At 38.4% G+C, this 72089-nt stretch overlaps 1 long non-coding RNA gene across 1 annotated transcript; it reads left to right on the top strand.

Annotated features, from left to right (window-relative positions):
• The first annotated feature begins 27805 nt into the window (after nucleotides 1-27805).
• Nucleotides 27806-42101, top strand: LOC105492797 (uncharacterized). Its single transcript, XR_011606740.1, has 3 exons — nucleotides 27806-27927; nucleotides 28408-28664; nucleotides 41631-42101. It is a non-coding gene; the product is annotated as an uncharacterized lncRNA (long non-coding RNA).
• The last annotated feature ends 29988 nt before the right edge of the window (nucleotides 42102-72089 follow it).

The raw sequence follows: 72089 nt of genomic DNA, 5'->3' as shown, positions 1-72089 counted from the left end.
GCATGACTGAGGGCAGAAAAGCAGGTAGATTCCATGGGATGATGTCAACTACAGGTCAAAGCACTTTATTTTCTGGAATGTGGGCATTTGGGGAGGTACAATGTAGATAACGACAAAGAAGAAGGAAATAGAAACATAGAATGTTGGGATTCGTTCAATCATCCACCTATTCCTTCAAAGATATTAAGAGCCTATTAAGACTCCAACTCTGGTAGACTTGGCAAATACGGTGGTAGCGGCAGACATGGATTCCACAGTCACGAAATCAATAATCTGTATAATCAAGAATCCTAGAGACCCTGAAATGCGCCATGATTCTAAACAAGCAAGAAAAAACAACAATATTTCAGCAAGTGTGCTTAAAGCATTTCATGGTTGCTGACATTTTTGCCTTTACTGACAAAATTGCAGATGCATGGGTGGCAGCCGTTCACTCTATTTGGAGGATAGGGATTGCATGACAAAATGTCAGCGTGGTTAAATATTATCAGCTAAGGCTGTATCCTCTAATTTAGAGGTCTGAAAAATGTGGTATTTTTGTTAATGAAGTTTTATGGGAACACAGCCATATCAACTTGCTTATGGATGATCTGCTTTCAGAACAGCAGGATCAAATAGTTTGGACAGATATCTTGAGATCCATAGCCTAAAATATTTACCATCTGATTCTCTAAGAAGTTCAGTGTTCCCTACTCTAATGCTCTTTTAGAGAGACTCAAAATACATTTGTATGCTAAAAACTCTGAGAAGTTTAGTACTCAACACATCTTTGAATTTTGTTTAATCCAGAACTTCTGTGGTAGGCAGTTTCTAAGATGGCCTTTAATGACTCCTACCTCTGGCTATTCATGGCCTTGTGTACTCATTCCTCTCCCTCTGAGTAGAGGTTGGGCTGAATAATTTTCTTTCTAATGAATAGAATGCGGCAGAAATAATGGGATGTCACTTTAGACATTGGATTATAAAAAAATCTACATTTTTGTTTGGGACACTCTTTGGTTTTCTCTTGCTCTAAGATCACTGACTGCCATGTTGTGAACACACTCAGGAAGCATCTAGTGAAACCTGAGTGGTGAGGATCCAAGATGTGCAGCCACATGAGTACAGTTTAAAAGGGAGATTCTGAGGCTGCCAACAGCCATGTACGTGAGCTTCAAAACAAATTCTCCAGCCGCAGTTGATTTTGAGATGACTATAGCCATGACTGAGAGCCTCACGAGAGCCCCTAAGACAGAGGCATGCTGCTAAGCCGAGACTAGATCCCTGACTCACAGAATCTGTGAGGCAGTAAACATTTGTGGCCTTATGTTGCTAAGCATTGGAGCCATATGTTACACGGTAATAGGTAATTAATACAACTTTCTCAAATATTCAACCCTTGAAGTCACTTTGCACCCTCACTTCATAACACCCTCCCCACCCCGCAATGGGTCACCTATTTTCTTCTTTCAAGATGCCATCTCTCCAGTCAATACAGTTTGAGAAATAATGGTATAAGATATTAAATAATAGAATCTCCCTAACAGTTCAAACTAAATAATAATAAATGAAAATTTTGTTTCTATCCTGATCTTGAATTAAAGCTCCAAAGAGCTTGGTTTATTGTCTTTTATTCAGCATCATATTAATAGACACTCTTTAGACAAATGATTTTTTTCAGATCAAGGTTCCCACACCACTATAAGAAAGAAATATAATTATAAAAAAATCATCAGAAAGAACGGCTGCTTCAGAAAAGAGTCTACCATCTCCTGCCCTGTGAACTCTTTGTTTTCCAGATTATAGAAGATATAGAGATACTGTGCAATAGGGATGTCACTGACATCTTCCCCGCATCCTACTCAAAGTTATAAAGCCATACGTCGTTATTGTTTATTAGCTTTGGGGAATGTGTTACTTGTCCTGGAACCTGCTTTGCCTTCTGATATAGTTCAGAGCTGACTCACAGTTTCATGACATTGGTTTTACTAACTCATTAATCACATGGGTCAATGATGTATTTTCCCCCATTAATGACTGTAAAGTCTTTTTAATTGAGTTGGTCAACAGCAGAAGAGACAATGGCTTTCAATAAATGATTCTGGAATTTACATATTTATCTCTATCTTTCATTTCATGGTAAAAGTTGAGCAAAATGTTAATTAATCCAATGATATCTTTAAGAACCTTGCCCCTAGTAACTCTTCTGTGCTCATGGCTGGGGATGTATAAGAATACCATTCATATCAGTGAGGAATGTTAGCTCATTCCTGGGTGGACCCCATAGACACTCAAAATAATGCTCATTTTGGAATTAGACAAGAGTGAGTTTGAATTCTAGTTTTACCTCTTGCCAGTTGTATGAACTTGGGCAAGATGCTCAGTAATCTGAAGATCTGTTTCTCCATCTATAAAAGTTGTATAGACATGGTCTGGGAATTAAATATGTATAAAATATCTTGCACAGTGCTTGGCTTGTAATAAGCACTTAAAATGATATTTTTTTCCTTGCTTTACTTCCTTACACCCTAAACTTCTTACTCAAGACAGAAAAGTACTCATGAAGTCCTTTTTCTACATTATGCTGTGAATGTACTGAGCTCATGTTCTGCTTGTGTGCTGGTAGCCACTTATCTTGTCAGCTTGTGTGGCTTTTTATTTCCTCTAATTGACATGGGCTTTCTTTGACCTAAAGGGTGGAAAACTTGAACATTTCCCATAAATGCCTAGGACACTTGACAGATAATAAAAATCCTAGTTTGAGGACATTTACTAGTTTGCAAGGTTACTGGAAAGAAATATGAATCTAAAGCAGGGATTGGCAAACCTGCAGGCCGAATGTGATCAATTGCCAGGTTTTGTAAATCAAGTTTTATTGGAACTGGCCACACCCATTTGTTTATGCATTGTCTATAGATGTTTTTCCAATACAGTGTCAGTGTTGAGTAGTTGCAACAGACTGTATGGCCCACAAAGTCTAAAATATTTATAGAAAATGTTAGCTGACATCGATCTAAAGAGTTAATCTCTTGAGACAACTTTATGGGACAAATCCCTGAAAGTCTGAACTTAGAAGTATTTTTGTGGAAATAAATTAGACTTGAGAAAACAATAAACAAAGTACCATTTTCCATCAGAATGTGAGAAAAAATAGTCTGAAGATCTAGAACTAAAATGCAATTCCAGTAAAATTAGTAAAGGCAAGGAGAAAAAGATAGGCATGAATTCAAGGACTTGGGATCAAAAGGCATACATTTTTTTCCCATAGGTCTATCACTTTCAAGACATGTAACTTGGAACAAATGACCTTGCTTGTGAAGAATTGTTTTCTTAATCTGTAAAATAAGAATTGAAATAATTCTCCTTCAAAGAATTTTTGTGAGACTCAATGAGATAAGGTACTCTATAAATCTTAAAGCTTCACACAAATGTTATTTTTTTATTATTATCGTTAAGACTCATACCACACACTCAAAATGTGTTTGCAGAACGAATTAATTCAAAGATCATACCTCTAGGATTGTTGGCAAATATCTAGGCTTGTACAACATGGTACTGTATGTGTTGCTTAGCAGTCAACTATGGGTTAAATTCATTATTGTCCAAAGTCTCAATTATATTTTCTTTTTAATTTAAATGGTATTTTAGGCTTTTAAACTTCAGGCAAACTTTCTAATCCTAATGGATGATGTTCTGTGTCTAAATGCTGAAAACTGTGAAACACAGTTGTACTCACTCTGTACTAGATCAATGGTAGTGAGGATAAGTCTCCTTTCCTCTCTTGTAGGGATTATTTCATCACTGAGCTTAGATCAACCAGTCTATCTTAGAAACACTAGGGCCATATTGCATAAAAACCTTCTCTATTCTTCCTTGGCCCTAAGGGCCTGATGACACCCTGACAGCTTAGGTAAAACTCTCCATGTTCCTGACCCAGGACTATTTTTCTGGCCTCTCTCTGTGAAGTAGATGGACAGTGCTCAGCACGTTGATTTGTAGGTGCCTACAAATAATATCCCTGGGCCCAGGAAGAATCCAGTTGTTTCTGCCACACGGATGGGAGGGGAGGAAAAGTTAGGGAGTTAAGTTGATGATATAGAAGGTCTGCCTTGAGGGAGAGGGGGAATTGGGGTGAATGTAAATGAAAAATTACTATTCTGGGAAGATGCTGGCAGGATTCCCAGATTTCCCTTTGTGTGAATGCCATTCAGTTCAATTAGTTTTCCAGCCTCTGCTGTACTCCAGCTGTGATTTGTGCCTGCCATGCAGTGATTTACTCTCTGCCACTCTTAATCCACACATTTTCAGGCTGGTAACAACACATACTGGCATCTAACTTGCAGTGACTGGTGTCATTCTGACATCAAAATGTCATAAAATAGGAAGTGCCCGTAGTGAAAACTCCTTGTGAGTGTGGGGCCTGAAGAAGTCAGGTTGCCCTGGAAAAAATACCTTAGGAAGGCCTCTGCTCAGGATCCAAGGCATATATATCCTCTCCTCTTTGCCTCACACACATTCACTTCAAATACTGTCTATATGTAAATATCATTGTAACCATTCCGCAGGTGAGGAAACTGAGACATGGGCATGGAACTTGCACACAGCCACTCAGGCAGTATAAAAACTGGGCAGAGAATCCAAGTCTGTCCATATTTTTGTCACTCTCCTAGGCTGGTCTCATGAGCCCTGAATTGATATTTTAGTGTCAGGAGTGTTGACTGCATTCTCTTCTCATTCTCATTTCCTTTCCCCGTCCTTCCTTCCTTCCTTCCTTCCTTCCTTCCTTCCTTCCTTCCTTCCTTCCTTCCTTCCTTCCTTCCTTCCTTCCCTCCCTCCCTCCTTCCTTCCTTCCTTCCTTCCTTCCTTCCTTCCTTCCTTCCTTCCTTCCTTCCTTCCTTCTTTCCTTCCCTCCCTCCCTCCCTCCTTCCTTCCTTCCTTCCCTCCCTTGATTTTTTCCTCTTTTCTTTTTATGAATGTCCTTTCAGAATTAAGAATTGTCTGACTGCTACTTGATAGTTAGCCAGTGCAACACAGTCATTCTTTTTTGTTGGTGTCAGGATTTGAAGTGAGGGTGATGAAAAATGTGGTGGTCCATTCAACACCAAATCCAGAGCCAAGCACGTCATCACAGCATGTTACCCAAATAACTTACACATCTGCACTGATTTACAAAGGAGGATCTGCTAAAGCAGACTTTGGTTAACCTTTTCTGGAGAGGGACAGATAGTAAATATTTTAGGCTTTGTGGGCCACACAGTCTCTTACAACTGTTCAACTCTGCAGTGTTGATTCAGCTTAAATTGTTTTCAGTTGCAGTTTGTCTGTGAAAGCAGCCATGGACAACCCACAAACAAGGAAGCAAGGCTATGTTCCAATAAAATATTACTTACAAATGCAAGACGTAGGCCAGACTTGACCTGTGGGTCAAGATTTGCTGACCTACGTACTAGAATACCTTCAGTGTTAAGCAGCTAATCTGGCGTCTCCCCACAGATTGTGGCAGATAGGACAAAAGAAAAGAAACTGCCTGGGGAAACATCTGATTGGCGTTAGAGTCACTAGAGAGTTCCAGATTCTCTGATCTTTGTGTTATGTGACACAAAGGATGCTCATTGGTGAAGACCGTAACCAGAGTCAAGACCAACTTCCTTTGTGGAGCTAAATCTAGAGAGAACCCCAGGGATGGATCTCAGTGGTAAAGGTCAGAACCTGGTTCAGTCAGAATACTGGGTTGAACAAACATGGAAGAGAAGAGAAAATAACAAAGGACCATGGTGGTAGTGGTGTGTGGTGGGGCTTTAGGGGTCAATTTGGAGGTAGAAGTCATCCTAACTCTCTTCTCTGACACCAAAGTCAAATTACATCAAAAGATGTCATATGCTTCTTTTCCCTGTGTCCTAAGCAGACAGAACACATTCATCCATTTATCCAGGATCCAAGTCATGCATATTATCTCCACCCCCATTGTGTTTTCTCTACCCCCTCACCTATTCATTCATTTATATATTCCCATAGTAAATATTAATGATTCACTATGAGTCAAAGACTTGCATTACAGGCCTGTGCCTTTGAGGGACTCAGGGTCTAACATCATGGGATTAACAAGTAATTAATAAATGCAGTGACATCTTGTGGGTATCATGACAGAAGTTTATATAAAGTACATAGAGGAAGAGCAGAGGAGGGAAGAAATGTCTATCTGGGTTAGCTCAGAATTTAGGGCTAACTGACATCCCAGTGCTGGGGAAATGATGGCAACTGAGATTCAGCTTGAGTTGTTTTCAGTTATAGTTTATCCATGAACCAGTAAATAAGCAATGTAAATGCTTCTCTGGTTCCCATGGAGGTATTAAGAAGTTCAAGGATCAATGCCATCTGCAAAACATGAATGCCCCAACAGGTCAGAAAAGCACTGAAACAGGGGACTTGCTTTCTTTTATATCATCAGATTGTGGGAGGAGCCTGTGTGGTCCAGATTTCCCTGTGTTCTGTTTCTACAATGGGAGCATCAGTAAGCATGCTCACTGTCTTCCATATTATCCCATAGATTTGTCCTAGGGAATGAATGAAGAAAATTTATTTTGGTGTTTTTTGCTTGATACAGCTTAGTGTTAATATATTTTATTATTAATGTTAATATTAATTATCTATGCAGCTAATATTTGTATTGGGTTTTAGCATTTTAAAATATTTTTATATTGATCACCTCTTTTCATCTGATCCTCACTGCATTCTTAAAAAACTGGATGAAGAAACTGAGGCTCAATGACACTAAGGACCTTAGCCAAATTTACACAGCTCATCAGTGGCTGGAACTGAATCTTGAACCTGGTTCCCCAATTCTGACTCCTGGTTTCTCTCCCCTTCCTTCCTTCCTTCCTTCCTTTCTTCCTTCCTTCCTTCCTTCCTTCCTTCCTTCCTTCCTTCCTTCCTTCCTTCCTTCCTTCCTTCCCTCCCTCCCTCCTTCCCTCCCTCCTTCCTTCCTTCCTTCCTTTCTTTCTTTTTCCTTTCTTTCTTTTTCCTTTCTTTTTTCTTTCCCTTTCTTTCTTTCTCTTTTTCTTTTTTCTTTCTTTCCTCTTTCTTTTTTCTTTCTTTCCTCTTTCTTTCCTGATTTCTTGAGAACACCTTATGCTAATTTCAGCTCTGTTGTCCTTTTCTGCCACAGGTATTAAATGATCATGAGGAAGTATTTTGTAAGATGATGCAGAGAAGTGGGAAAGATAGAGCACAAGGGTGGGGAAGATAGAGCACTGTGAATTTCAAGTTGGGAAGAAAATCAATTGCTGTGGATTTGCTCTATCAGCTTCAGCCTTCCAAATGTGCAGGCTCATTGGTGGTCATAGATAAAATCTAATCCTCCCGTACACCCTGGGAGGTTGTAAAAGGGATGCCTAAAAAAGTAGGGAGATTTTGCAATCTCCCAGCAATTTCACTATTTGGGGCTGGAGATGAGCATTACAATTGGGAAGAAAGAATGTCAACTCAGGGTTTCTAAGTATATACACTTGGTGAGTATTGCATTTTGTGCTAATGATCAGGAAAAGAGGGAAGTGGACATGAAACAAAAAAGTTTTTCAGACTTCCTTACAGTCTAACAAGTATCTCCTCATTGATTGCCTTATTGAGTACTCCCAAACACAGCAGATATGATTGTTTTAAAGTAATATTATCACCACCCTCATAGAGTAGTTGGGGAAACAGGCTTAGTGAGATAAGAAACACATTCAGATACTCTTAGTAAGTGAGATAGCTGAGATTTGCCTCAATCCCAGTTCTCTGCTAGGCTCATTATCTCCTTGGCAGCTTTCTTCACTGAACAGCTTATTTTATTTTATCTGGACAAAGATGGTCTCTATTCTTTTCAGCCTCTGGCCGTTTTGAGTGCTCTAGGATACTGCAGCTCCCTAGATTGCTAATATCTGCATACAGCTCTGTCTTGCTGAGTAGCCCAGGTGCTCTCTGATACCTAAGACACACCAAGGAGATACTTGGTACATGTCTGCCATCAGAGTATGAAAAAGAGGAACTGATGGATAGATGGGAGCCATGTATTTGTCATTAACCTAGACCACAACACCTAATGTTATGGTCATGCTTTTATTCTCCCCTGGCTACCATGTTGTATATCCTTAAATGTCAGAGCCGGAAGAGGTCTGAAGTCACCTAGTCCAACCTCATGATACTGCAGATGAGAAAACTGAACCCGCATTGGGGAACCGCCATGCCTATGGTCACACAATTTGCTCAGCTTTGCAGCCATTGACTTTCATTTTGTAAATATGCGCAAAGGTGAAAATGGTCACTCAGAAGACGAAAACTGTGCATGGTGCCTGAAACTTGCAATAGGCCTAATAATGCATGGGCTGATTGAATGAGTGAGTTCATTTCCATTTCTGGCAACTAAGTGCCCACCTTACTGAGTGTGAGTTATCCTGTCATTGTTGTTAGGAAAGACAAGATGCACCTGAGTGTCCATTCTAGACATTCTAGAAAAGGATGGTTTTGAAAGCCCATTCATTTCTGACTTTTAAGGATCATTGACTTCTGGGTCCAGGAAGCCCTGGCTGACAGATACAAGTTTCTCCTACATGGGCTTTAAAACCTTTCCAGAGCCTCCTGGTTTGACAAAATATTAAAAACTTAGATCTCTATTCACAGAGTTGGAAGTTGACTCTACTGTCCTCTACTGCTTTCTGCTCCCTGAAGACGTTTTGAGGATCCAGCTTCCTCCTTCAGAAAACTATCTGCCTTCTCATAGATAAATGCAATCTCAATGGCCATTCATGTTTCCAAGGGGCTTATCTAAAACAAAGATAACTCTGTGTGAGCTAAGCAAATAAAGAAAACCACCGTTTTTCTAATTATTTTCTGGGCATTTTAATGCAATGGGGATAAAATTTAGTTTCCATGACCCTGAAACTACAACAAGAGCAATTAACAGAAACATGGGTCTAGGATGAGCCGGAGCCTCCCTGAAGGCTTTTGAAAAATCCACCTACACACATGAACAAAATCAGTTTATCTTTTTAAATTGAGGATGTGTCTGTTTGGGCAGACAAATAATCGAACTTATAAATAAAAGGTCATTTGTGTCCGCACAGTGTGACTGAACAGGCACAGGCACAGGCACAGAGGCTGGAAGAACAGGTTCTGCTCTGTCACTACCGTTTCCTATTTGTGTGACCTTGGAGAGGCAGGCCCTTCCTCACCCCCCTGAGACTCAGTTTTATTTGAAAAAGAAGATGAAAATCCTTAGCCTCAGAGGTTAACTGTGAAGAGAACTAGCACAGTCAGTGGCACAAGTTGGTTCATGATGTTATTTCAGCCTGGGTCTGACTCTTTTGGAAATTGGACTTTAGTTGAATAAACTTTGAATAAGTAGAATATCGGGCAGATAACCACACCTCTGCATCATCAACGGGCAAATGACTGTACCCAAGTTCCTGCACCTGTATTCTGAGAAACTTAGATTAAATGATTTCTGAAAGTCCTTAAAATAGTAGTAATTATATACAAATTATATGCAAAGTACTTTATATATATGTGTGTATGTATATACATTTATTTTATACATATATATATACACACACACGTATATATTTTTAGATGGAGTCTCATTCACATTTTTAAAGCCCATTCATTTCTGACTTTTAAGGATCATTGCCTTCTGTGTCCAGGAAGCCCTGGACCCGGAAGTCGCCCAGGATGGAGTGCAGTGGTGCAATCTGGGCTCACTGCAGCCTCCGCCTCCCAGGTTCAAGCAATTCTCCTGTCTCAGCCTCCTGAATAGCTGGGCCTACAGGTGTGTGCTACCACGCCCAGCTAATTTTTGTATTTTTAGTAGAGACAAGGTTTCACCATGTTGGCCAGGCTGTTCTTGGACTCCTGGCCTCAAGTCACCCTCCCACCTTGGCCTCCCAAGGTGTTGGGAATACAGGCCCGAGCCACTGTGCCCAACCCATATTACCCCATTTAATATTTACTTTGCCCTGGGAATTAAATAATATCATCTTCACTTACTGAGGAAGGAGTTAAGGTCGGGAGAGAGCAAACAGTCATTCAAGGTCACAACACTGAAAGGCAGAACTGCTGGGATGCGAACCTCATCTGGGAGATCACCAAGACACCATGTGGATCCACTGAACAGTTCATCGTTGCAGGGATACAACCACAATGGAGTATATGGGAATGTTTGGGGCCCTCCTAAGGCACCTTGATTCTCCTGCCAGCCCCTCAATTATTCCAACACTGTCTTCTTAGCCCAAGTCTTCTGGAGTCTAGACAAACACAGACCAAAAAAAACAAAAACAAAAACAAAACCAAACAAAACCCTACAATATAACTTTTTTTATGAATTTAACCCAATAATTAACTACACATTGACCTTTTTGGGGAGGATGAGGTCACTCACCTTTGTACTCCCTATGTCTGGCAACCATGAGGCACAGGCAGGCACTCACTGAATGCTACCTTGAATGGAGCTTTCCTTGTACACCATTCATCTCTTGTTTCCAATACTCTTCTTAGCTCTTGTCTTTATAGCCTCTTTATTGACTTTAAGCCTACCTTTTGGAACTTACCAAAATCTTGAAGCAGAAGCTCTTAAGAAACATTTATTTGAAGGCTTTTTTTTTTGTTACAAGAAGGAGCCTGAATTCATGAAGTGAGTGGATAGCAGAGAAAGCTTTTTCTTTCCTGAAGTGCAAGGTTCTTCACAACCCAGCACCCTTTTTAGGGGAGGCTACCCATCGCTTACTCTCACTACTTCGAACACCTTTGCAGCACCTATTCCCTGCAGAGGGCAGGTGGCAATGAGCATGGCTGTCTAAAGATATTACAGTTGATTGGGTGATTTCTGAATTATATCAGATGGGCTAGTAAGCTGCTGGGATATAAATTTCTGATATATTTACAAGGTTTTATGACTCTGGCTCTACTCGGAAAGCTTCTCCAGCCAAATGCGATGGTAACAAAAATCAACTGAGTGTTCCCCAAAGCAGAGCAAGGCCCCGAGGAAAAGGAAGGAAAAAGAGAATCAAGTGAGAGGAAAAATATGTGGGCTAATATTTTCCACATTTGTCCCCAGTGAAAACCCTTAGTGGAATATGCCATGTTAGAGCAAGACAAATTTGGCTTTCATATATCTGTCACTTCTAGAAAAAGAAAAAGGTGGCTTTCATCTTGTCAAGATTGGACTTAAACCAATGAAGTCTGCATATCTGGGGTCTCCTGAGACAAATGTTTGGGGACAAGATCTACTTGTAGCTTTTAGCCAAAGGCATTGGCAATGAAACCACACTGGGAGGAAGAAAGGAAAAGCCTCCTATGCTTCCATCGGTATTGCTCAGGTGCCAAACTCCCAAGCCTACACACCCAGCTCCTGGACTTTCCAGTTATATAAGCTAGCAATCTATTTAACCTTCCAGTGCATCATATAATTTTTATGAGGATTAAATGAAATTAGTCCATTAAAGTTCTTAGAATACTTCCTAGCATGTAGTAGCACTCGAAAAGTTTTAATTTTTATTATGATGGGGCTTATTTGCAATGTGTGTGGGAGCATTCTTGACTGCCTCAATGACTGGGGGCACTATGCTGACATTTTGAGCTCAGCTTCCTGAAATGCTTAATATTTTATAGTGTATGCATCAGGCTAGCACAAAGGGAATGTACCCCCTATGTTTCCCTTGTTGAGAAATACAGCTAGGTACTATATTGTTGGTTGCATAATTTTTAATCATTACTAAAGATGCTATGAAGCCAGTAATTATTACCCCTAATTCACAGATGGGGAAACTGAAATTTTCAATAACTTGCCCAACGTCTAAATGCTATGGGTAGGTATTGCTCAGGTTTCAATGAACAGATTACTGTCTCTAAAATTAATACTCTCTTTGCTACACTCTGCTTCCTTGATTACAAGCATCCAGATACTAGTGTTCAAGTCTTTCTGAAAAATGGAAAACTAGGGGTAAGTCAAGATACCCATATCATAATTTGAACAGAAATATTTAAGTTGGTTAGAGAAAAATAGCTAATTTATGGGACAATTGTTGAATTTAGCTGCCGAAGCCATGTGAAAAGCTGCTCCTTAGCTGGCAGGCAGTTTGTCTTGCTAATAGTAATAACCAGCCTTTTCTATCCTGGGAGCCACATCTCTCAGAGCTGGTTGAATATACAATGGAGATGACCATGGGCATCCACGGTGGTGACCAGGGACATTGTAAGTTTCCTACCTAAGTATGCATTGTGCAGCATTTGATTTAGTCTGTGTTTATATTCATTTAGTCATTTTAAAACACTCATTGACTCAATTCAAGGCTAATACATTGTGCTAAAAACTGGACACAAAGACAAATCTAATGTGTTATTGTCTTCAAAGAGATTCTGATTTAATGAAGAAGACACTTACGTAAGAAAGGATTGCAATGAACTGTGGAAAGAACAATGATAGAAGAGTTTACAAGGTGCAAAGATAGGTTAAGGCAAGAGATGCTGAATCTCCTCCAGGGACTATTTAAGCAGTGGTTTGGCCATTCGTCAAGTGTGCATCAAGAAACCTATGCAGGAATAGAGGATCACAGGTGGAAAGTAAGAAACAAAGGTAAGAAGCTCAGCTCCAAGTAGTTTGGCAAGGCATGAACAAGGTTGTGGGGAGAAATTTAAGCCTGGAGAGTAGGCAGGGGCAAGATCAGAAAGGGATTTTGCTGAAGAGTTCCCCTTTTATTTGGCAGTTAATAAAGAACTCATAGCAGCAAACAGTATGTGTTATTTGGATGCACCACAATACAGTCATGCACCTCATAATGACGTTTCGGTCAACAACTGACCACATATAGAATTGTGGTCCCATAAGATTAGAACAGAGCTAAGGAATTCCCATGGCCTAGTGATGTGATGTCCTAGCCATCTTAAGTCATTACACAACACATTACTTGTGGTGGTGGTGATCCTGGTGTAAGTAAACCTACTGTGTTGCCAGTTGTATGAAAGTATAGCAAGTTTAATGAGGTACAGTACATAATACTTCATAATGATAATTTCTGGTTCATAAATTTATTGTATTATATATTTTATCATTATTTTGGAGTATACTCTTTCTAGTTATAAAGAGGGTTAACTGTAAAACAGCCTCTGACAGGTCCTTCGGAAGGTATTTCAGAAGAAAGCACTGTTATCCCAGGAGATGACAGCTCCATGCGTGTTATTGTCCCTGAAGGCGTTCTAGTAGGACAAGAAGTGTAGGTGGAAGACAGTGGTAGGAATAACCCTGACTCTGTGTGAGCCTAGGCTAATGGGCGTGTTGTGTTTTCATTTTTAATCAAAAATTTTAAAAGTAAAAAAAAATTACATATAATAAAGGCTTATAAAATAAGGATACAAAGAAAGCAAATATTTTTGTACAGCGGTACAATCTGTGATTTAAGGTAAATGTTTATTACAAAAGAGTCAAAAAGTTTAAAAACATTAAAAGTTTATTAAGTAAAAAGTTACAGTAAGTTAAGATTAATTTGTTATTGAAGAAATAGCATTTAAAGTAAATTTAGGGTAGCCTAAATGTACAGTGTTTACAGAGTCTACAGTAGTATACAGTGATAAGTATCCTAGGCCTTCACATTCACTCACCGCTCATTCACTGACTCACCCAGAGCAACCTCTAGTCCTGCAGGCTCCATGCGTGGTAAGTGCCTCAGACCATTTTTTTATCCTTTACACCATATTTTTACTGTACATTTTCTATGTCTAAATACACAAATTCTTATCATTGCATTATAATTACCCCTTGCATTCAGTACAATAAAGTGCTGTGCAGGGTTGTAACCTAGGAGCATAAGGGTACACCATATCACCTAGGTATGCAGTAGTCTATAACACCTAGGTTTGTGTAAGTCCACTCTGCAATGTGTGCACAACAATGGAATCACCTAATGATGCATTTCTCAGGACATATCCCCATCATTATGTGACACATTCATGCATTTGATGCACACACAAAAATATCTATCAAGACCTTCCTTTTCTGTACATGACGTTCCTGTCAATAGTACACGAGTTATCAAGTCTATACAATTACCCTTGGGGTTGTGTCTCACATTTATTTATTTCCTTCATCTCTTCTGTGGTTCCCTAATCTAAACTCCCATCCTTTTGAATTCTCATCACTCCAGAGGCTTCACAATTACTCTCTCCTTTATATAATCCATCCTTCATTTATACAGCTTTCTAAAATCAGAAATACCAGGGAATGTGTGCTAAATATAAGACTAGGAGCTCAATATATATTTCTTAAAGAAATATTAATAAATGGCAATTAAAAACTCATATAAGAGTTTACAATTGACAGAACATTTTCTTATACCTCTTAAATTTATAGTTATTGTCTTTTTTGCTGTGTTCATCAAGGACTAAAAAGTATAAGACTAAAATGTTTAAGAACGACCAAAAATAATAATAATAAAAAAAAAAACCCCAAAAACAGATGTAATAGGAATAGAGAGTAAAGTGTTAATGAATCCAGAGAGCAATATCAGGAGCTAAAATATTGACTGTGAACATACAAGTTGGGTACTATATTAGTTCCATTCTCACACTGCTAAGAAGAAATACCCGAGACTGGGTAATTTATAAAGGCAAGAGGTTTAATTGACTGGTAGTTCCACAGGGCTGAGGAGGCCTCAGGAAACTTGCAGTCATGGTGGAAGGGGAAGCAAACACGTCCTTCTTCACATGGTGGCAGCAACGAGAAGTGTAGAGTGAAGTGGAAAAAAAAAAAACCCTTATAGAACTATCAGATTGCATGAGAACTCTCTCACTATCACGAGAACATCATGGAGGTAACCATCCCCATGATTCAGTGACCTCCTGCTGGGTCCCTCCCACAACACGTGGGGATTATGGGAACTACAATTCAAGACGAGATTTGGGTGGGGACACAGGCAAACCATATCAGGTACTAAACTGAGGTTTAATAAAGTTTTCTTTTTTTAATTTTAATTTTTTATTATTATTCTTATATAATAATAATAATGAATTTTTTTAATGGAAAAATATTGTGATAGGTTGAATTGTGTCCCTTCATAAATCACATGTTTAAGTCCTATTCCCCAGTACTTCAATGCTTCTTGGAAATATGTCATCACAAATATAATGAGTAAAATTGAGTTCACACTGGAGTAGGGTAGGCCCCTTATCCAATATGATTTGCACCCCTCTAAAAATGAGAAATTTGGACACAGGCAGGTATGTATGAAAAGAAAATGATGTGAACAGACACAGGGAGAAGGTGGCCATCTGTAAGACAAGGAGTGAGGCCTGGAACAAATCTTTCCCTCACAGTCCTCAGAAGGAACCAACCCTGCTGGCACCTTGATTTTGAACTTCTGGCCTCCAGAACTGTGAGACAATAAACTTCTGTTGTTTAAGCCTCCAAGTTTGTGGTTGTTTGCTCTGGAAGTCATAGAAAACGAATACAAATGTCAAGGAATTACGATGTTAGGCTTCGGAGGGTTGATCCATGTGGCTGCCGCTAGTTGCTACTGTTGGTGCCTTGCACTTATTCCCTTGGATGCCTTTTACCATTTCTATGAGCCTCTCTGGGCTTTGTCTTCTTTCTGGATGACAGCCGTTCAGAAAGGAGCAACTTTTCTCTTACTTGCAGACAGTCCTTTGAAGTTTACAACCTCCCTTCCAATGCCCAGTGGCCTTTGACCAATGACTGAAGGGTACAGGAGTAGGACTCGCCCACTTTCTGGTCTCTGAGGTGGAACCTACCCTCAAGAGATCCCTTGCACTATAAAGATGAAGCTCCCTTTCTCAGGACATCATCCAAGATCTCCCTCTTGCCCTGCGTCTTCCATTCCCTTATCAGATTCTCCCAGGAGCAGTGCTTTCGTAAGTCATTTGCACCTGAATTCTCATCTTAGATCTGCTTCTGGGAGACCCTTATTATGGGTGCTGACTCTCCTCTCAGCACCCACAGTGGCTAAAGTTGGAGTAGATAGTAAGTCAGCAATTTCTCCTTCAAAATAGGAAGTGAGGTTGGCCTAAATGCCAGCCAAGGGTATGGCTGAAAGGTAATATAGCCTACATGGTACGTCCCTTAGAAGACAAAGAGACAAGAATGGAAGAATAACATGTGAAGGTGGCAAAGGGAAGCTTTGGAGGAATGTCAACATAACCTCTGTGTCCTTGATACACAAGGAGCTGTTTATATTATGAATAACGTGAGCATAGTTATAAGCATGATGCAATATAAATCCCAGCAGGTAAGTTTAATAGTTCACACATAAATCTCAGTAGGTAACTTTAATAGTTAGCATGGGCTTTTACATCTTCTTCTTATGCTCCAGAAGCATTAAGGCAACGTGTGGAACTTGTAGCAAGGAAGTGACTTTTTCACCTGAGGAATTTGGCTCAGTGTTCATTAAATGCTTTGGAATTTAAAGTGATTTTTTTTTCTTTCTTTAAAATGTCTAAATGCTGTGTTGATAAATGTCACATAGAATAATGAATGTGATGGAATGTGCTGAGGATAATGGGAGTTACTTTCTAGTTCACCTGAACCATGACTTGTCTACATTTAGCAAGAATAATGAATGTAATTTAATACAGCACCTTTGCATGGAAGTGACTCAAAACACTTTTCAAAGTGAATATTACAATGCTGAATTATGCAATAAAGACATAGATTTAAGTAGATAATAATAGATCACATACTTACAAAAGCACACCATGTGGCAGAGGGTACATTTTTAAAATATGCATTATATTGTTATTAGGTAGAAGGATGAACACAGAAAGCGAAGGCGACATGGAATAAGAAAAACAAAGGTCAGATAGAGATTAAATAGCGACTTTAATGAATAGAGCCAGCACAGGATACTCCAAAGAGCATGACAGCCAGAGTCAGACAGAACCAGGTTTTATCTACCATTGATGATACAGGTGACCTTGAACAAGTTGGTCGGCCTGCTTAAGCTTTGATTTCTCTACATATGTAAAATGAGCTAATATTTTCTGCTTAATAGGGTTTTCATGAGGAATTAATGAGATAATATATATTTCAGCAGGTGCTTAATAAAAGATGGCTTTTATTATCCTTATTATCAACAAGATATAATAAATAACCACAGCCACCTTCCACTCAGTCATAAGGGCCTGTTCCTTATCTTAACATATATCTGTGACATGTCATTCTATCAATCCATCACAACCCTATCTTTCTCTATACCATGGATTATAGTCATAAATCATATGTTGAGCTCGAAGAAAAAAGCAACAGAATTCATCTAGTCCAACCACCTTAGTTTTATAAACGAGTAGATTGAAACCCAATGAGGTGAAGTGATTTGTACACAATCACACATAAGTGTAGCTACCGTTTTGTTCCAGGGGCTCTGCCCACCATTCTACATGAATTACTATTTTGATTCTTATAATAACTTTATGAGGGAGATATTCTTAGTTATCCCTGAGTAAACTGGGGTACTAAGAGAGGAAGTGGTTCTCCTAAAGTCACACAGTTCTCAGGTGGCACGGCTGAGTCTTGATATCCGGGTTCAGCTGATCCTCAGCAGGTGTCTTCAGAGTCCCTTAGTCGCCTCTCCTTCTTACTTCTTGATTCCACAGGGTGAGAAAGCAGCTCAGGCTTTACTCCCTGATACTTTTGCTATTGGATTGTTTGTTACTGTGGACAACTCTCCTTTCCTGGGGATTTTCTGTGTCCTTGTGGAGGGGAGAGAGTTGGGGGGATGCTGCAAACAGCATTGTTTCTTTTTTTGTTCTACGTAGAGATATCTACCTTGGTTCTTTTCCAAACTCCTTTGCTCTCCTTCAACTCTGAATCAAGGATTTAAATTAGCAAATCCAGCTTTTAATCTGTGTCTTTAGGGAAGTCTTAAAGGCATTCTAAGATTCAGCTTCTTCACGTGAAAAATGGGGTTGTAATAATGCCAGTTTCATGCAGCTTTCATAAGGATCAAACAGTACATGGGAAAATGCTTTGAAAACTGAAAAGTGCTACACATATTCATGTATTGGTATGCAACACCAAAGGTGAGGCTTATAATAAGTGTTCAGATAATCCATATTTTATGAATGAGATCTATTCGATAGTCTACTGGCCATAGGGCACTAATTCACAAAACTGATAATCTGTTGAATACTTGAGTATTATTATGGCTATGTCAATTTTTGAATACAGGGCAAAGGTAAAATATTTCTTTGAAATGATGGCTAAGGAAATGATGGTTAAAGAACACAGAACTTTCACATCTGGTCACCATAGCCTTCCTAAGCCAGGAAAATCCTTGGCAACAGCCTCTTCCAATAAATCAGCATGTCAGAAGAAACAATGACCCTTCCCTCTAGGAGAGGAACAAAACCACTCAACTTTCCAATGTAGAATTGGAACAGAAGTCTCCAAAACAACCTCGATACATCTTATTTCCTTCCCATTCACTGAAGGCAAGTACAAGGGGTGATGGAATTCCTTCAACTCAGTCAGTCAAGAGGCTTACCAATCCAGAACGACCCTCAGAAACCAAGATAAGAGAGAGAATTAATTGTCCATTGTAAATATCGGTATCCTTTGGCCAAGCTACCAACCGTTATTTTCTAACGTGAGTAGTACTAAGAATTTTTATTTGAACTGGAACCTAGAAAACAAATAACAAACATAATAGATCATCTCAGCTTCCTGACAACCATCAGTGTGGGCTAATTTGCTACTGGAAATCTAAGGGAAGCTAGATTAACTATGGGATGTTGTTTTCAATTGTACAGATCTCGGAGATGAAAGGCAACTTGTATGTCATCTTACCATACTGCTTTCTTTAACCCAGGGGGAAATACAGACCCAAGAGATGAGGCAACTTTGTCCCAGGGCATCCGTTGAGAGTTTTGTATGTGCTTTTTTTCATAATACTACATGGTCTCTCTAATTATTAACTCTGACCAAGCATTCTATTATCCAGTTGATTTACTGAGTGCTTACTATGTGCTTAGCTATGTTTTCGGGACAAATTCTGGGAAAAAATGCATTATGTAGACAATGAAGAACTGTTTATTGATGCATACTACCTCATTTAATCCTCACAATGGCACTGTGAGTCTGAGGTCATTATCCCTATTACAAATGAGGAAAGCAAAACTTGCATATGGTCTCATGAGCTGATGGGTGGCAGAGCTATGATTCCCGTTCTAGCTGCCTGATGCACATTTAGGATTATCACCCTATGCCATGTTGTCTTTTTCAACCCAGATTTTTTTCCTCCCTCTTCAACTGTTGCACCACCTTCCACACTTAATTCCACGGGCCTTGTTCTCATCTGGCTCTCAGGGATGTACAACAACCTGGCAGCTTGCAAAGCCCCCAACTTCGAGAATCTAATATGCTAGGGCTCCATAGACTGAAGACCATAAACAAATATATATCTGATATTTATCTGTTTTGTATTAGCACTAAGAAGGAAAATGAAGCCAAGTAAAGGAGAACAGACTGACTAGAACAGCTAGTTTAGATAGGGTTACCAGGGAAGGCCCTTCTGAGGGATAATGTTTGATCAGAGGCTGAAGTCCAGGGATAGAGGTGGGAAGTGACAAAGGCCCCAGTGGTTGCATTAGATAATGCAAACACAAAGTGAGATGCAGGGAAAGCGTCAGCACTGTGTGGCAGATAAGAACACCTGCTCTGACATCAATGCCCCTGGGACTAAATATCTACCAGGTTCTTTAGTGGCTGTCTGACGAAGAAGGTTGCTCAAATTCCCTGGATCTCAGTTCACTCTTCTCTGAAACGGGGCTAATAATAGTACTCACATCTAGGGTCATGTGAGGATTAATCGAAAACAGTGTGTAGCACAAAACAAATAGCAAATATCAGCCGGGCTTTTTCCCCTCTCCTTCAGCATTCAATGCTATAGCTTTCATTCTTTTAACTTAATATCATTGCCCTAGATTCTTTCTGTACTTAAAAAAATGGAAGTGGGACCCTTTCATATTTTTTGAAAATAAAATATGAGGAAATCTGATACAATAAAATCAATAAATGAGAAGCTGTTCTGGTTTACTCAGTGGAGTAGCAGGCAGGCTCACTCTCTGCTCAGCTGCACCCACAGCTCCACAGTGGTTCTGAAGAGGCCCCGGGCTTCAGAGAGCACAGCTAATACTGTTCCTATTAGGCAGAGCTCGTAACATAATGACTGGTATGAAATAGGGACTGAACATTTCACTGTTGAAAGAATGTTGAAAATTACAAAGTAGAACCTCTTGATTTTTTTTCTTCCTTTCTTTCTTTTTTACATTTTTTTGAGAAAAGAGATTACTAGGCCACACCACACAGAGCGAACCTTCTTGAGGTGAATGTCGGGGGTTGTTTATGTAGCTCAGGTTTAGTCACAAGTTCAGAACATTTTGTGGGTTTTACTGGAACTCAATATCATTGCTCATCCCAACTCAGATCACCCTGGCAAAGGCTACTAGTGACCCCTGGATTCCCAGGTTCTACAAGACAATGGGGACTCCTGCTCTTTTTCAGCCTTAAGGAAGGTCCTGGGGTTTCTGCATCTCTAAGAGCCGTAGTTGCAGAGCTGAAGGGGTCAGATACGTGTGGCAGCCTGTGTCTAATACCCTCTATGGATACCTTTCCACATTTTGGAGCCTAGAGAGCCTTCTACTTTGGATTTCTAGAAATATATCCATCACCTGCAGGTCAACAAGCTATGTTTTTGTTCCTTTCGTGTGTTTTACTTGTATGCTGCTGTGAATTCGGGTGTGGTTAGCCCAAATATGGGTCTGTTGTCGAGGGTTTGTTGGTCTCTTGTCTGTTTACTTCAACTCACCTCACCGCAGCACTTACCAAAACCCTATTTCCTGAGAGTCCTGAACCTCTGTTCAGGGAAAGACACTTATATTTGTTGCATACTCTACTATGTGTTAGCCAGAGGATAGGCACTTTCACCTATAGAAACTTGTTTAATCCTCTCAACAGTCCTAAATGACACCCAATGACATTAAATAAGTCACCCAAGGTCACAGTGAATGAATACAGCAATGTCAATTCAAACCAAAATCAGATAGGCTCAAAATTCTCCTTTTTTTCCCAACTGCAATGTGCTGTAAGGAGGAAGTTCATCTAATTAAAAATATATATTTGATGGGCAGTTTAACCTGATATAAAATAATCACATTTTAATACTTGAGGCTTACTTACCCAAGTGATTCTTTAGACAGTATAATTTCAAGTTGTGTATATGTGAATCTTTGAGTGCATGTGCAAGAATGTGTGTCTATCAGTGTGTAGGGCAGAGAAAAAAACAAAATAAGTAGGAAATAAGGGTGACACACTTAGACAAGTATGTTCTTCTTTCTCTGGCTCTCAGTTTCTACAAGTGTAAAATGAAAGTTTTGGATATAGAATTTCCAATGTTCTCTATGTGAAGGCAGTGACTGTTTTCCTTTTCTCATCATTCACTTATGTTTAAAGATCCTTGTTTCTCTTGAAGCCAACTCAAATCTGCAAGAAAATCAGGTGGGTCACTTATAATATAGACATGGCTTCCAGGTGCCTACTCTATAGGGAAGCCTGTGGCTTGAAACAAAGTTATTTTGTGGTGAGCATGTCTTCCTAGGATGCATTTCTTGAGTGGTGACTGGGGTTGGGAGAACTATGTATTCTCTATTGTTAACTCCTCCTACTCTAATGATACAGGCATAGAGGTGAGTGACATGGGGTGCCTGGATGGATAAGAAGTAATAATGGTCAGTGAATGAGACCAAATTCCTAGTGACTCAAGGGTGGAGTTTTGGAAGAGGCAGTGTCCAGGGCCAGTGTGGACCCCTGGCTGAGAACTTAGACACTGTGTGTTAAGCATGCTGGAGCTTTCCAGGAGGCTGTGCTTACAAGTGTGGGCAGAGATTAGTGATGGGTCAGGAATGGAAATGCAAAGGTCTAAGAAGCAGGTCTAGAGATTGGGCAGATACATCTTCTTTATGAAGACTTAGTACCAATATGTCTCTGTCATAAGCAATGCAGCACTCTGTGGTTTTTAACTCATACCAAGACAAATTTGGCCAACACATGCTTATTTCTAACCTAGTGGTTTGGGAAATCTGTTTTATAGAAACATGATTCACAGTTGAAAGGGACTTTTGAAACTACCTCATCTAACTTCCTTTACAATGCAAGAACCACTTGTACAAAACCTCAAGAAATGGTGAATATTTTCACTACTTTTCAGGCTTTTCTAGTCCTTTGGAGGACAGTGGTAAGGACACAGTAGCATACGGCAGATGAGCTTGGGATGCCAGCTATGGCACTATGGCTTTTGGCAAAAAACTAATTTTTATGAACCTTAGTTTCTTTAAAAGAAATTGGAATTATTTGTACTTTAGAAGTGCTGGATTAAATAAGATGTTTATAACGGGTTTAGCACATGTCTGACTTAAAGAAAGTGGTCAATAAATGCTAACCTTTAATATGCTTATGTATTAATATATCTTATTTTAATCCTGTGAGTATCCTCCAAAATAGTTATTATCTTCCTTATTTTATGCATGAGCCGATTGAGCCTAGAAGAATTGGAACTAAGTTGACGATGGTAACAAAACTAATAAGTAGGAGAGGGGGGCAACAAACCTATGCTTATCTAGCTACAATGCTGAACTGTCTTCAATTAAATCACGGTAACTTCCACACTGGGCAAAACTTGGTTTTCTGGCAACTGGAAAGCAGCATAATACAGTTCTTACCGATATGAGACAATATTGTCTTTGCAGTATTGTGAAAATTAAGTGACAGAGTAAAAATAAAACGCTTTGCACACTGGGCATATAATATTCACTTTGTATTACATTTTCTCTAGTATTTCCATTGCTGGCACAGAGCCTCGTTCAGAGAAAGTGTTCAGTAAATGCTTGCTAAATAATTGATGGCATATGTTTTGCATTTGGGGAGCATCACAGAAAATGTCTACTTCCACCGTACGGTTGTGAGTGAATGTTTGTCCTGTCTCTTTCCAATCTGTTCTCAAGGCTACATGTCACCAGTTTCCTCACCTTCCTCCCAGCTGTTTCTCATGTCTTTAGCCAGAGGTCACATGGAGTGGCTGCCGGGGTCATTGTGGGAAAAACCCAAAGGAGAAAGTCACAGGCCTGTTCCAAGCCCTGACTGCCCCCACCCCCTGGTCACAAAGCCTCATTTCCATTTCCCAAATGAGACACCCTTTATGAGATACGACTCTGATTTTCCCCTCTCTTTTAAGAAGAGACAACTTTAAAGATTTAAACCGAAAGATTTAACCTGGATGAGGCCACGGCGTGGAAACATTTGATGAGCAGGTAACACCTAGAATGCAACCTAAGCACCTTGCATATGCAATGGGAAGTGGGTTTTTAGATCTCCCCAGAAGAGCTGCCTCCTTCAAATTCTTTTACTCTTCAGCTTCATTTCTCTACGCTGAGACCTGTTAACCCAAATTACTCCTTTTCTTCCAATAAAAGAAAAAGTTGACATTGTGATTACGTATCAGTAGCACGGCAAATTATATCGGGGTGACAATATTCCCAAAGGAGAGTGGGAGGTTATTATTTCTGTAATTCTAGCACACTTGCAAGAAGTGCAAGACAAGCAAGAAAGTATCAAAGAGTAGTTGCTCAATAATGGGGTGGAGGGAAGCCAGGGAATGCTACCTGGATCTCAAGGCCAGGCAACTTGGCCTCAGTGCTTTCTAGGACTTGGATACCAGGGGAGGCTGACATGCCTTTGGTTGTAGAATGAAATCACATTTCTCCCTACTGAGAAGAAAGTCTGCTTTGTAGAATCTGGGATGCATAGCTCTTAGTATGTGAATTGTTAAGACCCTTTTATTTATTCATCTACCCATTTAACAAACTTCCTAATAATACAAATTAGCATTTATTGAAGTTTTTTCTTTCCATTTCTGTTTATTGTTTTGTTTTGCTACATATTAGACATTGTGCCAATTTTTTTCATGAATTTGTTCTTTCATTTGCATAACACTTCTAAAAAGTAGGTATTAGTATCACCATTTTTAGATAAGAAAATTGGAATGCAGAATGTTTATTGCTTAATAATACTCCTAATTGTGGGAGAGTAAGAAGTTAGCAATATTTGTGTTTGTTAACTAGCTTAAAAAAGGTAAAATTCAGGCCCATAAGGAACTCACAGTCTCCTGAGTGATATAGATAAGTGGATGGGTAGATGATAAATAGATAAGAGAGAGAGATAGATAGATGTACCTTCAGATTTAACATTTAATAACATAAAAATGAAGTATAGTAATATAGCCTCACACAAAATTCATATAAATGTGGTTAAAATAAGCATTTTTAAAGAAACAAAGCCAAGTTCTAAAGAAGTGTACATTTCAAAATACCCAAAATTTAGAAGAAATTTAAATTGGTCACAGTGGGAAGTATCTGAGTTGGCATTGTGGCAACTTGTTAATGAATACTAGGCACAGACATAGGCTTTCATGATTGATAGCTGAGATTTAAATGTCTCTATGGGATCAAAAAGATGAAAGCTAGAGCCTGAGTACAGTGCAGAGGTGAAACATATTCTTGCAGATACAAGATCTTATAAGGAGTTCCACTTACATTAGAAAGATACTAGAAAAACTAAACGCTGATGTACAGAAACAACAAAAGATTTTTCTCTCCCCAGTTCCCTGGATGGAAAAGAAATGTCTCTCAAGAGAAATCAAAACACAAGGCTATACCACTTGAGGTTAAGGGCCTAAATTTACAGTTCCCATAGGTATAGAAGTTCTAAACAGAATTACTGAAATAAAAACTAGTTTAGACCCATGAAACAACTGGCTATCACTATGTAAGAAAATATAAAATGCTAAATAATTGATGGCATATGTTTTGCATTTCGGAAGCATCACAGAAATTGTCTACTTCCACTGTATGGTCATGAGTGAATGTTTGCCATGTCTCTTTCCAATCTGTTCTCAAGGCTACATGTCACCAGTTCCCTCACCTTCCTCCCAGCTGTTTCTCTCAGCCTGTGTGATCCTAATGGTGAAAGAAACAATCTCTACTGAACATGAGCTCAAAATCACAAATTATAAACCATTTAAGGAAATGATGCTCCATGAGGACAAGCCAGCAGACACAACTCACTGGGGTGATAGTACTTCAATAATTCAATATAATAGAACAATCAGAGAGGGGCTATAAAGTAAAGATTATTTAAATGTATTAAAGATAAATAAAAAAGGATTATAACCAAAATGAAAAAAAATATATACTGTGAGCAAAAACACAGATGCATATTGTAAAAAGAAAATAAAAGAGAATTTCTAAAGATGAAAAATATGTAGTTGTGGCAGCAGGGAGAAACTCAATGGAAGAGTTACACAACATGTAGATACAAAAGAATAAAGAATTAGTCAAAATAGACCTAAAGAGATTAAAAGAACATGGTTCAGCAAAAATGAAGACAGAAAAGATCAAAGAAAAGCTAATCCATATTGAGAACAGAATAAGTTTGTTCAATATGTATCCAGTAGGTTGTCAAAGAGAGAGAAAGAGTAGAGAGAGTGGGGGAAAAGTAACATTTGAAAAATTATGCCTTAGAAGTTCCTCAACTTGAAGATATATATGAGTCTTCAGAATAAAGAAACATACTGAATTCTGTGGAAGATAAAGCAAACACAAACCTCAATTAGACATACCATGGAGAAATAAAGAATGCCACACACACAGAGATTACTGTAAAAGTAAGCATAGAGTAAAGAGAGCAACGATTAGACTGACAGTAGCAATGGACACTAGAAACCAGTGAAAAAATGCTTGCAAAGTGCTGAAAAGATGAACAAGAAGAATTCAAGTAGCAATTATGTGCCAATAAATTGGGAAGTCTATAGATAAATCTAAATAAGGCTTATTGTAGAAAACAGCAAAATGATTACTAAAGTGTTGCAAAAAGGATGGAACTAGAATACTAGTTACCAACACCATGAAAGATAAAAGGGGATGATAGGTGTTAAAGTGTTCTAAAATGTTATTATTATTATTATTATTGCCCTGGGGGATAGGTATATCTGCTGTGAACTTTGACATGGCTAAATCAAGGTTAAGTGTGATGTTAAGAATGGCTCTAAAGAACAGAATGTAGATCAGTAGAGCATGAGGAAAGGGGAAGAAATAAAGACAATCTGACCAATGTGAAAAAAGGGAAGGAGGAAAAAAAAAGCATGAAAGAAGAAAGTAAGTTAGAAAACACAAAATAATGTTAATAGATATAGAACCCAGAATTAGACTCATTTAGAAGCAAAGACTTAGTACATTAAAAAACATCAGGAATGAATAGACCTGCCAATAAATAGGACTAGAAAAATTGACTATGCAAATTGTAGTGAATAAGCAAATAAATAAGGTCCTTACTTCACATTATTCACAAAAATAAATTCCAGGTGAATGAAGAAACTAGAGGTGACTAACAAAACAACCTTAAAACTTATAAGCAAATATATAGAAAATTATTTTTACTGTCTTTGGCAAGAAAAGAAGTTTTTAGATAGGGCACAAAAAGACCACATCGTGAAGAAAAGGATTAATAACTTTGGATACCTTGAAATTCAAAGCATCTGTATGATAAATGCATTAACATCAAAGCGGAAAGACACAGACTGATAAAAATTATTTGCAAAAAAAGCAACAGAGAAATAAAACAAGTGTGCAAAATAAATATGATGGGGGAAAACCTAATTTTAGAATAGTCAAATTATTTAAACTGGCAATTTATGACAAAGGAGACAAGCATAACCCACATACAGTAAGATTCCATTTCACTTCTTTAAGTATTAGCATTAATACGGTTCAAAAGATACCAAGTGTTAATGAGAATGTGGAGAAATGACAACCTTCATTTGCTGTTGGTGGGGGTTAAGATTGAAATTCAAATTGTATGGCAATTTTGCAATAAGTTTAAATATGAAGAAATGTGCATGATTCCTATACATGACTCCTCTCTCAGGCAGACCATATAATTTAGGTAAGCTGACCTCATCCCTGGGTCTAGAGGTGGGGCATGTGGCTCAGTACTACCTACTCAACATACATTCTTCTGTCTACCCATACAGTAGCTACAGTACTTATGGGGGTGGGCAGTGCTAATTAGACAAAAGGCAGCACTTTTATTTGATACACTCCTCCTTGCTGTTTGTGAACCAGGAAGCGTGCATCCTTGGCAGACAATAACAATAATTTCGAGACCAGTAGAGAAGGAGGTTTCCAAAATGGAGTAAATGCAGAACAATTAGAGCTGAGAAATGGAGAGAAAGCAATTCTAGGTCCTACCTTGAGTTATAAGATGAAGCTTCTCCTAAAATCAATTATCCCTGGACTATGCAATCACATGAACTAAACAAAAACAAAAACAAAAACGAACTTTGTCTTATGCTACTGAAGTCATTTTAGGTTTTGTTTTGGGTTGTGTTCTGTAGCTATACCCAGTAGCATCCTAAAATGGGTAGGATTGAACTGGTGTAAGGAAAAGGAAAGGTTTCCTCAGGCAAATAGGAAAGACAAATACTGTTTTATGGATAGATTGTGCTTTGCTTTGAGTGTGTTCTTTCATTGTACCCTAGACTTCACAAGCATATTCTTTTTTACACCTAATTGTTACTGCTTCTTTCTTTTCGGGGTCATAAGCATCTTGCTTACCATTGTATCTACAGAGCCCAGCCCAGTGCCAGGAATATCGTAGACACTTGATAAATATTTGTTGGATCGATGTTAGGTAAAAATAATGCAGGGCTGGTAGGCAGAATCTAAATCAAAAGTTGGCAGGATCCATACTGGAGAAAAACTGGCTGGGTATCACAATCATTCCATGCACCAAGCGGCAGGTTTGGGGGACTAGCCAGTGCAAAGTACCAGGTGAAGAGACACAGCTTAACAACACGATAAGAAACAGTAAGTTTGAGAATTCATTGACATATTCATTTATTCCAGAGGAAATGGGGATTCATACTTATATATGTATAGTTCACTTACTATGTGCCTGGAACTATTCTAAAGGCTTTTTTCTCTTTCCTTCTTCCTTCCTTCCTTCCTTCCTTCCCTCCCTCCTTTCTTTCTTTTTCTTTCTCTTTCTTTTCTTTCTCTTTCTTTCTCTTTTTCTTTCTTTCTTTCTTTCTTTCTTTTTCTTTCTTTCTTTCTTTCTTTCTTTCTTTCTTTCTTTCTCTTTCTTTCTTTCTCTTTCTCTTTCTTTCTTTCTCTCTCTTTCTTTCTTTCTCTTTTCTTTCTTCCTTTCTTCCTTTCTTTTTCTTTCTTTCTTTCCTTCTTTCTCTTTCTTTCTTTCTTTCTTTCTCTTCCTTCCTTCCTTCTTTCTTCTTCCTTCCTTTCTTTTCTTTCCCTCCCCTCCCCTCCCCTTTCCTTTCCTTTTCTTTTCAGACAGAGTCTTGCCCTGTCACCCAGGCTGGAGTGTAGTGACATGACCTCGGCTCACTGAAACCTCCACCTCCTGGGTTCAAGTGATTCTCACGCCTCAGCCTCCCGAGTAGCTGGGACTACAGGTGTGCCCCACTACACCTGGCTAATTTTTGTATTTTTAGTAGAGACAGGGCTTCGCCATGTTGACCAGGCTGGTCTCGAACTCCTGACCTCAAGTCATCCTCCCGCCTTGGCCTCCCAAACTGCTGGGATTACAGGTATGAACCATTGTGCCCAGCCAAGACTTGACTATTACCTAATTTAATTCTGATGATATCCATCCAGGTAATGTGATAGAGCCTAGCACTTAGCAGGTGGTCAATTTATTGGGTGGCGGTTGTTGGATGAATGGATAAATGCAAAGTCTGTGTTCTTTTTACTGATTAAGTACTTCACATAAACACTGACTGGGTGCCCCTTAAGAGTCAACAAAGTAGAAAGTGATTGAGGAAACAAAGAGAATAATCCTGGGAGATGATGCCTGGATTCCTCATAGTCTGATGTGCAGGGTGCTTTGAAAGCCCCACCCAATACTCCTTACTAAGCTTAAATAATGGAGAGAATGATAAATATGTCCTATGTAGACACAAGTAATCATTTGACTAATACAGAGTGAAGATTTTGGAAAATGCTATTAATAGACACCAGGAGAGCAGATAATGGGGTCAATTAAAATAATGGTATCTACTAACATTAATTTAAAAGGGTGAGGGGACTAGTTATAGCTTAGCAAGGAGGCTGTTTCTGTAATCAGATACTTGAGAATTTACTCTGGGTCTTGGCAACAGGACTAAGAAGGAACAAACACAGCCTCAAGAGACTCTATGAAACAAATGTACTGGAGTTAGTGGCATTGCCACAGGCAATAGAACTTAAAGGATAGGAATGTGGATGGTAGAGTTGAACTTCTATGTGATTACCCCATCTCATCCACTCAGTCTTTAAGCTTGTTTCCCATCTGTAAAATGGGAATAATAATGAGACTAATCTCATAGGGTTAGAGTGTGAAGAGCATTGTCTGGAACAGGATAAGTGTTTGATAAATTGTAGCTGATGCCATTGTCCATGTCTCTAAGAGCATGTATCAACAAGGATGAAACAATATAAACATAATTAGAGAAAAAATAGTGAAAAGAAGAATTTAGGAGATGCAGATTTTGTCAGAAGAGGATCTACTTGCTGTTGGGTGTGATGAGTTTGTATTTAGCATTTGTCTACACTTACTATGTGCTTAGCTTTGGGTCAAGCTCAGAGATACTTGAAGGGAACTCAAGTATCTTTTGCAGAGTCCTGTAGGTCTGAGAAGCAATTGCACATACGGGCTAACAGTTTTGGTTTTGGAGTCAGACTGTCTAGTTTTGAAATCCTGTTCTTCCACTTAGTAGCATTTTATTTTTCTCTATAAACCTCAGCTTTCTTTCCTAAAACAAAAGTGAGGGGTGGGGAAAAAATCCCTAGGATTTATGAGAGGTTTAAAAGATAAAATGAGAAAAGAACTTACCATAATATCTGATATGTACCAAGACATTTGTAGGAGTAATAATAATGATAGTGTGAATATAGGTAACAGTAGTCATTGTAATAATGTTAGCATCTGAATTACTGCCTATGGTCAGGTGACAGGCTCAGAATAATAATGTGCATTTTGCAGACGTGAATACAAAGATCAGAATGGAGCCATCATCATGGGCAGAGTTGTCCACAGGGAGATGGGTAGAGGGAAAAGAACTGGGATCAGAAAGAAGGAGAAAAAAAAAAACTGTAATGGGAAAGGATGGACTGGCAGAAAGACAGGAATAGTTAATGTCTGAGAACTGAGGAAAGGTGATGGTTCTAGAACAGGGAGCCAATAATATCTAATATCCAAGAGGTCAAGGAAATTGAGACCTCAGGCAAGATCTGGAGTGAGTTTTAAAAGGACAATTTAGGTACCATGATAAGGGCAGGAATTATCATAGATGGTTTCAGCAGGAAATGTGTTGATAGGAAAATTAAATTCATTGATAGCTAAAAGTGCCACACAGGTAGGAGGACTATCAGGATGACAGGCAGCGTGGCTTCACCCATGCATAAGACCTACTTGGCATGACATCTCTGCTGGGCCACCTGCTCTGTGACCATGGGAGAGTGCTCCCCTTTCTTTCTCTCCCTTGCAGTTGTGTGGCCGGGGGTCTGAGTTATACCCAATGGGATGTGAGCTGAGTGATACGCAGCACTTTTAGGCCTGACCCAGAACTTTCCACGGACAATTTTCCCTCTCTTTCTCTATTGCCAGCTGAATGGGAGGATAGAAATTTTCATTCTATTAGTCCACTAATATTTTAAAGTCCTTTGTCACAGTTGTCAATTTACCCTGACTGATATAGTTAATAACTACTCTGAACCTCTGCTTCTCAGGCTAGCAATAGCTACTTAGCTGATGGTTGTTCTTTCCGCTTTTGCCTGCTAATAGAACCTTAATCTTGATGAGTTAATTGGCATTCTTTTGCTTTATGAGAGTCTGTGTGCTATCTGTGGAATGGGGTGTGTGTGTGTGTCTGTGTGCACGCGCACATGTGGGCATACACTGGCCAATTTAAGCCAAGTGCAGCAGCTTTCCTCTCTTGCCTGTGAATGTCTTAATAATGGACATGGGTTCAATGACACATGGAGAAAAGTTCTCTAGTGGGCTTTTAGGAAATTTTCCTTGTTCTTAAAAAGGGGCTCAAAAACAGATATTCATTTCCCTTTTTAAATTTTGCATGTTATGATGATGCCCGGAGCTACAATAGCCACCTTGTGTTCATTGAGAGAAATCATCTGAAGGCAAAATCCAACAGGGTGAAGAGGGGAGAATCCCAAGGTGTGGAACCAATCCTGAAAGCATCCTACCATCACGAGTGTTTTAAGTGAGATAATAATATTCTCTTTTATTTATACCATTCTTAGTTGATTCTTGTGTTACCTATATCAAAAATACCCTAACCTGTATTTTGGTTAGAATTAAATCAATTAAAACATAAGAATTGCAAGCCATGTGGTAAGTGATCAAGTATGTTACCATCAAAATAACCACCACAATCACCATCAAAGCATGGACCTCCTGTCTCCCAAGCTAGTACCTCAGACCTTATTGCTTCCTGGGTCTCAACAGAAAAATAAAGTCTCCTTTCAACATGTGACACAAATTTTCCAAGGGGCGGGAAAACAGCCTAGAAACACAACCAAAGAATTCTTTCTAGAACTTTTAGTTCTTTTGGAAACTAAGGTTGTGGAGGAGATTTGGTTATTGGCGGCACTGGGATGTATCGTTTAGATAATGAGATATTTGTAGGGTAAAGTGAAACCTTGGGATAACAGGTGCCCTATACAAATAAGGGTACTATTAGCTAGATAATATTTAACAAACACTCCCTCCTTATCACAAGCAATTCAAGGCAATAGAATAGAATATTACAGTCCATGGTGGAGAAAAACATATAATCCTTACATTATTCCTACCGACTGATAAATAGGGAAAGATGCAGAGCCTCTTGTCATCCTGCTTCCTGCCTTCATTCAGGTTATTCAGAAAGATGAGTGTAAAGATAAGGCCAATATAAGGCAGTCTGTACTGTGTTCATGCTCCTAGAGCCCAATAAAGAAAATCAAATCAAATCAAATATATGTGATGAAGATCTAGATGAAATGAGAAGCTATTTTCATGCCATTGAACGAGGGTAAAATGATAAAAGATAATAATAGCATTGAAGAGAAGAAAGTGAAACAGAACGAGAAAGAACAGGGATGTTTCTTTGCTGTTTTCTTCTTTATTAACGTATTTCACTTATTTTCTTTTAACATTCGATGCTCAGACAAATCAGCAAGGTAGCCTCCATTATCCATATTTAACAGATGAGGAAATTGACACTCAGTGAAGTTCATTGACTTATCTGAGATCACAGCCAGATCCCCAAGTCCAAACAGCATATTGCTTTTGCTTAACCACTTTGCTTTTCATTTTATTCTCATTGGGGTGAGAATCCTGAGTGACCTGCATTAGTCTTTTCTCATACTGCCAATAAAGACATACCTGAGACTGGGTGATTTATAAAGAAAAAGAGGTTTAATGGACTCACAGTTCCACATGACTGGGGAGGCCTCACAATCATGCTGGAAGGCGAAAAGCACGTCTTACATGGCAGCAGGCAAGAGAGAATGAGAACCAAGGAAAAAGGCTTTGCTTTCCCCTATAAAACCATCAGATCTTGTGAGACTTTTTCACTACCACTAAAACAGTATGGGTGAAACCGCCCCTATGATTCAGTTAACTCCCACCAGTTTCCTTCCACAACACGTGGGAATTATGGAAGCTACAATTGAAGATGAGATGTGGGTGGAGACATAGCCAAACCACATCATGGCCTGATCTTAAGACTCAGAAGTGACAGTCATCCTACCCTCCGAGGAGCTGGCTGCAACTCAGGAAGGTGCATCCATGAAGAGCCATGTTGGGTGAAGTAAGAAAACACCTTGCTTGGAAGGGAAGATCCCTGACTCAGGATTCTGATTTAACACTGTCTACACTTTGTAATCTGAGTGAAGTGACTAAACCTCTCTCAGCTTCTGTTTCTTTGAGTTTAAAAAACAAAGAGCCTTCATGAGATTGTGTCTCTGATTATTTATTGTTTCTTCTCTTTTACCTCAGAAGACTGGTTGACCCTTGTTTAAACAAAACAAAACAAAAAGAAACTAACATAGGAAAACACTCCTGGCCACCTGTGCTATTTATATTTATCCAATACACATGTTTTCCTAAAGTGCATGAAGTACTTGTGAATGCCATTTTTTTAGATATATGCTGTCAGTTCTAATTGCACAGAGCTAAACATTTTAGCCATGAGAGCTTCTCTGTGTCACAAACCTACCATCCTGTTAAAGCAGGCCTACAAATGCTCTCACAAATCAACTCATTTCAGAATGAGTTCATTGGATGGTTGGCTATATGGTTGGAACCACTTGGTTCCAAACCCTCCTGGCTGTATTCTTTTCTTTCTTTCTTTCTTTCTTTTTTTTTTTTTTTTTTTTTTGTGGAAAACAGACCTGCCAGCATTCTTCCGTATGCCTCAGACTAGAAACCCAACTAGACATCACACACTTTTCTTAAGCTGATTTTAATTTCCTTCTGTTGTGTGGTCCCAGATTGCTGGATAGAAGTTCTTCCAGAACTATGTAGCCCAACACACTCTAGGTTAATGCAGAGCCTCCTCCCCACCCCGCTCCTGAAATGGTGTTTCTTCTGGGCTCTGGGCAATATCTATCCATTCACATGACAACCCACTTTTGTTTTGCAAGCACACAGGTTTATCATTTATTCTGCAGAACAATCATGCATATCAGACGAGTATTGACAGCTCCATTTTATGGGAAGAGAAACTGACTCAGAGAGCTTAAATAACCTGTCAAAGCTGATGGTGATACTCAGAGGTTAACCTAATCAGAAAGTGATTAACCTTCTTCTACTCTAATACATCTCTACAAATAATCCCAATTCACTTTCATCCTTGATGAAAATCTGATTTCTATGAAGCTTTGACTAAAACTTCTTTTACTTTACTTCATTTCATGATCTAGTCCATTTCTATGCCTCAGTTTCCCCATCTAATAAAAAAGCAAAAAGCAATTAGTCTGAGTTACCTATGTTTGGTCGGTTGAAGTAGTTTGAATTTTTCTGAATCAGGGTGAATGCAAATTGCCTCGTTATTTCACTAATTAATAATGTCTGCTTGGAAATGCGACTATTAGTGCACAATAAATGATAAGGCTTATAATTATAGATGAGACCAATTGCTTCTTTTTTTGTTCTTACCTTCATTTCAGTTCATCTTCCTGAGCTATAGCTACCTCTGTGAGGGGTAGGAAAACATTTAAAATATCTAAACAATGATTCCTTTCTCAAGGGTTTGGAAATTGATGAATCATCCTACTCTGCAGCATTCAAAGTAACTGTGTGCTTGACACATAGGAGGAAAAGTGGGCTCTTTGAAATGTGAGCTGAGCACTGATCATGTCACCTGCTCGGTGCGTGACCTGTTCACTTTCCTCCTGACCCTCTGTGCCCAACGTCACCTGGAGCCTGAAACCTGGAAGCGAAAAGTCCTTGACTGGAGTCAGTGGAGAGAAAATCATCACCTGCTTGGGCACAAACATGCCTGGTGACTGCGTCACTGTTTGTTAAATGTGATCAGCTAATAGTTGCACAGCGGGCCTTCAAAGCATCACGGCAGAACTGATGAAGTTCCTGTAATGCACTCCCTGTGTGAAGGCCTTGGACTTTAGAGCTCACGTGCTCCGGGAGCATTTTGAGCCCGCTGACAGGCTCTCCCATGGATTCTATTTGGTTAAACGGCAGGGGAAAAGAATTGACTTTCATTTTCTTCACTCTCTGCCTGAATGTGTCGACTCCAGCCACACTTCCATTTCCCATATATTGCATAGTCTGTTCCCTCTGCTTGGGACACCCTCCCCTCTGGATTGCAGCAAGATTTGCTTCTATGTTTCACTCAGTTATCTACTTACAAATCACCTCCTTAGGGACCTTGCAGGCTGCTCTCTTTCTCCTTACCTGGCTTCATTTTCCTTCACAGCACCTGACACTATTACACATACTTACTTAGTAATCCATGGTTTGTCTTCCCCACTGGACCATAAGTTCTCTGAAGGTAAGAGCTACATTTGTTTTTTTCCACTGATCTGTTCTCAGTGTCTACAACAGTACTCAAGCTACAAGATAACCTTGAGAAACATTTCTTAAAGCAGTGAATAAATGAATGAGTGAAGGAATGATTTTTTTCTCATTTTACAAATGAAACAAGTCAAAAACAAAGAGGGGAAGTAAGCTAGTCCAGCTCTACAGCCATTTAGTGGCACAGCTAGTATTAACACTTTGATTTCCTAACTCTCAATCCAGGATTTTATTTTCATTTTATTCCATACAATACTGTTCTCCAGAAATTCGGCAACTCAGACAGCACTTGACTCTTCATGAACACATTTGTTGCCCAGTCTTTAACTTGTTCATGTCAATGAGAATGACTAGAACTTCATGAGAGACAAGTGTTTACTAGTTAAGTTCTTACTGAAGTGATTGGTCTTAGAACTCCCTTTCAAGGGCAAAGACGATTGAAAATTAGTTATACTATTACATTTTTCAAACATTTTTGAATATATGTGATTTTAAGCATTTGTTGTATAAAGGTGGATATGCATAAAGAACAGGTAAAAATAATAATCATTATAATCATATATAGAAGTCGTCTTGGTACATTTTAAACATATTTAACAATTGGAATCCTGCTGTATGCAGAGTTTTCTGTCTTTGTTTTAAACATTATATTTTAAACATTTTTCTAATGTCACTAAAACTAGCATTGTTTTAGGGATAATATTACAATATATAAGTGTGTCACAATTTCACAATTTTAGTTGATTATTTTCCTCTTATTTATCATTAAGATTGTTTCCATTTTTTATTTATTGGATTTCTAGGTTTTAATCCTTCATATTTCTGGGTTCAATTATTCTATGAACATTTTCAAAAATAGGCAGAAATTAAATTGTTGTCCAAGTTTTTACTTAAAGTGTTACAAATAATCTAAAAAAAAAAATTCAAGGTTTCAAGCTCAAAGTTTCTCTTCAAATCAATAACTATTGAAGATTTCACTTATTTGCATTTTTAGTCTTTGAGGTTTAGAGTGGAGGGTTGGAATTCGGGGGCAGTGGGACAGGAAACATTGACCAATTTGAGAACAAATAGAGGCTTGGAAAATTTGTTTACATTTCTGTTGTATGTGTGACTCTGGCCTTTGTAACAAGGAGGATAAAAAGCCAGAACTCACTTTGGTGGCGCCTGCAGACCTCTGCACTGTAATGACACAGGCACAAGCTGTACTGGGTGCAAGTCAGCATGACTCAGCCACCCCCCCAGGTGAGAGGAAGCAGTGGTGGAAGGCCAGCACTTGTCCCTACCTCCCCATGTACAGTGGTGAAGAGAACGCTCACAAAGGGTTTCTCAATCTGAGAAGGAACCCTGTGTTCAGAGTGTGGCTTAACCCAATGGGATATTCCAGCCATAATTCAGGTTAGGGTGATGGTCCCACTATATACCTAGTATATTTGTGAATCTCAAGTTGATGCCACCTCTTGTACCTTGCACAAGTAATAATCACTACCATTGATCTGGCACTTCCTACGTGACAGCTTACTAACCTAGGCACTTTCAACTGGCAAACTCATTTAATTCTCAAAACAAGTTTGCCAGGCAAGTGTTATTGGCTGCATTTTCCAGATAAAGACATTGAAGTTCCGAATGAACTTCAAATAAAGTTTATTCCAAAGTTCACTGAGTTTCATGCTGCCCAAAGTCACACAGTGCTGGGATTTAAAACTGGTCTATTTGTCTTCAAAGCCTATGCATTACTGCACACCTATGGGGCACTGCAGAGAAAAGCTTCCTCCTTCTGCTCAGTACCTGCGATTCTAGACACAGTTGTCATAGAACAGATTGTATTAGAATAATCCATTGATCAATAATCTCATTGACTATTTAACGAGCACTTACTTTGTGCCATGATCTCTACTAGTTTCCACTGAGAGAGTTGAATACAACACATTTCTTATCATAAAATGGGAGGAGGGCGAGATTTGAAGCGCAGGATTGTGAGATACTTAAGCCTCCACTCTCAGGACATGGAATACTCTATTCACCACAGGGATCAGCTCATCACAGAAACTCAATAATATTTGTGGAAGAAGACAAATATCAAAGGATGGGCGATACATTATAAGGCAATTAAAACTTAGTCTAAATACTTGGAATCTATTCTCAGTTTTATTCTGTATTCACTGTGCAACTTTTGGAATTTCTGTGTAGCCCCCTAAGCCTGCCTCCTTATTTGTAAAAGTGGAGATAAACATCTTTGTCTGATTTCACTCATTGGATCACTGTGGATTCAGGGGATCAGGGGGATCAACTATGGGTATCAGAGCTACTGAAAAGGTAAACATCAGTTTTCCAAGTATCAGGAACTGTAATACTTGTGGGCCAAATCAACCAGTCAATATTTATTGCATACCACATGCCAAGTAGAAGACTAAGACCTTCATGAATGCTATACATTTGTGCCTTCAACAACACTTAATTAATGCACGTCTCCATTTTATAGAGGAGAAAACTGAGGTTCACACAGGTTAGATAGCATGCTGGAAATGACACAGTTGGTGAGGGAAGAAGCAGGAATCAGATTCTCATTGCCTGATACTGATGCCCAAGCTCTTATAACTGTGCTTTCACGGACCCCAGCAGCTGCATGTGACAATCATACTACTAGAAACATCTCTGTAGGAACACAAATTAAACACCTGTTCTTAATTTTACCCTACTAACTTAGAATCAGTTACGGGATTCCTCGAAAAGTTAAAAATAGGGCCACCATATGATCCAGCAACCCTACTATTGGGCGTATATTACAAAGGAAATGAAATCAGTATGTCCAAAGAGATGCCTGCACTTTCACTGCAGCATTACAGTAGCCAAGATGTGGAATCAACCTAAGTGTCCATCAACGAATGAATAAATTTTAAAAATTGTGGTATATATACACAAGGGAATACTCTTCAACCATAAACAAGAAGGAAATCTTGCTATTTGCAACAACACAGATGGAACTGGAGGACATTTTGTTAAGTGAAATAAGCCAAGCATAGAAAGACAAATATTGCCATGTCAGTTATATGTAGAATCTAAAGAAGTTAAATTCATAGAAATTGCATAGAATGGTGGTTACTGGGGACTGGGGAAGTGTGGGTGGGGGAATGTTAGAAAGATGTTGGTCAAAGGACACAAACTTTCAGTTAGAGAAGAGGTATACGTTCAAAAGATCTATTGTATAACATGATGACTATTGTTAGTAATAACATATGTATTTTTAAAAAATACTAACAGAATAGAGTTTAAGCATTCTCACCACTAAAAATAAAGTAATGTCAATTAGCTCAACTTACTTATTCCAAAATGTATATATATTTAAAATATTATGCTGTACATAATACATATATATAATTTTGTCATTTAAAGAAAAAGTAATAATTTTTATTTTCCTAAAATAAAAAGAATCAGCGACAGAAAGTCAATTCACTTTCCAAAAATTCCAAGTTGCACTGCTTTCAGAACCTGGACGTCTTGTGTTACCCTTAGGTCTTCAGCTTCTGACTCCTTTTATTTCTGAATCCAAGACCATCTTGTTCCAACACTGTCCATCCCCTTCATATGTGCTGGGGGTGAGAGGAGAAGGGTCCATGCATATCAAGTATGAAATGAAACTAAGACCCTCCACCCAGACCCTCAGATTCTCTGAGCAAATCCTAAGATTTGCTATAGAAGCAGCTTCCTGTTGATGCTTCATGCCAAACTCCTTTTTGACCCACATCCTTTCTTTTCTTTCTTTCTTTTTTTTTTTTTTTTTTTTTTTTGAGACGGACTGTCGCTCTGTCTCTAGGCTGGAGTGCAGTGGCGAGATCTCAGCTCATTGCAATCTCTGCCTCCCAGGTTCAAGAGATTCCCCTGCCTCAGGCTCTGGAGTAGCTGGGACTACAGGCGCACACCACCATGCCCGGCTAATTTTTTGTATTTTAGTAGAGATGGGGCTTCACCATGTTGACCAGGATGGTCTCTATCTCCTGACCTCGTGATCCGCCCACCTCAGCCTCCCAAAGTGCTGGGATTACAGGCGTGAGCCACCGCACCGGGCCATCCTTTCATCTTTGACCTTTGAAATTCCCTCTTGACCGATTCCACTACTCCCCTGTCTCTGTTACATCCCTTCCTTCATGGTGCTACCTGAGTGGACTTTGTTGAATACAACTGAGCTTTGTCTTCCCTGTGGCCTCTTTAATACAAGAGAGAGGCATGGTGTTCACTAATCTCATCTCCAGCTCTCAAACCCACCCTTGCCTCCAACAAATCCCTGCATGCCCTATTCACGTAAGGCTTTTGAAGCGTGTTGCTGGTCTTTGAATTCTCCATGGTCTTTTCTGGGTCTCTTTGTGCTTCTTGATATCTAGACCTGGACTCAATTTCTGTTTTCCATTTTGCTTGGTAAACTACTAGTCCTTCAAGAACAAGCTCAGATACTGTTGTTTTTGTTTGTGTCATTCCAGGGAGCACTGCCTCGCTTCCTCCTCTGTGCCATTGTGGGAGTTGGTATCTAAGTCAATTGTGATACATCTTATTTTTCTGTCAACATTTGTATTTGTGCCTGTTTGTTCTGCGGGGTCATGTACTCTGTAAGAACAGAGATGGTGTCACACTCATGTTTACATACTGTACCTAGCATGGTGCCTGGTACACAGTAGGCACTCCATAAATGCCTGCCAAATTGAATTGAATCAAGAGCCACAGAGATAAAGAGTAGCTGGCAATGACTGTGTAAAACGTAAGAAAGATTCTGAATTGTCTCCAGCAATTATTAAATAATAAAAAATGATTTTTAAAAAATGATCTTATGTTGGGTTTTAAAAGATAAATTTGGAGGGTATTAGAATACCCAAAGCAAAGCAAATGACCACTTTTTGTGCAAGTGAAAAATTTTTAGTTTTAGTCTCTCCCAGGACTTTGTGAGAAACCAGATTCTAATTATGTATTTAATTAACCTCTATTCCCAATGGTTTCTTATGATGACTTTCTATTTAATGGGTTTACAATACTGGATTGTACAGAAGCCATAACTGAAGCTGGCTTAGTTAAATTGATTTCCTGATTCCCTAGGTTTACCATTAGAATTGTATTTCTTCATCAGGCTTCCTTCTCTGAACTCTTCAGCTCTGCCACCTCCAGGCCTTACCATCTTCTTGGTTTCTAGTGATGTCATCTACAAGAGAGGAAAGGGAAAGTGAAGAGGGAATGGGAAAGGAAGGAAATGAGGAAGAGCTGCGATACTTCGGAATTACTTTTTGAAAATCACAACAAACCCATTTCTATTGTTGATATCAGTTGTATTTCAGTTATGTTGGTACTTACTGCTGAATTGCCTTTAAGAAGACTTTTTAGCAATTTACACTTTGAAGATGAATAAGAATAGCTATGTGACTACACTCTTGCCAACACTAGATAGTCTCATCTTATTTAAAAAAAACCTAAAGATTGTATTTAATTGTTTTAAAGTTGTATTTATTTGATTACTCATGAGGTTAAGTATTTTTCCATATCTTTCTTAACCAACTGTTTTTCCAATTTTATGAATGTTCATTCAAAGAATGAAATAAGTTTTAGTGCTATAGTTAGATCATTGTCTTTGGAGATTTAAAACTAAAGAATTTCTCAAAATGTACCAGAGTTTCACTGTAATACAAATGAGTAAGATTATTACTTTCCGCTTTAAAATAGAGTGAGTTTCTCTAATAAATATTTGCCCTTTCAGAATAGAAACAAGGCCATTTTGCTCATATGTTGTACGTAAAGATAGTCAAAACATGGTTCCTCAACTCCAGGAGCTCACAATTTCATAGGAAGAAACACCAGAAATATCAATTACAGCATATTATGATAGGTGCTGGGATAGAGTGGACACATTGTGCTGTGGAGCCTAGAGAAAGTTCATCTAAGTAAAATATGTAGCAATAAGAAAGGATAAGGCTCAGAATAAGTGCTATAGCCTGAAGGTTTGGGTTCCCACCAAAATTTATATGTCGAAACTGAATCCCCAGCATGAGTTTTGGGATGTGGGACTTTTGGGAGGTGATTAGTTAGTGTGGGACTTTAGGGAAACACCCTCATAAAAGAGATTAATGCCCTGGAAAGGAGACCCCCAAAAGATCCCTCACCCCTTCCACCATGTGAAGGAACAGGAAAATGATGGCTATCTATGAAAGAGGAACTGGGACCCTCACCAGAGAGTAAATCTGCTGGCACCTTGATCTTGGACCTCCCAGTCTCCAGAACTATAAGAATATATTTCTCTTTATAGTACCCAATCTATAATATTTTGGTATAGGAGCCCAAATAGAATAAGATAAGAAAGCAGTACTATGGTAATTTGGAGTGAAGGGAGAAAGCAAGAAAATTGTGAGGTAGGATTTAGGACTTGGGAGTGAAGATTGAACATGTGTGTTGACTTCCAGGTACAGGAACTCTTCTTTCTCCCTAATTTATCTTATCTATTTCTTCCCAGTGGATGTGGCAGCAAGAACTGTTGTTGGAACTTCATTCATTTCTGTTCTCATCCCTGTTCAAATAGGAAGTTTAAGGGCCATGGAAACATCCACGACAATCCATAAGTTGTGACTGTTATTAGCGAAATATTTTTAAAAAGAGTTTGTGGGTCATGTCAGGAGGACCAGGGACAAACTGAAATGTCCGTCTTGGGCCTTGGATTTAAGAAGCCTCAAAATGAAATGGGAGTAAGTGACAAGGGCATTCTGAGTGAATCTGGATTCTTAAGGAGAAAAGTAAAGGAAGGAAGAACTGGGGAATCCATTGAAAGATGATAGCACTGACTAAGGGAAATGATAAAAATGTTTCCATTATTCCCTGGAATTTGATCATTTTCCTGTTCAGTTATGAGTAGACGGAATCTTGCTCTGTCACTAGGCTAGAGTGCAGTGCTGTGATCTCAGCTCTCCGCAACCTCCGCCTCTGGGGCTCAAGCAATTCTTGCTCCTCAGCCTCCCCAGTAACTGGGACTATAGGCATAACACCACGCCCAGCTAATTTCTGTATTTGTAGTAGAGACAGGATTTCACCATGTTGGCCAGAATGGTCTGGATCTCTTGACTTCGTGATCCACCCACCTAGGCCTCCCAAACTCTTGGAATTACAATGTCTTTCTTTATGTCCTTCCAGCTATTCTTTTGACTGGATTACATACATACTTAAACAGAAAATTGATTAATTTCAATTGCAATAATTGCTACAAAGTAGAAATGTAAGGTGACTTGAACTTCCTAATCTAATCATGGAGATCAAGGAAGGCGTCCCAGGAGAAGTGAAACCTGAAAGACAGATAACTATGAGTTATATAGAGCAGAGTGCCTCAGCCTTGGCACTGATTCTTGGGACTGCATAATTCTTTATTGTGGGGATTTGTTCTGTGCACTGTAGTATGTTTAAAGAGAAACATCTCTGGCCTTTACTTACTGGATACCGGTGGGACTTTTGCCCAACTGTGGCAAATAAAAATGCCTCTAGACATTTTCAAATGTCCCCTGAGGAGAACAACTAATCCAGAGGGATATGGGTGAAGTGCAGCATTCTCAGCAGAGGAAACCACATGTGCAACTCTAAGGCAGGGAACATGAATCTGAAGAACTGAACAAGTGTTCAGTTGTCTGGATCATGAAGCCTCAGTGGGTTAATGGCACTAGCTGACATAAGTAAGGTAAGGTTAGATAGATCATGTACAACCTCATGCATGTGAAGATTTGGGAGGAATGAGATGAATAATGTATACAGCATCCTTGAATTGTGAAAGATCCATACTTAACAATGTACCTATTTGGATTTTTGTTCCTCCTCTAAAATCCATTTACCTGGTGATTGTGATGGACTCAAGCTGTCTGCAAACCATGAGCATAATTTGCATTTTGGGTCACACAGTCCCTATAGAATTTGTAGGTTTTGTTGGCTTTTTAATTTTATTGCCTATGACATTTAACTTTCAAGCTCCACTAAAGAGCTTAAAAAACAAAACAAAAAACTTCTATTTACAATCTGTTAACCTTTTCAGCTGCAATCATTTTTTTTTTTTTTACTATTTTACCTTTCCTTCCACACGCTCCACAACACATATTGAATCTGATGCAATGACTTACCCGTTACTCCTTCCAGGAATCTTTGTATCATCACAAAGCCTCTCAAGTCGAAGTCTTATCTCCTTAGCTGGCTTCCTTTTCCATAAGTTTGCTACTCGTTTCCCCACAGACACAGACGGACATTTCAAAGATTTTACTGTCATTTGTTTTCCAGCATTATCTCATCATGAATTTACTGTGCTCTGTGATGGCCAATGTAGCATCGTGGAAAAATGGCCCTGTGTAGAAAAGGGTGATTCTTCTTCGTGATTGCAGTGGATCTGTCTTTGAGAGATCGTACGTAATTAAATTAAACTTTTACAGTTCTTCATCTTTTAAATTCCACACCATTCTGCTTTTCATGCCTTCACTTTACCTTAACTCTTGACTCTACTTAGTCTTTCCAGGAAAATCTTCTAAAACTCAAGTCTAAATTTCATTAGGGTGAAGTTTCTCTCTTATTCTTCTCTGTGCCTGTAGATTTGGGATTGCTTCCTGTTAACTAAATTTGTTACTGTGCAGTCTATCTTCTTCTGTTTACCTGGGCCATAACTATTTTGCCACAGCTGAAGTAACTGAGCTCTTAAATAGTGTTCCGATAGGGCTGATGGGGATCAGATTTTGGAGTAATGTTAGGGCATTTACGATAGGCAGTAGAAAACTGATATAAACACAGTGACTCCTGCACTGACCATGCTACAGGAAGTGGTATACCTCATCACTACTTACCTGCCATTGGCCACAACAAGTTGCATGGCCTTTCCTAACTTAGAGGGTGCAGGGAAGTGCAATGCTACATTTTGCCCAGATACTGGTGAGTTAAAACATCAGCTATAGTTTTAGTACCTACCATGATTAGCAGAAGCAGAGAATCCCCACCCTTATAGCTCACATTGTCCATTGGGACAGGCATTGATCAAAGTACAGAGTGATGATCATGAGGAATGTTTTCAAAACAGGAGTGTATGGTGCCCATGAGAACACAGAATAAGCAGACTTGACCACTGAAAACTGAAAGGTAATATGGATTAACTAACTGAGGATGGGAATAGGAATTAAATAAGTGAGGATGAATACAGCCCAGGCAGCAGAAATAGCATGTGCAAAGGCCCTGGAGTTGGAGAGAATCTGACATATTTTAGTAGGGGAAAGGCTACTATGACTGGAGGGTTGAAAGTGAAAGGAAGGCTTATGGAAGATAATGCTAGAAATATAAGCTATGATTTTATTGTAAACCCTTAAAATATCTGAAGCTTGAGAGTGGTGGTTTTGTTTTGTGAAGTCGAAGAGAAAAATTTCAATGGAATGGAAAGGATGAAAGGAATGTATTGAACACTGAATCAAGGGGAGAGATGTTAGCTGGAGAGATAAGGTAAGATAAGCCCAGGAAGATCACAGCAATAACCCTTTGTGGAAATGCTTCCTTTAAACCAGAGCTGTGACTGAAAGGAAACATACATTTTAGATAGTAAAGAGGCAACATTGTTGAGTGCTTACCACAGAAGTCTTAGTTTTTTTCACCCATAGTGATGAAGAAGGGAAATAGCATCACCTAAGGTGTTTTGTGCATATCTCCTGAATGTCCCACTTAATTCTGCCAGAGGCTTAAAGTTCACAAAAATCATTACACAAGGTACAAGGGTAGACCATGGTACAACTGAGATTCTAGTGTGTTTTGCAGTAGGCAGGGATATGCACACCTTCTTCCCAAGGCCCAGGGGACTGAGAGGTTGAAGAAAGAGGCTGACACATTCAGTTTCTTTGAAAGAAACATTAAATAAAGACCTACAAACAAAAAGCCGAAGGATAAGATGTTGGATCCCCACCCAGTTACCCACAGACCCAGGGCTTATATACCACAGGGAATTTGCTTAAGGGCAGAGTTGATGATAAGTATGCGTTTATAATAACATTAAAGTTGTTTTGACTTAAGGGCTGGATTTACAGTAAGTATGTGAAAGTATAAATCTTAGAGACATTCCCAGAACTGGAGTTGATCAGAAGTCAACATGGTGGATTAGCATCCAAGATGAAGTTGCTTTGCCTCCACACAATATAAAACCCTTGAATGGGTACCATATTGCATCTTGGGAAAAAAAGGAGGGTTGTTGGTGTAGATGATCTTCAAGGTCTAGCTATGCCTTTTTGAAAGATTCATACTTTTCAGAGAAGGATCTAGGCTCCCAAACTGCATGATTTTTTCTCTTCATTTGTGTACTTCACTAAAGCTCTGTCATCTGTCACCCTTCCTTATGCTGACTTTTCACCAGTGAAATTTCAAGATAATTTTTCTGAACAGGACTTTTAAAATCCACAGTGTAGCATACATTATCAAAATCAAGAATTCGGCCTAGTGTGTGTGTGTGTGTGTGTGTGTGTGTGTGCGTGTGGTTTTATTCCTCTTCTCTTGTCTTTGATCTCAAAAAGCTTAAGCTTTACTGATAACACAGTTGGTTAACACATATTTTGTATGTTACATGTATTATATACTATAATTTCCAAAGTACATTACCTAAATTGCTAACCTATCTTGTAATTTGCTGACTACCATTCAGATTTTAGAAGCTGGCTCATTGACTGTGCCCACCCAATCAGCAAAAGGCTAGAATATCGCTGCTTCTCCAGTAAATAAACGGGGAAAGGAAGATTTGTGTTTATCTTTGCAAGTCTCCATTGTAAATCATAATAAGGTGATTTCATGTGTCTAAGCAAAAAGATGACAAAATGACATTTTGAGCAATTTTCTTCTTTCTTCTGAGCATGCATATGGAGTTTAATTCACTAATATATTTGTCAGAGAATGATTAAAAGCATTGATTAGTTTCTTAGAGATTTTAAGTTTCCATTATAGATTTTTATTAACTTATTCTGTATTAGATATGGGCTAACAGACCTTTCATGTAATGTCTTTAGAAACACTGGAGTTTGCCAATTTATTTTAGCAACCATTCTATGTGATAAAACTGGTACACACATTTATTTGTACAGTGTAATAGTTAAACCACAGGCTTCAGAGTCAAGTTGTCTTGGTTTAATTCTTGACTGTGTCATTTAATGATTATTTAAAAATTAATCAAATACCCAAACTTTCTGAGTCTCAGTTTTCTCATTTGTAAAATGGAGCTAATAATGATACATATCTCATAGTGCCATCATAAGGAGATGATTAACATCACATGGTGTTTTGAACAAATACCTGCAACACAAGCTCACCACAACAGCAAGAGGAGGTAGCTGTGAAATTATTACAGTAGTATAGTAGGTGCTAGTGTTCGTATTATTCAGTTATGATTTAATACTGCATCTTTATGTGTGTTTAAATTTCTCTCAACTGCAAGTGGCGCCGTGTTTGTCTGTGAGTGTTTGTGTGCATAAGTTTTAAAAAATTTTAAATTTTTATCATCGAATTTGATACATTTCCTTGTGATGGGACCAGCAAAATGTAACACCCCTCCCTACCTTCCCAAAATTTTTGGAAATATTGACAAGGCCCTTGAATTTACCCCAGAACATTATATTTCAATTCTATGTTAATGGAAAGGCTTGGTATTTTGGAGTTGACCAGGTTTGACAAACCATTAGAACACAGCTTCACATATGTCACAACAGCTACATGCCCAGGGAGCTGGGCAGTCACAAATGAAGAAAGGTTAGTCAGATCAGATAATTAGAGAAGACATTCTTAGAGACAATGGATTTGAGTAAGTCTTTGTTTGTTTTTTAATTTGTTGTTCCAGCTCCATTTATTTTAAAGACTCTTCTTTTGCCCAACACTCTCTGATGGCATTTCTGCAATACATGAGGGGTGCACATACATGTATAAATTGAATCCATTTTAGTTTCTCCTTCATCTTCCACTAGTTTATTTCTACCTATCCAAACACTGCACTATCCTAGTTAGTATAATCCTGTAAGCCTGGAGGATATCTTTCTAATTTTTATTCAACAGTAACTTTGCTATTATTTTCCAATTGTGTTGGAACCTAATACACATTTTCACTTATTTTTTTTTTCAGTTATCTTATTTTGAAACAGGGTCTTGCTTTGTTGGCCAGGCTGGAGTCCAGTGGTGTGATCATGGCTCACTGCAGCCTCAACCTCCTAGGCTCAAGTGATCCTTCTGCCTCAGTCTCCTAAGTAGCTGGGACCACAGGTGTGTGCCACCATGCCTGGCTAATTTTTAATTATTATTTTTTTTTTTCAGAGATAGGGTCTTCCTGTGTTGCCCAGGCTGGTCTTTAATTCCTAGGCTCAAGTGATCCTCCTGCCTCAGCCTTCCAAAGTGCTGGGATTACAGTCATGAGCCACCATACTCAGCTACATTGGTTTTAAAGATCATCCAACCAATTATTGCCAACCAACTACTATGCAGCAGGTACTTGGCTGCATCATGCAGTAAACAGACCAAACTTCCCATCCTTGTGAAGCTTACAAATTAATGTGTGTGGGGAAGAATAGGTACAAACAGTAATAAGAAATAAATTATATTATAAATAATACCTGAAGGTAAAAGGGCTATAAAAATTATAGATAAGGCTATGTGGGATTGAGATGGTGTGGTAGAAAAGTTTGAATTCTAAATAGGGTGATCATAGGAGGCTTCTAATCAATCTGTCAAATTCTTGAAAACATTGCTGATATTCTAATAGAGAAGACTGATGTATCTATATTAGAATAAAATATATTTGAACATCGTATCTAATCTAAAAACTTGGCTCATTTGTCACTCTACTAGGGTTTGCTTTTATGCCTATAAACTAAGTATTCAAGTTTTCTGTATGAAGGTCTTACTTGTGTTTAATTTCTGCATACTTTTTAATGAAATTGTAATTTTTAAAATTTGTTTTCTATTTATTGCTATGTGGATATTTAATTTTTAATTATCAGTCTTGTGAAATTCTTATTAATGATAATAAATGTGTAAATTGAAATAAATATCTATATGAAAATCATATGTGCTGTCATAATTTTAAATATTCAATTCCAATATCATTCATTCATTCATTCATTCATTTACTAATTCACGGTTTACTGTGCTACCCAGGACCAAAAGTGAGTGGCAAGAGCACACAACCTGGCCTTATTCCTAAAATCTAACATTATTATAGGCCAGGGAAGGTGGCTCATGTCTGTAATCCCAGCACTTTTGGAGGCCAAGGCTGGAGGATCACTTGAGCCCAGGAGTTCAAGACCAGCCTGGGAAATATAGTGAGATCCCATCTCTACAAAAAATATAAAAATTATACATATATAAATATTATATAAAAATAATATTACATAAAGATACATATGTTATATGAAAAGATATACTTACACACCATACACTTATATATACAGACATATGTGTGTGTGTGTGTGTGTGTGTGTGTGTGTATGTGTGTGTGTATATATATATATATAGAAATATTTTGAGGAATTGGCACACGTGATTGTGAGGCTTGGAAAACTCAATATCTGCAGGGCAGACTAACAGAGATGGATCTTATTTTTTTAATCCAACTTGCAACTCTGTGTACTTTAAGTGGAGCATTTAGATAATTTACATTCAAAGATAATATTTATATGTGTGATTTGGATGAATCCTAAAAGATGAGTGGAAACTTTCTACACAAAGAGATTTAGTGGGGTTAGGAGGGTATTACAGGAGAAGGAAACAACATAAGTAAAAGCATGATGGCATGAAATAGCTTGGTCTGATAGAAACTGTAATAAAGCAAACAAAATGAACATGACTAAATTTATTGTTGTAAGCTGTACTACACAACCGTGGGAGAATCCAGAGAGCCCCATTCACATTCTAATTACCTGTTATTTTCTAGAAAATCCAGACAACTTAATCCTCTGCTTTTCTAAACCTTAGGAAGTGATAGCTGGGTAAGAGAAGGTGGCATTAGAGACAGGTGTGCTCCAAGGAAGTGAAAAATAAGTAATTACTTCTGTAGGTTTGGGGACCGAGAAAGAAGCAGCTAAGATCTTGCTATTGTTCGAATGTTTGTGTGTCCTCCAAAATTCACGTTGGAATTTAACTTCCCATGCAACAGTAGTAAGAGATGCGTCCTTTAGAAGGTGATTGGGCATTTAGGGCTCCAACTTCATGGAAAGTCTTATTAAAAGTGTGGAATGGAACTAACTAGGCCTCTTTTTGCTCCTCCACCTTCTGCCAGGTGAGGACAGAGTATTCTAGGTGCCACCTTAGAGTAGAGATTTGTCCTTTACCAGACACGAAACTTGTCAGCGTCTTGATTTTGGACTTCCCAGTCTCCAGTAATGTGAGAAACAAATTTCTACTGTGAATAAATTATCCAGTTTGTAATATTTTGTTATAGCAGCCCAAATGGATTAAGACACAAATCTCTTCAGTTTTTGATTTGTTAGTGGGTGAACAGCACTGCTGTAAATGGAACGCCGCATTGGGAAAAAGTCCTGCTTTTGAGGTCTCTGTAAGATAATCAGGCAGAGATACTCAACAGGCATTTGAGCATCTGAAGCTCAGCGAAAGGTCTGAGAAAGTTATATAGATTTGGGAAATTAATGACTGATAATAATCATTGGGACAATGACAGTGAAGAAATTTGCCTCAGATTCTACAATTATGCAATTGATACGTGGTGTCAGCTGGGCTCAGAATCTTACAGAATACTTCTATCAGGCAGTTGAGAAAAGTCGCGAGAACAATCAGATGACCTCTCTGCATTGGCTCCTCTTCCTCTGATACTGTGCCACATTTGTACATGCCTCTTCAATGTTGGTGGCCTGAAATAAATAGACATTTTAGGTCCAGAATAGAATTGAACTTTCACCTATCTTATTTTAGCATCTATAATTCTTCTAATACAGCTTGTGTCTATGGGTGTCAGCCATATTCACTGTTGACTCATTTTGAATTTACAGTCAAACTAAAACTCCTGAGTTATGTTCTTATTAACTGTTATAAAGCTAAGTTTTTGTAACTTATGCTATTTCAGTACGTTTTTGACCTTAAATGTAAGCCTTGTCTGCATTAAATTTTTACCTTTTGTTTCCTGTTTATCTAAATTATAAAAAAAAAGATTTTATGTTGTATTCCTTCAATATAAAAAGTAATCTTTATGATATGCTTATTTCACATTGCATTCCTGTATAAAAAGTCTCATGTACTCCATAAATATATATACCTACTATGTACCCACAAAAATTTTTAAAAAACAATATAAGGACTGATGTAAATGATTAATGAAAATATCATTCAAAACACTGTAGCTAAAAACTGTGATTTAAAGGGTCAAGCTTCAATTATCTGGGTAATAAAAACATTGGTCTTCTTTAACTTATTCTATAAATATCTTCTAAATGTCTGCTTTTTGCCAGGCACTATACTGGGGGCTGGGTATTTAGCAATATAAATGTTCTAATATCTTTCCCCCTGGGGTATGTTCTCAAGTGGGAAGACAAACTGTAAGCATATAAACATAAACATATAATTAGTATCATTTAAGTTCCATGAAGGGAAATTACAGGTTCCCATGAGAAAAAATATCAGGGGGTCTACTTTAGATAGGTAAGTCAGGGTAGGCTTCCTTAGAAATGCAGAAGTGACATTAAGCTAAACCTGGAAGTGTGAGTCGGTCTTAGCTAAGTGGAGGTGCAGTGGATGGGAGAAGACAAGAGAGTTTGGAACAAGTGCAATAACCTGAGGCAGGAGAGTGCTTGTGCCTGAAGACCCAAAAGAAGAATAAAGTGATTAGATGTCAGGAAGGGGGTAACCCCAGACATGACTGGTAAGAAAGGGAGAAGCAGGACTTCATAGCCTGGTACATCATGCTAAAGATTTTCTTTTTCTTTCTTTTTTAATTTTTTTGGTTCTGAAAAATACGATGGCATGCTATTGTAGGGTTTTCGGAAAAAAATACATTTTTGTTTGAGAAAGATGACTCTGGGAGATCAATTAGAAAATTATTGCCATGATGCAGGTGAGTGATGCTGATGGCTTTCAATAGAATGATGGCACTACAGGTAGGAAGATCTGTGGTGGACTTTGAAAGGGTGTGTTGTAGAAGGTATAAATAATGAAGGCCAGGTTTTTGGTCTGTTAATCTGGGTAAATGGAGGTAACATTTACTGGGGTAAGAAAAACAAATGTAGCCACAGATTTAAAAGCCAGGTCAAGGTTTCTAGTATGGGCATGCTTAGTTTGAAAGTCAGATAGTTATATTAACAATTTTGAATTTAAGAAATCACACTTAGGGCTAGAAATACAAATTTTAGAGGTTTTGACATAGAGAAGAACTTTAAAGTCAGTGGATAAGGTTGTGCAGGAAAGGATCTAGATCAAGGACTGACTTGAGACAGACTGTAGGAACTAGATCAAGGACTGACTTGAGACAGACTGTAGGAACTAGATCAAGGACTGACTTGAGACAGACTGGAAATTGTATAGAGAACTCAGTTGGCCAAAGCAATTGAGAAGAAAGAAACTGAAAGAGAGAAAGAACATCTGGAGTATGGTTTAACTGAATACAAAAGAAATGAGTTTCAAGAAGAATGTGATTAAATACTACAAAAAAGTCATCATGAATACAGCTGCATTATGTGCTTCTGTTATAGGTAGGAGATTCTTCTGGGTAGAGAAGACTTTATTACTTTTGCCACCCTAGACCTTGCCTGGTGTTTTCACATAATGCATTAATAACACATTTTTGCTAAATCAATTAATGATTAAGTTATCAAAACTATGTTTCTTGCCACAATTTGCAGAATGTTTTTAAATGAACAATGTCATAATCACACAGCTAGGTCATTATCATCACCCTCATTTTCCAAATGAGAAAATAACCTCCTGGAGAAGTTAAGTTTCTTGCCAAAAAGTCAAATACACAGTGTTATGGTATGGCCAGAGTAAGTCTAGTGTTCTATATCAACATCTCTACTCACTGACAATGGTGGATAAATGAGGTCACGTAACTATGTATGTATTGACTTATACTAAGATATATTACATATGTTAAGATACGTATCTTGGAATTTGTATATGGTTATGTGTGTTGATATATCCCCAAGCTTGAAATATGATAGCAACAAAAGCTGAATTGTCAGTCAGCTCACAAAGATGGTAGCCACCTTTTCTATAATAGAGTGGGATGTGATCCTAAGTGGTACACCCTAGGTGGTGAGGTAATTGATGGAAAGGAAGCAGCTAAGAGTGTGAACTAACAGCTGCAAAGAGTTGACAGTGAATGGAGTTGTAGTCTAACAGCCACAATGACAAAAGAACTACCCATTGCTCATGCAGATGTCATATAGAACACAGACTTAATATGTCCTTGATGTGGAAGGAACTTCTGTTGCATATCAAGAATTCTAGCCACATTTACACATGGGAAACAAGAGCAGTTGCAGTGACATCTTCAGAGAGTGAGTACAATAACCTAAAGTGAGGGAATTAGTCATTCTTCACCTTCTTTGTTTCACATTGTTGATTCGCTATTAACAACGGTTAACGGACGAAGAGATTGCCAACCCCCAATCCCATAACTACTAGTTGCCATTATATCTGTAAATCCACATTAACCAGCCCAAATAGTGGATTTGTTTATAGAAAGGCAGGACATCTAAGATTCAAGAAGTTTTGCTTCATTTCAATGAATTTTATCAAAATTTTATACCTACAAACTGCTTCTTCTATAATCTTCATTCTCTTGAGTCCTTCCCAGGTGTTTTGGGACTGAACGAGTTCACAAAGAATTTCTTCTCCTTCAGACACACAATGAGGAAAGAAAAGATCCTCATGAGGACTATATATTATTTCCCAGAATTTTGATGCCTATAAAGTTCCAGCAGAAAATCACAAAATGAAACATAAAAAGTCCCTTTGTGGCTCCTAGAACCTACATTCTTAGAAGACAAACTCTGAAGCTCACTGCATAGGTCATTTCTAAATTCCTGCTTTCAGGGAAAGGATCCTACTGATATTTTCAGATAAGCAGAAATCCTTGAAATAAACGCAGCATGATCTACCCTCTGTGGGCTTCTAATGGCTTCATGGGTGTAGGCCCTGTTTTCTCAGCAATACCTTAAATGCCTTGAACAGTGGGACTGTGTTATAAACCAAACTCAGCCTCTCTTTGAGATATGAAAAGCTCAGGAAATAGCACATAATGGCAAGCTCAGAAAATGTCAGACAGCATTTCCCAACATGTGCTGACTCTTATGAGTGGCTCCTCATAGAAAGGATTTCACTGACAAAATGTTTGGGATATAATCCAACCATAGGCTCTTCTTGACTAATATGAAATCTCATTCTTGGTTCTAAGAAAATCTCACATTTAAGAAACCAGTTAACTTTTATTCCATACCTTCCAAATTTCTTTGACCACAGGACTTGAGTTTTCTTTTGGTTTCTTTTTGCAATAGGACTGCATTCTACTGAACACAGATTTGGCAAAGTACAATTCTTTTCTATCTTGGGATGACTTAGTACAAATCCTGGCTCTGCCATTTTTCTAGGGAATTGCCCTAGCCGCTCACAATTGAGTGAGCCTAAGTCAGTCATTTCAAATTCAGAAGCTCAGGAATATAGTAAGACATGCTTCAACAATTATTGCAAGGATAAATGAGATAACGTAGATGAGATGCCAATCACAATGCTTGGCACACAGTGAGAGCCTACCAACACTAGCTGAATCTGTATCTGAATCTCTGCACTGAAGGAATAAAAATAAAAACAAACAAAAGCCACTTCTCATAATAATGAAGACTCTTGTGGCAGGCTTTGTGAAGCACCAAATAGCACGCACTCCAAGACTGAATATCGCTATTTACTAAGTCTGTGTAGCAGGTATCCATAGTAGAAATGCTTAAGTAAGTCAGTACACATCCTTAAACTCTTTCATATTTATTGTAAAGCTAGATTAGTAAGGTAGCCTGAAAGGCAGACCTTTGTGTTGAACTTCTTGAGGAAACACATCTTGGAACTGAAGTGCTGGAAAAGCTGTTCAAATGTTTTCCTGGCGGATGCAAATCATTTTCTGAATATTGAATAGAAATGTCATGACATTTGATTACAACATTAATGCTGGTCTGGCCACAATGCTGAACATTTATTTTATGCTGTATGCAATAGAAAAAAGAAAAACATTTTGCTAAGAAAGCTCTTGTGGCCTGATAAGTTCAAGTTTAAAAGGAAGTCTGATTTCCGGCTCTCTTTCACTTTTCACATAACTGAATGCATTAATTTTAAAACAGCAAGGAATTGATTTTCCATTGACTTCTAAACAGAATCTCCTTACACTAGGGAAGTCCAAGTCAATCCTGTATTTGAAAATTAGCATACATTTACCAGACTTCCGACCAGAATGGAAATCCCGAACCAGTCTTTCAACTGCACAGCACAACTTTGTCTTTGAAAACAGTGAAGCAGCTTTCTGGGAAAGAGTTATCTTGTCCCAGACTGAAACTGGAACACGTTAGTCACCATTTTACCTTATTAAAATCTAGCAAAACAGTGGGCAAAATAAAATCTCTGACTGGTCCACTTAATTTGAATAGAAATTGTCAGTTAGCATCCTGAGAGCAGTGTGAATCAGGAGGAAGAGAGAGACTGGATTCAGTGGGTGAGAAACACACTCAGTAATGACTTAGGCCTTCAGATGTTTCCAATAAAAAGGGGGTGATGTTTTTTTCTAGACAGGTCTGGAGTCTGGAGAAGATGACTCAGATTCACAAACTATTTCTCAGTCCCTTGTTTTGAAGGCCATGAATCTGAAATGTGAGATTCGGTGTCATTGCAATCAACAAAGAGCCATGTTAGACACATGAAATGCATGTGAGCATGAAACTGAACCAGGTTCTAAAACAGGGTTTCCTTCACTCATGAAGTTGGCAGCTATTTTGTGATGAAAATATGTCCAATGTAAGCACTTCAAATAGGGGCTCATGAACCAGTTGTAGGACAAATGTCTTGACCTAAAACTTCACTGAGAAATCTCATTGCTCAAGTCTTCAATTTAGGTAAATTAAAAACTGTGACGTTTGAGTCTGAAGAAGGGAAATGAGGGTGAGGACATTAATATTTATGTAGCACTTTCTTAATTCCTGGGAGGCACAGTGTTAGTTCATTTGCACACACGCTTTCATTAGTCCCTATTATGACAGTATGAGGTAGGCATCATAATTGCCTTTTTATAAAAAGATAGAGGATAAACAACTTCCTAAAGATTACACAAGGAAAAATTCAAATTCAGGCGTTCTGATTGTGAAACCAGGACTTTTTCTTTCTTGTCTCAGTTATCTCCAACATGTGTTTTATAAATCAGAGGCTTCGGTGTTATTTAGTAGGATAGCATTTGTCATTCATTTTCTGCAATGACTTCGGCATGTCAGTCTTCATTCTTCTAAGTTAGAGAAAATTTTCATAGCAAATATTATTGAATGACAGAAAATGTGCTAGAAACTTTATATATATAATCTCCTTTACTCTCTAGCAAGTCTGGGACAAGTTCCAGTCTATATTTTACAGAGAAAATAGGAACGCACAGCACACTTCGCTCAATATCACATAGTTTGGAAGTAGCAGCACCAGGATTTGCCCCCAAGTAATATGAGTCCAGGTCTGTTCCCTCAGCCGTTATTCTATGGTTAAATATGCATGCCTACTGTATGCATTTGCTTTACAAAATTATTCTGACAATGTTTACTGTCTTCAGAAATATTCACACTGTCAAAGGAATCAATACATAACCTCATTTTTTGTCCACACAACATGCTCTGGCTATCTACTTCCCAAATGATGAAACTCGATCCTGGGAATGTAGTTGCTTCGCAATTGAGCATCTCATTCTGGTTGATGGACTGTTATTAACATCATGAGCCTAGTAGTCAAAGAGAGTGTTCTGCAATGGACTTACTTAGATTTTCAGATCAATTGTTTTAAAAAATCAAGTATTGCTCTACAGAATTGCACTTGCTATGAAAGTATAAGGCAATGGACTGCAGTAGGTAGCTTGGATGCACATTTGGATGTATTAGACTTGAACCACAAGTGTGATTGCCTATAGTAAGGATGAGTAGCATGCCTTCTTTAGACCCTTCCTTTATAATAGCAAGCTTGTATGTGACCAACATGAAGCAAATTGACTTAAAAAGTTCAGTTTTAAAGAAAGCAATCTCCCATGTGCTTTGATGCATTTATCATCATCCTTAAATACTATCATTAATTGCTCAAAGGCAATTATAGTCTTGTTCAAATATGTCAGTCCAACTCATTTGGAGAGTTCACACAGATTTTAGTTGTCCCTTCAATCTGCGTAAGAGTAAAGAAGGTATATTTCTTTTCTGGCAAAGTCCACAGAGAAAATGCAGTCATATATTTACACACTGATAGTTAAACTCTAGTCTTAGTCATAAGAAGAGTGATGTTCAGTGCTTTAATAGAAGAGAGATAATATTTGCTCAAAATGAGTATAGCTAATAGAGGTTCTCTCAACTGTTTTTACAGTTTTACTTAAAATGTTTTATCTTTTTAATATCTGGATTTGCCTCCAAAGGAACCTACGGGTTTTTCTTTAAAAAAAAATACTTTATTTTATTGTTATTTTTTAAGTTCTGGGGTCCATGTGCAGGATGTACAGGTTTGTTACATAGGTATATGTGTGCCATGGTGGTTTGCTGCACCTATCAACCCCCCACCTAGGTAGTAAGCCTTAATGCTCTCCCCCAAATGCCCTCCCTGGACAGGCCCCAGTGTGTGTCGTTCTTTTCCCTGTGTCCACATGTTCTCATTGTTCAGCTCCCACTGATAAGTGAGAACATGTGGTGTTTGGTTTTCTATTTTCTGTTCCTGCGTTAGTTTGCTGAGGATAATGGGAAGCCTAGAGTTTTTCTAGTTTCTTTTCTTTCTTTCATCCTTTTGTTTTTCTTTTTCTTTCTTTCATTTTTTTTTTTTTTTTGAGACAAATTCTCACTGTAGTGCCCAGGTTGGTCTTGAACTCGTGGGTTCAAGGGATCCTCCTGCCTCAGCCTTCCAAAGTGCTGAGATTATAAGTATAAGCCACTGCACCCAGTCCTCCAGCTCATTTTCTTTTTCAAAAGAGTCTCAGTGACTGTTCCCCAAAATGGCCACAGTGTCTTCGGCAGAGGTCCCATAGCCCTTGCCTGGACAGGGCACTTGGAGGCATAGTTAGGTATGTGAGGCTATGTCTGGCCTATGATCATAAGGTACACAGTTCAGAGAAACCCGGAAGCTGGGTTTGGAGTGAAGGTAGGCCCAGGAACTATGGGGAGTTCCTAAATATCCATTCCCAGGGGCCAATCCTAGGGAAAAAAGTAAAAGCACACTGAGTGTGCTTGCACACCAAGGCAAGTCTTAGGACACAAAACCTGGAGAGATGCCCTGAGCAATGAATGGTCAGTGGCAGGACTGGAGCCATTCAAGTTAGGCCAATGTATTTTCACAAGGCTTGCAGGTAAACCACAGGCTTGTTTACACATTCTTGAATGTAAACATTCCCAAATATTATTGAACAGAAATTAGACAAGATTTTGTGCTGACATAAGCTGTCAAACCTGTCCATAGCAATTCTCTGTTTTAACCCAAGTGTCTCCTCCCACATTTTTAATGCTGAGATATTTTGTCCTGATTATCTGCCCTCCACTCAGGAGCTCAACTCTATGGAATATTTTTCTAATCCTTCTGATAATGCCAACATAAAGAGTTAAAAAGTGACAATAAATTATTAGCTCATATTTATGTGTCATAATAAACACAATACAGAGTGTGGAGGAGTTTTGTTTCTTAAATATCATACTTTATTTTGGTGAAATTTTTCTAACTTTTAAAACCCTTTCATAGTGTTCCAAAAACCGAGCAACTATTAATTAACATAATTGGTTTTGCTTTTCAATTACATGTTAGTGTTTCATAAGTAACATCATTTTGTCTACACTTGGACAGGTCCAAGCCCCAAATAGAAAAGAAAGAGTGTTCAGCCTAGCCTAACCTATGTTCCTGCATGCAGAAGTTCTTCAGGTCTAGGAACAACTTCCTGGGTTCAACTTAATGAAGGACAAAGATTCCTCAGAAATATGAAATCCATAGATCATAGCAGAACTCCCTTGCAGCTCACATTTTAAGACCTGCCCCCAAACCTCACACTGTTGTCCAAGAGCTGTAACAATTAAGAAACATAAATTAGTAGGCTTACATGAAATAAACTAGAGAAGTGATTGTATTTGGCATCAGAAACTCTGGGATCAAGATCCATTCCCCCAGTGATGGACTGTGGGCATGGCAAAGTCGTATCATCTCTAAATCTTCACTTCCTAATCAATCCAATAGGGGGCAGGAATCCTTTCTCTTCCTTGAATGTCTCACAAGATTGCTCCTGAGAGCCACCAAAATAGTATGAAATACAGTAATTCAGTATATTGCAAAGCACAAAGCAAATGTAATAACTAGGGCTGCCAGGTTTGGGTAAAGATGGGGTGCAGCCCAATCTGAGGTCAGCTGACAAAGCCAGCCACTCTGGCATGGCACTGCTTTACTTATTCATTTTTTTCCTATTCACACAAAGGGACTATTTGGATTAAGAGAGACCTGGGTGGTATAAAAGAAGCCAGAGCTCTGTGAATATTACATAAATATATATTTATAATATCATTCAATTACACCCATCTCAAAGTACAGAATGTATAATCGGGAAGCCTGGACTCTAGTCCTCGCTTTGCTGGAAATCAACAATTTTAAGTTATTTCCTTAGCTACTTTGAACTTCTACTTGCTCATTTGTAGGGTGAAGAGGTTACCTTCTCTCTAATCTGGATAATTAAATTAAATTCATATATTTCTTTAATACTCTAAAAAACTGTAGACATGTTCATCATTCAATGGATGCTTTAACTACATCTGATCCAATTATCTCCCTTATTAAAAAATTCCTGGCAATCTGTAATTGGTTCCTAAGAACAACAAACTAACCTTTAAAATGCACAAAATCTATGTAGTCAGCCACCATGGGGTGCAAATGAGGCCAGGTGTTCTTTATCCATGGCAAAGGTCCACACCCACCTTTTATCTTCTTTCTCCATCACGTTTGGTCTCCAAATTCGCTTACTCATCTCATTCAAAAATTAATTGATGGTTATTCTGTAAAAGATAATTGATTTAATTATTTTAGCCTAAACCAACAAAGCCAAACATCACATGACAGTACTACCCGCTGGCCTCTCCAAGGGCCGAAGTTTTAAGGCTCTTGATTTAAATTATACTTGCACTTGCTTCATAGAATCATGAAGAGTGTGGTGAAAAGGAGGCTTGGGGAACATCCAGTTCGGCTTCCTTGTTTGTAAAAAAGAGACTGGGGCTCTAAATAGAGCAGGGACTGGCCCCAGATCACCTCCTCATGAGTGGCAGCGTCCGAATAAGAAACAAGGATGTAACTTTAGGTACATTGCCTTTCCAATGATATCATGATTTGGCTTTGCCAGTCATACCTCTTGCCATTCTCCACCCTGCTCTCTAAGCTTTTGGACCTTCCAAAGCTGCATCTAGTGTCTGGACAAACTAAAAACAAGCAGTCCTTCCCCTGGAAGGTCATACACCAGGGCACACAGCTTCATAAACAGATCTTGACTGGGCATGCCAGAATTTCTCCATTTATGCTAAACTTTCCTCCACCTCAAGGCCTTTACATTGGCTGCTCCCTCTTCCTGGAGTACCCTTTCTCACTCCACAGATTCCCATAGAAGTCTCTTTATCATCCTTCTCACCTTTTCTCCTTCCCTCCCTCCCTTCCTCCCTCCCTCCCTCTCCCTTCTTTCCTTCCTCTCTTTTTTCCTTCCTCTCTTCCTCTCACCCTCTCTTCTTCCCTCCTTCCTTCCTCCCCTTCCTTCCTTCCTTTCTTCCTCCCCTCCCCTCCCCGTCCATCCCCTCCTCTTTTCTCCCCTTCTCTCCTCTCCTCTTCCTTCCTTGTTCAAATGATGCCAGTTCTGAGAAGCCTCTATTTATCACCCCATCTGAAATCTTTGATCCCATCATTATTCTCTTCATTGTTACTGTGCTTTAATTTCTTCATATCACTTATCAGTCTTCAATATTATATTTATATTATTCATTTTTCTCTTGATAGTTTTCTAATTTTTCCCTCTCAGAATGTAAGTTTCATGAAAATTAGACCTTGTTTCTTGTATTTATCACTTCATCCTCATTTCCTACGATAATGTCTGGGATCTAGTAGGTGGTCAATACATATTGCTGGATGGTCAGATGAATGAATGAGTTTATAAATGGGTTATACTTCTCAGTTTCCAGAGGATTTTCCTTTTACTCTCTTTTAGCAATGAAGCGTGTTGGTTTGGATGCTTCTAAGAAATTAGATTAGCCTAATTCAACCCTAGTTTAACATTTTTTAAATGTCAGCTCTCCTTTCCTCTATGAACACTAAATTATTTTTATTCTTTATGATCTCATTGTACAAGGCAGTCCACTATAGGTAGTAACAGAAACTCCCAAGTTTCATCTTAGATAGAACAAAAGATTCAGAAGTCAACATGCTGTTAGTATATTTTGTTTGTTTCAAACTGGTGGAAAACTTAGCTTGTCTTTAGTAAGTATTTGTAGTTGTAGATACTTTGTTCATATTGCACTGCTGACAAGTATGCTCTGAAGCCAGAACTATAGTTTTTCATGTCTATGGAGGTCTCAGCAAGTGGTGTCATGCTAATTACATTGTCTGCTGTAAGCCCAAAATATTGATGGATAATAGGTTAAGGATCCCAGCGGAAAAATACTGGCAAGACTTCTTACCTATTATGACATTTTTATTTAGCTCGGTCTTTATTTTCCAATCTACTTTCTTTAGAGTTACTTCATGTAAGAGGTTATTATTCATAGTAAGAACATTTTTTTTTTCCCTGTGGCAGAAAGAGTAGTCTAGAGAGTTCAGTTGATGCAAGGGCAAATTCAGAAGCAATCCAAGTAGACTCTGGCCTCTGTGTAGAGCCAAATCCATCAAACAGAGGAGATGAGACAGCAAAATGTACTCTTTCATTAGTTTCTACCCACGAAGGGTGGTTTTTAAGGGGGGAGGGAACACTTGGTTGCTTTATAAAAGTGTCTTCTTGTCTCTCAAGGATTTCCTGTAGCCTTGAGGAAAATTTGTTCGCAGATTAGGGTTTTTCTTGTTTTAATTTGATACAAATTTTAAAGTAGGTGTTTTTAAAAAATCCTTTTTAGAGACTTCATTTACTTAGACATTCACAAGGCTGGACTCCAAGGCCTTCAAAGAGCAAAAAGTACACTTAATTATTATTCAGAGTTGATATAGCACCTAGCATAGTTTCCAGCATATAATAAGGGCTCTCTAAGTGTTTGTAAATGAAAGAATGAATGAATCAATGTGTGAATAAGTAAATAAAGTAAATTAGTAAATATATTTCCTACCTGAATATTCATAATCAGAAATTAATAATTCTACTTGCATAATTATTTGAATGTATCTTAACTCTCTGTCTCAATCTAAGAACATTCTAGAGTTCCCTGTAGATTCCCTTGAGGTCTCTGTTGTAACTTCATCTTGGTTCACCTTTTATTGCCTAATCCTGCTTCCAACTTTTCCGTATAGGTATGGTTCCCAAATGCAGTTCCCAATAAATATCCTGCTTGCAAAACTCTCCTGCAGAGTCTGTTTGCAGGAAATCTAACATAAGGCATCATTCTGAGACTCAATTTTCTGTTTTTAAAATATGAAACACTCCACTTATCCTATAAGACTGTTATGAGGATTTAAATAAACTGTAGAAAAAACCCACCATTTTTGGCCTTCAATAAGTGTTAATTTCCTTTTCTTTTTCCTCAAAATTGTGTCCACATATGAAATCCTTTGCTGCTGCAAAATAAGTGGTCAGCACATTACTTGTGTGAGTAAAAAGTATAAATGTTCCCATGTGTCCTTTTATTAACCTGTGGGGTGATATCATGAGTAAAGGTCAAGATGCTCAAAGGCCAGGTCATCTCATGTGGATTCTGTAAATGGAACCTGAAGGTTTGCATTTAATATTGTTTGTTTGCGACAAGTTTGAGTTTCTCCCTTTCTTAAAAGTAAAGAAAACTCCAATATCAAACTAGGCTCTTTTTTTTCCTCTTAATCAGGGGAAGAGGGGCTTTCTCCTTTTATTGGGAGCTTGGAATTGCCTTTCTCCTTTTACTGGGGGCTCAGAATAGCTTTGACCAACAAAGAAACTAGGTTGCCTGCACTGGTAGTGGTAGTGAAGGTTCTTTTATGAGTCATTTGGTGACTTTTTTTCACCTGCAATCTCAAACCTGACACTTATGTCTGCCTCCCTCCAAAGAAAAGCCACTGGGGTCTTAGGCAGAAGCCTGGCCAGCCCTCTCCATATTTCCAAGCATCTTCTCTTCTTTTGAGAGAACAATGAACACATGTATTGAGCTTACATTGCATGTTAGGCAGCAGTTTTTACAGGTAGCAATTACCCTATATGTTCTATATATTTGGGTGGATTTCAGGCATCAAGGTACATGTCTGTACGTCAGTTTCCCTCCCTGTAATGTGGAGGTACATACTCTTTGGTGATGGAGAAGTAGAATATTTTGTTTAAATACAGTGTAGATATGCATTCACTCAAATAAATAACCCATTTTTAATGGACTTTTGATACCAGGAATAGAAGAATAAGAACAGTTAGATCTAGCATTTACTGAAATTTTTTCATGTGACAGGGCCTGATATTTGGTATTAGTCATCTGTTGTTGCAATAATGCTGCATAAAAGGAAACAAACCCAAACAAAAGGCTTATGATCAACAAGAATTTGCTCTAGGGGTCATGGGGTTGCACGACCACTTAGCTGATTCAGGCTGAGCTTGGGACGGGACTTTGCTTCAAGCTTTAGGTTTGCTGGGCTTGGCTCCAAGAATATGCTCAGTACATATTTGCTTTTTGTATGTTTGTTTGGGGGTCAGGGATGAAAAGGCCAAAGCTACCTGAAACACTTTCCTCCAAAGGAAAACACACCCCCCATATTGTGATTCTATGGTGTTTCCTGCTCTTCTCCATCATAATCTGTCTATAATTACATAGCAGGTGTTTGCTTACCAGAGCTTTTGAGGGACAATAAGTCCTTTTACCTGAGCTCTTGAAAAGCAATTCAGTCATCTCTGAATCCAATACTTCAGAAATTTTGTGGCACACAGAAGGAGCTCAATAAATGTTTTTGAGTTAACAGATGCATAAGTGGATAAAATCTTTATAGATCTGTACTAATACATTCTAAAAGGGTTGTGCTGAAATGATGAATGGTTGAGTTACCATTTGTAATTAGGACAAGCTTGACCTGCTTGGGCAGTCACTGAATCTTTTGAAGTTGACATCATGGAACACAAGTGACAAATGATCCTTACGTGTCAGCATTGGTGCTGTACACCGGGTAGAATGAACCACTGATCTGACCTCGTGGGTTTCTTTTTTGTATTTGTTCATGGGAACATGATTAAGTAATTGAGAGATTTCAGCAATCATCCACACATGGTTGTGAACCCTTCAAAACACTGCATTTGGAATTATTAGAATAAAAGTATTTGTTATCTACAAAGTGTTAAACAAGAACATTTTCCAGTAACTCACCCACCTACTCCCTGGAGAGAAATTCAAAAACAATTTCATAAAAGCAAACAAAAGGCATTCATGATGAGTCTTCACCTGGCTTGCAGAATCTCAGCTTGAGTGGGAGGTAAACACCCACAGAAGCCATGGAAGTTACAAAGATAACAGTTTTACCAGGTTCTTCAACTTTTAGAGGTAAATGATGCTGGACATGTCACTTAATTTCTCTGAGTCTCCATTTTCTCATTTGTAAAAGGGACATAATAATACCCAAATGCTAGGTCGATTGTGAAGGTTAAATGGGACAATAGATGTGCATTGCTTGGTGACTTCTTCTATTTTTTGAGGCGACATCATTTTGTTTTTTAATTTCAAGACTGTCTATTATGTGGAATATTAATGGCACTACCATTTACTTCATGTAACTTTTCTTTTGCTATAGAAGTATAAAATTGTTGTACTATCTTTATCTAAAATCTATCAATTATCAGTATAATGTGTGTAAGTTGCATTAAATTCTTTATTAGGTGGTCTGAATTCTAATTCATTTATGACCACTAGCAATTTCTGTGGCTCAGGCTTTCTGAGCTACCATTTGGTTCACAGGACATTATATTTAAAGTTTATTGAAAGTATGAGTCTACGAATTCTATATCTCTCTATCAGTCTACCAGTCGCTACCTATTTTCTTATTTATGTGTCCACCCATCTATCCACTTATCTGTCCATCACAAACACTTTTCATGCCTGATATGGTTTGGCTGTGTCCCCACTCAAATCTCATCTTGAATCGTAGTTCGCATAATCTCTACCTGTCATCGGAGGAACCCAATGGGATGTAATTTAATCATGGAGGTGGTTACCATTATGCTATTCTCATAATAGTGAGTTCTCACCAGATCTGATGGTTTTTATAAGGGGCTCTTCTCCCTTTCACTCAGCACATTTCCTTGCTTGCCTCCATGGGAGGTAGGACATGTCTGCTTTCCCTTCTGCCATGATTGTAAGTTTTCTGAGGCCTCCCCAGCCCTGTGGAACTGTGAGTCAATTAAACCTTTTTCTCAGGTATGTCTTTATTAGCAGTGTGAGAGCAGAATAATACAATGTCATTCACAAAATCACCTTATATAGTAAATGGATCATTCATATTAACTTGAGGCACTAGGTAAACCACTAATATTAACCAAAACGTTGCTGAAACTGAAGCAATCAGGGTTAAAGCTATTATAATGAATGAGAGATTGCCACACACATTAATACCAAAGTATATTATCTGACCAAATAAAAGTGAATTTGTAGCAAAGGTGTCTAAAATATGCTTTAAGGTAACCCCAAATCTGAAAATTTATATGAACTAAACAAGTAAGTTAGAGGGTTATTGCCTATATTGTAATCAGTCAACACCAGAGTAAACCACAAGCTTTTCTGACATATTCAAATGTGATTTACTTTATAAAAATCTAATCCACATACGGATTTTTCTCAGGATCGTATATATCCCATATATAAGCAAAGGTAGTCTTATTTATCATCCCCATTAAATATGAGCAATGTAGACGTCTCTATTTTTTCTTCAATTTATAGTTTCAGATCTTAGTTGTATCTACTCTGAATTCAGCTTCAAAGATAGACTTTTTTCTAGCTTACTCTTCTGTTCCTACTGTTCTTGCCACTATCTTAGTTCAGACCCGTACGATTTCTCTCCCGGGGATTTGCCATAGCCTCCTAACTGACCTCTCTGCCTTCGAAGTCATCTCTCTTCAGTTCAGTTCATCAGTCAACCTAGTGATTATTAAAGATACAAATTCAAATCTACAAATCTACTCCAAGACGTTCTATTTCCCTTAGATTAAAGAACAAACCTCTCAGCACAGCACACATCACTGTTCCTGCCCTACCTGTTCTCATTTCTCACAACCCAATCACCTACATCAACATGGTGGTAAATGGAACTTTTGTACTCTTCCTTAAACTTCCTTATCCCTCTGTGCCTTTCCAGAAGCTCTTTTTTTTAAAATTTGTATACATGTATGGGGTACAAGTATAATTTTCTTACATGTATCAATTGTGTAGTGGTGAAGTCGAGGATTTTAGTTATTGATCCCTGAACATCCATTACCATTAAGTAATATCTCACCAGTCACCCTCCTTCCACCCCCTCGCCCTACCAAATCTCTGATATCTATTATTCCACACTGTACATCCATGGGTAAGCATTATTTAGCTTCTATCACACGAACAGAAAACCAAACACCGCATGTTCTCACTCATAGGTGGGAACTGAACAATGAGATCACTTGGACTCAGGAAGGGGAACATCACACACAGGGGCCTGTCATGGGGAGGGGGGAGGGGGGAGGGATTGCATTGGGAGTTATACCTGATGTAAATGACAAGTTGATGGGTGCAGCACACCAACATGGCACAAGTATACATATGTAACAAACCTGCACGTTATGCACATGTACCCTACAACTTAAAGTATAATAATAATAAATAAATTAAAAAAAAAAAAGAAAAGGAAAGGGGAAAAGAAAAAAAAAATAGCTTCCACTTATAAGTGAGAATATGCAGCATGTGACTTCCCGTTTCTGAGTTGTTTCGCTAAGATAATGGCCTCCAGTTCCATTCATATTACCGCAAAAGACATGGTTTTATTCGCTTATGGTTGAGTACTATTCCATTGCATATATATACCACATTTTCTTCATCTAATAATTCACTGATGGGTTGATAAACACTTAGTTTGATTCCATATATTTGCTATTGTGACTAGTGCTGTGATAAACATAAGCTCTTTGCCTTGTAGAAAATAGCCTTTTCCCTTAATACAGCGGAATTCTATTTTATCCATTGGTCAAATGCTTTTTCCTCCAGAAAGCAACCTCTGATCTCATCATGCACCCACCTTCCTCTTACCAGTCTTTTACAGAGGGTCTCCTTCCTGCTTCAATGGTCCCTTGCTTAACATACTTGATGCCTAACATTGTACTCTAATTATCTGAAAATATGTCAGTCCCCATAGTACACTGTGAATGGCTGAGTGCAAAGATCCAGGAGCCTAACATAGTGGCTGGCCCATGTTAGGCATTTAATAAAGTTTGTTAGATGAACAAAGTGAATAAACTTTTTCAAGCAGCAGTCACTTGGTTGTCATGCAAAAAAAATTCAAATGAGAAAGAAAATTACCATACAGGATGATTTGTCTGAGTGCTTTGTTTCCCCGTCATATTATGTCAGGGATCAAAGGATAGCATTTTTCCCTCTTCAAATTGAAAATAGCTTTGTTTTTACTGCTTTTTTGTTCCTCATTTTAAAAAGGAGCTTTCATGTTTGGCTTTAATATGACTTGATTGTCTCTACATTCATATCCCTCGATACCTGGCTTTTCACCATAAGTCAGCAAGATCAAAATCTTCTCCTAATTACCTTCACTACCTGCTGAAATAGCTGCTGCTGGGAACATGTCAGTTGCTCCAACAATTATGCTAGTGGTAACGGCGCACATTCTCACGAGGTAGGGTGGTGATTCTGGACTTCAAAGGGCCTGTGCCAAGTGGTGATGTATACTGCAGTTCAATTAAAGCATAATTAAAGTCGCATACTACATTCTAACTTCTGCTTGTGTCGAAGATAATCTATTCCAATAGTACATGCCATCACCTCTACAGCAGATGCAAAGTTACAGGGACAGGAGCATAGCTCTAACTCCTTCAGCATTCACCCACATGAAGATGACATTGAGTGGTCGAGGGGGCAAATTTATTGCAGTTATGTGTAATGAGCTGCTGGTTTGTGCCAGGTGAGGTATCCTTATGTACAATATTTCATCAACTCCTGGTGGCAGGTGTTATTTTCCTCATTTTCCAGAGGGGTTAGCTAAAGCTCAGGAAGGTTCTATGACATACACAAAGTCATGAGAACTTTCACTCACTACATATATAACCTTGAGCACGTTTCCTAAACTCTGAGATTCGGTGTTCTAATTGAAAAGGGTGAATGCCTTTATCACTGGTCACACACATATATACACACACATAGATACATATATATACACACGCACATATAAATATGTATTTATATACAGACACACACATGCATATATACCCACATCTACATGAAGATATATATATATATACTTCTGTATATGTATGCATGTGATATATATATATACACACACACACAGATACGTGTGCATATAAAACAAGTTGAGTGATGAACAGAATAGGTACCCAGTACTTTTTTTAATTGTTGCCATTTTGTTTTTGTTTTCAAAGGCCTCCAAAGCAAGTGATTCATTCAACCTTCCAGTGTTCTCATGCTTTATGACACATTAACCTTCATGAACTTCCTACTCTTTCTGTCAAGGAGCAAATGGAAAAAACACCAATATTTGGTGGGGCCCCAAGGTGACTGAGAAAGACCACATGGAGACTCAAGTCTTCTCATGTCTGTCTCATTCATGCAACAGTAGTCCAAGGGCGGAAAGGCTTGGTGGATAGTTGCAGGGGGTGATGGGACCATCTTGGAGAGCTGTTTTTTTTTCCCGATCTCTCAGTAGTGACTTGTTAGAAGGAACCGAGCAGTTTAATGTGGTTAAGAATGCAAAATCAGAAGTTAGAGAAGTATGAGTTTGCATGTGTTTATGACAGCATGATTTACAATAGCAAAGTCAGGAGTCAACCTAAGTGTCCATCAATGGTGGGATGGATAAAGAAAATGTAGTACATAAACACTATGGAATAGTACACAGCCATAATAAAAAATAAAATCATGTCTTTTAAAGCAATGCAGATGTAGCTGGAGGCCATTATCCTGAAGTGATTTGATGCAGAAACAGAAAATAAAGTGTCGCATGTTCTAACTTATAAGCGGGAACTAAACAATGGATATACATGGACATAAAGATGAGAATAATAGACACTGGGGACTCCAAAAGAGGGGAGGGAGAGAGAAAGGAGGAAAGGGACTGAAAAACAACTTGCTGGGGACTATGTGCCCTATTTAAGTGATAGGTTCACTAGAAGCCCAAATTCAGATGACTCAAAAACCCATGTAAAAAACTTGCATGTGAACCCCCAAATCTAAAATTTAAAAAAAGAGAAAAGTATGAGTTTATACTTAGACTCTGTCATTTAGTAGTTGTATAAATTTAAATAAGTTACAAGATCTATCTAAGCCTCAGTTTTAACATCCAGAAAATGGGGATGATGATAATAACTTACCTCATAGGTCTGTCAAGGGAATTAAATGAGATAATGCATATAAAGCACTTGGCACTGTCATGTTCTTATACTCCAATACATAAATCTATTAACATTATTATTATTACTCTAGCTTCCTTTCTTATTGTCTCTCCTAATCTCATCTCTTTTTACACATACATACTCTCATCTACTCTCAGGCTCACCTTAGATTTTCAAATATTTTTGAGGGTGTTATTATGCAGCGGACTGAGTGAATTAACACATATACTATATGCAAATTACCTCTGGAATTCATTCCACAGCTATCTTTGCATTTCAATCAGATTCACATTTCAAAGGCCCAAGCCATGTCTGACAATTCTCCTGGCAATAGCTGCAATAAAAACTTGAACATAGCCTCTGAGCCTTTTTAAAAGCAGGATTTCCCAGTTATCATAATTAACCATATTTCAGAATATACAGAGTGCTATCAGTGAGCAGTATCAAACCTTCAGAATCATCAGCATAAAACTAGGTTGAGTTGCATGGGAGAGAACTCTAAACCAGATTCTATCACTTCCTGTCCAAAAGTGAATCAACCATACCAGGGTGGTTCCTGCCCCAGTGTTCGGGTGTAACAGTGTGTCAACAACCTCCAGGAACAGAATTTTGTTAATGTTTCAACTGCAGGGCAAGATTTAGTGAAGTATAAACTTAAAATCTTGTTAGCAGATTTAAACACAGAGAGCAGAAGACCAGGTAATAGAGGATAAAAGAGAAATAAGGAGGAAGTAAGGGAGGAGTGAGAAACAGAGAGACTTAGATGGTTGTCATGCAAATACTTGGTATTGCAAGACTCTTTTCTAAGTATTTGCTATCTGTTAAGAGCTTTCATTTTCCCCTGATATCTACTATATCTTTTCAGCAAAGGATATTTTTTAAAATTCCAAATGCTTAATGAATTCTCATAAAGGGTATTAAAATTAAGAAAAAAAAAAGATTCTCAGTTTTTAAAGAATTATAGTAGGTCTTTAGAAACTTAAATAGTTGGCAAGTTTTCAGATATTCCAAATTTACAGTAAAACCCCAGTTTTCTGGAAATAAGTAATTCTGTGGGGTTAAATTTTCCTATAATTTAGTATTCATATGATTGAACACTTTTTCCACTAATATATCTCTCCTACTTCCTAGCTTTATGAAGCTCTGATGTATACTGTATCACATACGTTTAATCTTTCCTTGATGCCTGAACGTGTTCATCATTATCACCATATAGCGATCAAGGTCAACGTGAGTGTCTGGTGTATTTCTGCTTTACACTAACTGGCCTCAGACTGCTGTGTGGTAGTAATTCTTATGTTTGTTTTCAAAATGGATTTCTGTCCCTTGCTTCTCTGCAAGGCTTTCAGCAATTACACACTGTTTTGGGAAACATGTCTGCCTTTGACTGGCTCCTGTCTATTACGGCAAAAAAAAAAAAAAAAAGAAAAGGAAATACAATAATTGAGCTTTAATTTATTTAATTTCAAAAATATGGTGAATGTCTACTCCATGCTAGTCATGTACTAGAAGTTGGGGATACAGAAATGAATAAACCTAAGTAGCTTGTGGGCTGATGAAGAAACAGGCATTTATAAAATCAGACACAATGCAACGCCATATAGATTCTTATAAGGGTAAGAAACAAGTGCTTTACGGGGATCTCAAACCTTGATTCCCACAGCGATTGACCAGGTAAGATGAATGAGATAGGAACATAGGTTGCAAAACAATATAGGAAACTGTCCTACGGGGGCTACAGTTATGTCAGCTGCTACTTAGTTCCAGTTCATGTTTATCAGACTGATGTTGACGGCCCAGATCCTCATTGTTTAAATTGTAATTTTCTTATTTTAAAATCACTGGTCAGGCCAGGTGCAGTGGCTCAAGCTTGTAATCCCAGAGTTTTTGGAGGCCAAGGCAGAAGAATTACTTGAGACCAGTCTGGGCAATATAATGATACTCCACCTTTACAGAACATTTTAAAATCTGGCACGGTAGTGCATGCCTATAGGCCTAGCTACTCAAGAGGCTGATGTGGAAGGATCACCAGGCCAGGAGTTAAAGGGTACAGTGGGCTATTATCACACCACTGCACTGCAGCCTGGGCAACAGAGCAAGACCTTGCCTCTAAAACATGAAAATAAAAAATACAAACAAAAGCACTAGTTGGACTTGATCAAGGGATGCCCATTTGAGATTCTTGGGTATAATGGGAATAAAATGAAAGCTGTTTAATTGTGACTAAGGTTACCACACATGTTACCTCTGAACTGAGCCTTACAAGGTGAACCCAAAGAGTAGGAGTGACAGTCTGTAGACTTACACTCTCTAGCATAGTGTATGTCTCCTTCATTTGTATGTCTGTTTCTCCTCTCCTTTCTCAAAGGCAGGGATTTGGGGCATTCAATACATACTGTAAGGGCCAAGACCGCTTGCCTCCTGAAAATTCAAAAGTTACTAGCATGAGGCCAATTGATTAACAGGAGGAAAGGCATACAAATTTATTTAATGTATATACATGGCAGTCCTCAGAATAAAGACCTAACCTTTCAATGAAGTACAAAACTTACAAACCATCTTGAGATTACTGGAAAAAAAAAATGGGGGCTTTGATCTTGGTAAAATAGGTTATGGGGGCAGGGGGAAAAGAGAAATTCTGTTGAGGGGTAATAAATGATTACTGGGGAGAATGACTGGATTGGGAAACAAAAATTAACTTATAAATAATATTCTTTGGAATTTCAATGTGTATGAGGAAGAGGCATTATCTTGTGAAAGAGTCTTGCAGGTGTGGTTACATTCTCAGTCTTTTAGGGAGAGAAAGAAAACTATTACTCTCTTTGGTGAGTCTGGATCTGAGACAGATAAAAGAGCCTCAGCTTTTTTGGGAGAGACTGTGAAGGTTGTGGGGGGATGGTCTGAGAGACCTTCAGGTTTCTTCAATTCATCATGTCCATTTGTCATATTATGGGGTATCAACTTCTGAACCCCAACAATAGCTATTTTATAGATTTTTAAACCTCA

Source organism: Macaca nemestrina, chromosome 8, assembly GCF_043159975.1.
Source record: "Macaca nemestrina isolate mMacNem1 chromosome 8, mMacNem.hap1, whole genome shotgun sequence".
Lineage (NCBI taxonomy): Eukaryota > Metazoa > Chordata > Mammalia > Primates > Cercopithecidae > Macaca > Macaca nemestrina.
The sequence above is the reverse complement of the archived record's forward strand: the minus strand, read 5'-3'. Positions and strand labels throughout refer to the sequence as shown.